This window comes from Punica granatum, chromosome 3 (assembly GCF_007655135.1).
Source record: "Punica granatum isolate Tunisia-2019 chromosome 3, ASM765513v2, whole genome shotgun sequence".
NCBI lineage: Eukaryota > Viridiplantae > Streptophyta > Magnoliopsida > Myrtales > Lythraceae > Punica > Punica granatum.
Genome location: NC_045129.1, coordinates 17,970,449 through 18,042,537, shown reverse-complemented (window position 1 = coordinate 18,042,537; position 72,089 = coordinate 17,970,449). Strand labels below are relative to the sequence as shown.

At 42.7% G+C, this 72,089-nt stretch overlaps 1 protein-coding gene, 1 long non-coding RNA gene, 1 other non-coding gene and 1 pseudogene across 4 annotated transcripts; 1 reads left to right on the top strand and 3 right to left on the bottom strand.

Annotated features, from left to right (window-relative positions):
- Positions 1 to 22,818: 22,818 nt before the first annotated feature.
- On the bottom strand, positions 22,819 to 26,122 carry LOC116200434 (annotated as a pseudogene).
- A 1,363-nt stretch (positions 26,123 to 27,485) lies between these two features.
- Positions 27,486 to 27,592, top strand: LOC116202126. Its single transcript, XR_004156008.1, has one exon. It is a non-coding gene; the product is annotated as a small nucleolar RNA R71 (small nucleolar RNA).
- A 2,611-nt stretch (positions 27,593 to 30,203) lies between these two features.
- On the bottom strand, positions 30,204 to 34,370 carry LOC116201035 (ATP-dependent 6-phosphofructokinase 6-like). Of its 2 annotated transcripts, XM_031532102.1 has the most exons (13): positions 33,916 to 34,363; positions 33,372 to 33,418; positions 33,240 to 33,279; positions 33,056 to 33,118; positions 32,830 to 32,967; positions 32,540 to 32,698; positions 32,284 to 32,337; positions 32,039 to 32,107; positions 31,802 to 31,931; positions 31,394 to 31,659; positions 30,944 to 30,992; positions 30,675 to 30,829; positions 30,204 to 30,570 (listed from the first exon to the last, which is right to left on the bottom strand). In XM_031532102.1, exons 1-13 carry the CDS (start codon positions 34,153 to 34,155, stop codon positions 30,391 to 30,393), a joined length of 1,590 nt encoding a protein of 529 aa, XP_031387962.1. In that variant the 5' UTR covers positions 34,156 to 34,363; the 3' UTR covers positions 30,204 to 30,390. The 2 variants fall into 2 exon arrangements, with proteins under 2 accessions (XP_031387962.1, XP_031387963.1); XM_031532103.1 differs by lacking the exons at positions 30,204 to 30,570; positions 30,675 to 30,829; positions 30,944 to 30,992 and adding an exon at positions 31,008 to 31,159 and having other exon boundaries at positions 33,916 to 34,370.
- Positions 34,371 to 39,691: 5,321 nt separating this feature from the next.
- On the bottom strand, positions 39,692 to 44,447 carry LOC116201037. The gene is made up of 3 exons (XR_004155789.1): positions 44,411 to 44,447; positions 40,041 to 40,320; positions 39,692 to 39,940 (listed from the first exon to the last, which is right to left on the bottom strand). It is a non-coding gene; the product is annotated as an uncharacterized LOC116201037 (long non-coding RNA).
- Between the last annotated feature and the right edge of the window lie 27,642 nt (positions 44,448 to 72,089).

Sequence of the window (72,089 nt, the reverse complement as noted above, 5' to 3'; positions counted from 1 at the left end):
CTATCGTAGATTCGGTGGTGAACATTTTATTTCAGTTACAAAACACGAAAAACCGGATCAATCATACATTTGGCCTAATCAAACACTAGATAATGGATAGGCGGAATGATAGATTCCAATCTAGAGTCAAAACACGAGTTTGGCTAATTCGGTGAAACCACAGTGACACTTAACTGAATAAGAGTCTTAAAACAAACACACGTATGTAATTGGCCTAGAACCCCATTCTGATCCACCATCTATGTTTGTCTAGGCTAGATACATTGTTTGCTAACCAACCCTGGTTGATAACTGATTAAATCACGTACATTCTACCTAATACACAATTTGTCTGTATTCACCGATACTTGTCAGTTGCTTTCTGTATTGTATCAGTTTTATCAGTTTCCTTCTGTTTTATTCTAGCATATGATGATTTATCGCGATTCGGGCCCGAGCCCATAGGTTACGTGTTACACGGGGTCCAACGCCCCAAACCACCGAACACGAGGTCCAACGCCTCCTAATTCACCGAACGCGTGCAACCCGAGTGCGGAATGGGATCTAGCCTCGGTTCACCGTTACACTCCGAACACGGCCTATGTGGAAGGCAATTTGGATTGGGCGTGTGAAACGGATCTAGATATCACCTGGGAACTCGATCGGCCCATCGGATACAGTGAGAACAGACCGGTTCTCCGAGAACCGTTGGATCGATCGGACCCGACCCCCGGCTCTTTGAGCCCGCGTTGCCTTAATTTACTTATCGGTTATTCAAAATACACGGTGAGCCGGAGCGGAATATTGGCCCAATGCGAACCGATCGGGATCCATTTATTTCATTCAGCATATTCTGTAATTATTCGAGTGTACGTTGTGAGGATCTTATTTGCATATTTATTCATAAACTTGTAAGGATCCCGGTCGGTGAGCAAGAGGTCCGAGTGTCGAGTCGATTAAGTCGGTCTATTGTCATCGAGGGATGAGTAAGCTCGAATAATCATGGTTTTGGTTCGCGCAGGGAATCGACCATCGCGGTCCGAAGAACTGTAACGCTAAGATAGCGAACCGATTCCTTGACTCACAAGCCTACTCATTCTTCGGATTCTTAGCCCAACTCAATCGATTCATCGATTTTACGGTGTCAAAACGGGCGAGTCGAGCGCAACTCTAAATCACGCGGTAAATAAACAAAATGGCAAGCCTAGCAAGCTAGAGTACCGAAAGGGCATGCGGGATATAGGCCCGCACGTAATAGAACCCCCGAATTCGGAATTTCCGGTTCCGTACGACTATTGCCTTAGCATTTAGGTGTCCCCCGTACCCCTAAACCCGGGTAACTTGCCGGCCCTCGACCTTCGGGTCGTAAAATGGCAAGTGGCGACTCCTTCTCACGTGCGTCCGTCGCGCATCCCCGGGAAGGTGGACACTCCCAAGCCGCGTTTGCTTAGGCGCGCGCATGCGTGCCCCGACGAGATTAAATTCGGGTGCGCACAGCGTCGAACCTCTCTAACATAGTCAAGAGACCGAATGGTCTCGGCTAATAAAGCTTTGACATAACTATGGCCTTCAACCGCTTGAAGGACGACTTTGGCGAGTACCCCCTCTATGAGATTCAAGGCGTGCAGAAACAAGAGAGTCTCGAAGATCAAGAGGAGGAACCCATGACAGATGTAGCGCTGGTAGGATTCTGCAGTGGGACGCAGTGCCCAAAGGTGTGTCCAATTCAGGAGCCATGTGATTCTAACACCGTGGTCCCATCCTTGGTCAAGCTCGCGCTGAACCTCTTTGGTGGATATGCCTAAAAGGACGGAGAGTTGACTCTGAATTACAGCGAAATGATTGGGCACTAAAATGCCCTGTGTAGGCATGAGTCTCTGAATAAGTGCTGTATACTCTTCAACTGTAGGAGTCAGCTCGGTTCCCTGAAAGTTGAACACTGCGTGTTGGGGGTCCCAGAATTCAACGGTAGTCGTCAAGAAAGTCCAATCAATGGGGGACTCAGCGAGCATTGCTACGTCCCCTACAATCAGGCGGATGAAGACATGGTCAATCGGGCGGAGTGCTCTCCAAATGCGACTGATCTCTCGTCCAGGTGGCATGAGAAACTCAAGCCTAAGACCAGGAGTCGAACGATCCATTCTTACCTAAATGGAGAAGATGTCGGTTCAATGTTTTTACATTGAAAGATAAAACTATAACTGTTTTTACATTTTACATCACTCTCTGTAAAAAAGAAAAAAAAAAGCAAAAGGCCCGCCTAAAAAAATGACTAAGGGTTGACTCAAAGACTCAACTTTGGGTCGGTTGACGGCATGAAAGCAATTTTGATCCAGCATGACGGTCCCTGTTTATGCATGGTTTCGGTGCTACTGGGAAAAACTACTAACTAGGGTTGGGGGCTCCCGACTCAAGGGTGTGAATTCCTTGAAATCGAGCGTGGATCTTTGGGGGCTGGTTCGGTGGCATAGCCTACTCGATCCGTTCCCTTACTCGGAACCTCTAACTAACTTAGCTTCCTATTTTGGCGTCCGTGGGATTTCGAACGAGGTACCTAGAACCCGCTAGAATGATGCGATGCAGGTGCAGAAAAATAAATGTGCATGAAGTAAATGTGCAGAAAGCGATAAATGAAGATGCAAGCAAACAAACGAGATCTAGCCCGAACCCACTAAGTATGTCTCCAGTGGAGTCGCCAAGCTGTGCGGACCCAAATGTGGACTCTCGTCGGGGCCCGCATGCGCGCTTTTGGATCGCTCGGCTTGGGAGTATCCACCTTCCAGAGGATGCGTGACGGACAGACGTGAGAATGAATCACCACTTATCATTTTACGACTCAAAGGTCGATGGTCGATAAGTTACTCGGGTCTAGGGATATGGAACACCTAGTTTTGCTAAGGCATTAGTATGTGCGGAACCGGAAAGTCTGAATTCGGGTGTTCACGTTATGTACGGGCCTATATCTCGCATGCCTTTTCGGTACTCTAGTTTGCTAAGCTTCCATGTTTTAATTATTTACCGCATGAATTAAGCTGGGCTCGGCTTACATGTTTTGACACTGTAAATTCGGTGAACCAAACGATGTCGGGGAGAGAAGTAGACCTGTATGTCGGGGAATCAGTTCACAATCTTGCGTTATAGTTCATCAAACCATGATGGTTGAATTCCTGCGTGAACTGGAACCGCGATATCTTGGGTTTACTCTTGTCTGGGCAAGCACTGGACCGATTCGATTGATTCGACTCTCGGACCATTCGCTCACCGACTGGGATTCTTACAGAATGAATGTACAAAGTATATCCTTACAATGTTCACAAAAAAAATACAAATTACAAATAATCGAATCCCAGACAGTTTGCGATCAGTTATTATTCTACTCCGACTCCCCGTGAGTGCAGGGAAAAACCGAAAACTGAAATTCAATTACGCTCTCAGTGAATAAGGTGTTGGACCCTAAGTGCAATGCGTCCTATGGGTCGGGCTCGACTCGGATGGACAAACAATAGCAGAAAAATAACAATCAACATGTAGATTGCACAAAATGTGTTTGTTATTGCCAAATATACGTGAAGTAACAAGTTATTAACCCATGGGTATTTTGTAAGCAAATGCCATATGCTAAACAAGCTGTGCGCTCCCGAATTTTAATCTCATCGGGGCACGCATGCGCGCGCCTATGCAACGCGGCTTGGGAGTATCCACCTTCCCGTGGGGACGCGCGACGGACGCGCGTGAGGAGTCGCTACTTACTGTTTACGATCCGTAGATCGAGGGCCGTTAAGTCGCCCGGGTCTAGGGGTACGAGGTACACCTAAATGCTAAGGCAATGGTCATACGGAACCAAAAATTTCGAATTTGGGGGTTCTATTACGTGCGGGCCTATATCCCGCACACCCTTTCGGTATTCTAGCTTGCTAGGCTTGCCGTTTTGTTTATTTACCGCGTGATTTAGGGTTGTACTTGACTCGCCCATTTTGATACCGTAAAGTCGGTGAATCAATTGATTCGAATCAGGAATCTGAAAGGAAAGTAAGTTCGCACATCGAAGAAACAACTCGCTATCCTAGCTATGGTTCGTCGAGCCACGGTGGTCGATTCCCCGTGCGAGCCGAAACCACGAAACATTAAATTTACTTGCCTTCCAGATAAACGAATCGATTCGATTAATTCTGTGCTCGGACCTCTCGTTCACCGATTGGGGATCCTTACAAATGAATGTACGAATAAAGTTCCTTACAATGTACTCTCAAAGAAATACAAATTACAATTGAATAAATGAATCCCCAATCAGCTCTCATTGAATCAATATTCTGCTCCGGCTCACTGTGTGTTTTGAATGACCGATAAATAAATTAAGACAACGCGGGCTCAAAGAGCCGGGGGTCGGGTCCGATCTAACCAACGGTCGGCAGGAGAACCGATTGATTCTCACTGTCACCGTTGGATCGATCGTGCTCTCGGGTGATATCTAAACACGTTTCACTCATCCAATCCAAATCGCCTTCCACATAGGCCATACTTGGAGTGTGATGGTGACTCGAGGCTAGATCCCATTCCACACTCGGGTTGCATGCGCTCAGTGAGTTAGGAGGCGTTGGACCTCGTGTTCGGTGATTTAGGGCGTTGGACCCCGTGTATTACGTAACCTATGGGTTCGGACCCGAGCCGTGACAAATCGGCAAAAGCAAATGGAAAATGGAAGAAAACTGATAAAACTAATGAAAAACAGATAAAAACAGACAAACTACAGACGAGTTCTGTATTAGGCCGAATGTACGTGATTTAATCAGTTATTAACCGGGGTTGATTATCAAACAATGTATCTAACTTAGGCAAGCAAAGAGGTGGACTAGGATATGGTTCTAGGCCAATCACATGTGTGAGTTTGTTTTAAGATTTCATTTCGTGAATGTCAATGCGGCTTCACTGAATATGCCAAACTCGTATTTTGACTCTAGTTTTGGAACCTAGTATTCTGCCTAGCCATTATCTAATGTTTGATTGAGTCAAGTGCATGATTAATCCGGCTTTATATGTTTTGTGACAGAAATAGTAATGCTAACTACCGAATCTACGGTAAGAGGATAGAAGCACCGAAAGTGGATGAAATGGGCCATGCAAATGAAGCTCGCACCCGGATGGGTTGCCCCTTTTTTATCCATAGATCGAGATGTTTCGGTCTCCTTAACGCCTAGGATATCGGCAAATCACGAAATGACGGTTATACACTTGGACGATAAAATGTGTGAACTGTATGTGTAAAATTGAGATCACGTGACACGAAGAGGTCTAAAGAGGACTCGCACACTTCGACATGAGCCGCCTCAAATCGGGCCCGAACTCGAGTCATAGTACGCGAGTGCTCCCTAGACACTAATTCCGTTCATGTTATGCGTCTCGATGTTTTGAGATTGTGGATTTTAAAAGGGCATTCCCACCATTTGGTAATCCGTCGATGCGTTTACAAATTGACATTCGATTCATCCAATTATTTAAGCTGAATGATTTAATTAATTAAATGACACCTCCCATTTTTCGTTTGTGGAGTGGTTTAATGATTGAGACCTCGAACCTCAATTGTTATGGATCAATGAAATGATTGTTCGATATTAACATACCTAACATATGAATTAACATGAACCAGTGATTAAATGAAAATTGTTATTACAATCAATTCCAAGAATCGGTTTTGACCATTTCTTGCATGCATAAAACATCAAACACGGTGACAACGTACATTTTTTACATAGCCGGTGCCGCCATGATCTTAGGAACGCAATCAAACATACAAACAAGCATAAACACGATATTTAGAGAAATCGATAAAACTCGGGAAACGACTTGAGTCGGGGAAAGGAGGCCACCCATGGCCCGAGGAAGCCAAGAGGGGCTCTCGGCCACCTCCCTTGGGGTGACGCCGAGAGGCTCCTTTGGCTTGCCCGAGCCAATGAGGTCTCCTCGATTCCGATTCAAGCTATTTCCCGACATGCTAGCACTGTATACGATGAAGACACTCATAATACGATGTAAAAACACGTAAAAACACATAAAAACATAAACTTGCATGCGAATCGGTCATGGACCGCCTTATCGCCCCACAAATGCAAAGAAAACGTAAAAGTCCTAACTTCTCTAAGTCGGGAATGATTATACCTAGCCCCGGGATGCGGGAAAAGTTGAGGAAAGCCAGGAAAAGGGGCTTGGGAAGACGGTTCTGCCCGCTAGAATGAACAGACCCGAATCGGTGCAGTCAGGTCGACTGGCAGACCCTACTAGCAGTCCGGCTTGTCGGGGCTGTATTGGTTGATCGGGGTGGCCTTTTCGTGCGGGGCTGGTTGCGTTAGATTTCCAAGGGACTAAGGATCACGCCTGCGGTGGTTTCGGGAGGAGAGCACATGTAGATTTTCTGGAAATCAAAAACAAAGTCGGGTTAGCTAGCAGAAAACAGAACCGACTGGGCGGAACTGACCCGACTGGGCAGGTCAGAAAGAAATGGTTGTCCCGAAGGCTCCCAGTGGTATTTTGCTGTAAGGTCAGCGGCATTGGACTCCTAACTGACTGAGGATCATGCCTGCAGTGGTTTCGGGAGGAGAGCACATGTAGATTTTTCTGAAAGACGCGAAGAAAACCAGTAAAAAACTGGAAAATCTGTGAAGGGAGAAAAGAGGGAAATGGCGGTGGTGCACGGTTGAACGGCTCTCCGCACATGACCGCCTCGTCACGGGAGAGAGTGAGGGTTGTAAAGAACCCCTAGAAAGTGATGGCCTGACTCGCCATAGTCATGGGGAGGAGGAAACGTTGGATGAACCCGACTAGGTCCCGGGGAGCACCTAGGAGACCGATTCTGTGCTGGAGCAAAACGGGCTGCTGGAGGCTTCAAACTGAAAAACTAAGCTCGGAAATGGACTCGGGGGGGTCAAATACATGTGGGAAATGAAGTTTGGTCAAGTTTGGTTCGGCGGTCGCCGGAAAACGGTTGATTTTTCGGGAAAACCGACCTTGTATCTGAGCTGTTATAGGGCTGAGCGAAATCTGGAAAATGTGGGGAGCTTAGAGAGTGTTATTGAGTGAGAAAGCTAGAGAGAGAGTGCAAAAGGAGTTGTGATTAAGTTAATGACCCAATGGGCTTATAAAGGTGGCTTTAATGGCTCAATTAGTGAAAACAAAGCACAATTAAGGAGAGGGTTAGGGGGATCCGAATTTTTAAGATGGATTAAGGAGGGGAAGGTGTCTTGAAAGGTGATGGGAAGTGATGGATGGAAGAGTGGAGTTGATGGATGGAAGAGTGGAGTTGATGGGTGTAAGAGATATTTTGAAAAATGGGTGGATGAGGCTCATTTGGCTTGTCTTTAGAGGAGAGCCATGGCTCGCAGCTTGGCTTGGCTGGGCTCGGCTTGGCTAGCTCAAGGGTCCCACTTGATTAGGAAGAAGGTCAGAAGAAGCTCGGGGCTCGATTTGATTTTCGTGGTTCGCTTGAACGACGAATTATCGATGTATGCGCGAATACGGTTTTAATGAGCCTAATATTGACATACTTCTTGTAAGCGAATGCTCAGGTGACCCGGGGACTCGAAAGCCGGTTTTGCTCCGTTTGGATGATTGGGGTGAAGTTGCTCGTTTCTGTCGCTTGTTCGCGCCTCTGCGTGATGTACCGCTCGTGTTGGCGTGCTTTGTGCTTTGGGCAGAACGGTTTACTTGTCAGCCCCGGGTGGAGATCGATATCCGGAGGCATCCTACGAATCCGCGAATGGGGCTTTCTCAGTGTTTCCCGAGTGTTCTGATGTGTTCGGAGACTACTGTGATCTCCATTTGTCAAAAATGAGTCCCGAAGGCTTGTCAGGAGGCGTTCGTGACCATTGAAACGTCACTTGGGAGATCGGTATGATTTGCTTGGTCCGAACCGAAATGATTTCCTAGCCCCTGGGGGTTGTTGGGAGTGGGTGGTGCAAAGGTCGGACGTCAACATTTTCCCGAATGAGCTCTGAGCACAAGATTCCCAATGAAATGGGCCCTTTTTTTTACTGGAATGGTACTCGAGAAACCTAAATGGATTATGCAATGCAATCAGGGTTTATTTCCCAAGCCCTTGAGGTCCTTGGGATTGATTGGCGCAGATTTCATGCACTGAGGATTTGTTAAAAGGGTCTCCGGCTATGTCTTTCTGTAGAAAGGGCCCATTTTTCCCAGTCGGGATCCACTCGGGAGACCACGATGAGCACCGAAACGCAGTCTGAATCCTGTTCCTTGGTCCTGGTGGTCCTTGGGTGTGTGCAGGCTTGTTTCTGGGTGCTGTTTACTTGTCCGTGGATCGAGCGTCCCGGGAGCCCTATTATGAAGGCGTCTGCAAATGTTCGGGAGTGCCCCAGCTTAAGCAGGAGGCTTCTGAAATGCGCTCGGAGGTGCCATTGGTCATTTGGTACCAAGAGGGATTTTTAAAGTCCCATATTGGATATCTTCTGACGCTCCGGTGATTTGGCGATGAATAGTGCCACAATGCCGGCTTCTGCTGTTTTTGGTTTCCTTTTTTACCTGCCCTTTTGATTGCCCTTCTGAGCCTTTTGGAGGACCCTGCTTCTCTTATGTAGTCTGTGCTCCCACGTCCGCGCGTTCGCCTCCAATTGTCGGGTCATGAATAGTAATCCGAGCTTCGGTCGGGAGTCCTTTGTTGGAGCCGGTGGACCAAAATGGGGTGCTGACACAAGCAATCATGCAAAACGTTTTGCATTCGGCTTTGCTTTAAGAACTTGACAAATGGAGTCGAATCTCGTGCGTGTGGATTGCTTTTACAGTTGTTCTGTATTGTGACACTGAAATTCAACTGAATTAGCTAAACTCGTGTTTTGACTCTAGATTTGGAACCTAGAGTTCCGCCTAACCATTATCTAGTGTTTAGTTAGGTCGAGTGAAAAGTTAATCGGCGTTTTGCATGTTTTGTGACAGAGATAACCGTTCTAGTTACCCGAGTCTACAATAAGATGATAGAAACTCATCAGTGGATAAGAAAAGGCTTTGCAGATGAACCTGCACCTGAAAAGGTAGCTTATTCTTATCCTGATACTGTAGTGTTTCTTTCAAGCTAACCCTAGGGGTGTCGCTGAATTGTGAAAAGATGATTCTGCCCTTTATTTGAAAATTGTTTCAGAAAAGGGAAAACATCGCAGTGCGGGCCACCTCGGCCTGTAGCCGGTGTCGACCTATCCCTTGGATCGTCCAGGGTTATGCAAGAACCTCGAAAAAGCCAAAGAACCGATCAGTCTGCCCGGAAGTGATCTAGAAAGATCTTCTGTATCCTGACTTGAGTTACTTGAAATCCGATAAAAACTCAAGTTGAGACACACAAGTCCTTTCTAGACGTTCGTGCTACATTAGACTATGCGTTTCAAGTTTTGAAATAGACAAGTTTTGAAAATGGCATTAACGTCATTTAACAACTCATCGACGCAAGTTATCAGTTAATTGCTAATTCATGCAAGATTTGTCAATGTGAAGTGGGTTTAATAATGTGAGTGTCCCTCTACGGACCCGAATGTGGACTCTCGTCGGGGCCCACATGCGCGCGACCTGAAATCGCGCGGCTTGGGAGTGTCCACCTTCCCGTGGGGACGCGTGATAGACACTCGTGAGAAGGAGTCGCCACTTATCATTTTACGACCCGAAAGTCGAGGGCTGATAAGTTACCCGGGGTCTAAGGGTATGGAACACCTAGTTATTGTTAAGGCATTGGTCTGTGCAGAACCGGAAAGTCCGTGTTCGGGGGTTCATGTTACATGCGGGCCTATATCCCGCACGCCCTTTCGGTACTCTGGTTTGCTAGGCTTGCATGTTTTATTATTTATCGCATGAATTAAGTTGCACTCGGCTCGCACGTTTTGACACCGGAGATTCGGTGAACTAAACGATGTCAGTGGAGAAGCCGAGAGAGAAGTAAACCCGTGTGCCGGAGAATTGGTTCACAATCTTGAGTTACAGTTCATCGAACCATGGAAGTTGAATCCCTGTGTGAATCAGAATCACGAGTTCTTGGGTTTACTTTTCTTTGGACAAGTATTAGACCGATTTGATTAATTCGATTATCAGACCGTTCGCTTACCGACTGGAATTCTTACATAATGAATATACATAATAAAATCCTTACAATGCTCTCGAAAATAATAAATACAAATTACAAGTGGCCAAATTCCAGTCGACTCGCGTTCGATTATTATTCCGCTCTAACTCACCGTGAGTTTAGGGAAACACCGAAAAATTGAAATTCAAGCGCTCTCACTGAATAGGGTGTTGGACCCTGTGAGTGTTGATTAGGGCGTTGAACCCTATGATCGATGATGAGGGCATTGAACCCTAATATTATTCGGCCTAGGGATTAGGCTCGACCCGCATGGCAAACAGGTGCGAAAAGATAACAAGCAGCAGGTAAATAACAAACAATGTGTTTGTATTCATCGAATATACGTGGATTAGCAAGTTTATTAATCTAGGGTATTTTGGCATGCAAATCCTACCCTAGACAAACAAACGCGTGCCAATGTTTTAGTATTCGGCTTTGGTTTGAGAACCTGACATGTCGGGGGTCCGTAGTCAAGTTTCGTGTGTGTGGATTGCTTTTACAGTGATTCGGTGTTGTGACACTGAATTACCACTGAATTAACCCAACTCGTGTTTTGACTCTAGATTTGGAACCTAGAGTTCCACCTAACCATTTTCTAGCATTTGATTAGATAGAATGAAATGATTAGTCAGGTAATTGTATTTTTGATACAGAATACCCAACTGACACCTTAAACTGCGTTAGGATGTCGCCAAATCATAAAATAATATTCTTGCCCTTGATTTGAAAATTTATTTTCAGAAAAGGGAAACAACACAATACGGATTTGAAAGTATAAGGGTTTTGAAAAGGGCATTAACACCGTTTTGTAATTCGTCGACGCGAGTTATAAATTAATGTCCAATTCGTATAAAGTTGTTTAAATTGAATGAATTAACCGTGTGAGCGTCCCGATTAACCCGTTCGTGAAATTAATGCTTAAGGGTTGTGCCGAATGCATTAATTATGAAAACGATTCGTGACTCGACGACCAAGACGATTCCATAAGGATCGAAGATAGTTCGGTCCGATGACCGAAATTACCCTCGTAATCGAATGGACCCGAATGAGTCATCGATACCCGTATCCATGCATGTTTTGTTTTAAAAATACATTTTCATGCGATATTGCGACGATGATATAAATTGCAAATTACACGAAAGCCAAGAACGGACTTAAAACGGAAAGAGGAAGTCTCGTGCAACCCGAATAAGCCCATGAAGCTCTCGGCCACTACTCCTTGGAGAGAGAGCCGAGAGGTCCCCTGGCCCGAATAGGGTTCCATGAGTTTTCCCCGTCTCATTTCGAATCATTTCTCGCATTCTCAAGCGACAAACACGATAAATGACACGATTAAACTAAAGTCGGTATTGCCATGATTTGAATAACGCATTTGAACATGCAAACATGCACAAACATATTATTTAAGGAATCGATAAAATAATACCGACTTCATGCACGTAAGAAAACACGAGAAAACTCGGGAATCGAACTTGGATCGGGCTAAGAAGGCCGTTCTTAACCCGAGGAAAGCAAGCCAAGTCTCGGTCACCTCTTCTTGAGGCAAACCCGAGAGCTCTTTTGTTTGTTTCGGGTCGAGATGGTCTTTCGAGAGACGATCCAAACATTTCCCGACATTCTTGCACGATGTATGATGATAAGCATGCATAATATAACATGAAAACGCATAAAAAGTAAATTTTGCATATGAAATATGTCATATATTCCAAATTACTCCATAGCCATGCAAAAATATAAAAGCCCTAACTCCTCTAATTCGGGAATGTTCTACCTAGCCTCGGGATGCGAGGAAAGAGTCGGGAAGAGTTTGAGAGTCGGGTGACTCGGTGTAATCCTCGAAAGGACGTTCGGGTGCATGGGCATGCACGTTTGGATGTGCTAGGCCCACGGCTAAACGGGCGCGGGCAAGCGCGCGAGAGAGGCGCGCGGCTGGCTCGGGCGTGCGCGTGGCTGTGCTCGGGCACTGTTCACCCGAGAGCACGGTCTTTGCCCGAAATGAAGAAATCAACCTGAAATGATGAGCAAATGACTTAAAACCAAAAATCTAAGTTCATAAATGAATTCCTTGGGTCTAAAACATGTGGTCCATGGAATTTGAGAATATTTTAACTTAAGTTGGGATGATGAACATCGGCCTCCGACTTAAGAACTCAAAGCTTTCTTCGGTTTTTCTCTCTTGGTTTTGAAGTGTTGAAGCTTGCTGGTTTTACTTATGGAGTTGAGAGCTTTTCTTGAAGGAGAAAACTTGGAGAGAGTGTGCAAGAAGAGAAGTGATTAACTTAATCACTTTTGGGCAATTTATAGGCAAAGTTAATGACACAATTAGTGAAAGCAAGTGCCTTTAACCTCCATGCTTAGCAACAACTAATGAAGATGAGGATGGATATGAGCCATGCATTCTTCATGTGGAAGAGCCAAGAAGCATTAATGAGCATTGATAAAGCTTGAGTGTTGTCTTGAAAGACTTGGAGATGTTTTCATGCAAGAGTGCAAGAGAAGCTTGGTCTTAGCAACGGAAGAGTTGCCCTTGGGCAATTCATGGGTCCTTCGATCGAAGAGGAGAAACCAGGAGAAAGCTCGGGTCTCGATTGATCGCGCATTCAGAGCTCGTAGTTCAAATTGAACGTCGAATTATCGATATACGTAAGAAAACGGATTTAATGAGTCCAAGATTGGCATTTTCCGTGAAAAATTGCCAAATGTCTGTATGAGGCTCGGAAGCTGGTTTTGCTCATTTTAAGCATTCAAAGTGAGGTTACCCACTTCTGACAGCATATCTTGTATCTGCATCCCACGTTGGTCATTTTGACATAAATTGTCAAATAACGTGGGCACTTGACCCTTAAGCCGGTAATGCAAATATGGAGCCGGAGATGTCCTAGGAGACCGAAACTGGATTTCTTAGATTGCTTTCTGAGTTGCTTGGGCGATCCGGAGATCACTATGATCTCTATTTGTCGAGATTGGGCCTTTAAGGACATGTAAAGTGCATCTGAGACCCTTAAAGTACTGCTCGGGGGGTTTAGATGAGTTGTGTGATTCATTCCGATGATTCCACATTGAGCCTTAAGAAGGCTAGCACTGTGTAAGGTAGGCATCCGGCATCAAGTTTCCCTAAAGAGGACCTCCGGATATGGATTTTAGTGCTCGTTCTGCCACTCGGAAGTCATTTGAAGTGTCTGTGTGGCTTCCAAAAGAAAATTTGAAGCACTGCTCGTGCTCTGTATGCTTGTGGGGCATGGCCGCATCTGACATTTCAAATTAACTTTTCTCTGAGAAACCGGCATTTTTGGACTTCCATTTAAAAGTTATCTGTATACAGAAAATTGTACTGTATAGAGAAGATGATTTGTGAAATGCGTTTGAAGACACTTTTCATCTGTTTGGCATTGATGTGGATTTTTTAAGTCCAATATTGGCTATCTTCCGAAGGACAAGCGAACTATCGAAAAATAGGACTGCCCATGTGATATGTTGAAAATGTTGGTTTTGGATGTTGTTGAGCTCTCTAGTCATTCTGTTCCATTATGGTGACCGCTAGAGTCCTTCTGTCGTATGTATATGTCATCTGCTCAATTTTGCCGACTTGAGGATGAATAGTGATTTCTTGTTCTGTCGAGCCGTTTTCTGTATTCCTGCTCAAGTCATAGTCTGGATCACTGCTGATATGTATTGTTTGACTTGATGAGCCAAAATGGGGTGCTGATAGTCCCGATTAACCCGTTTGTGGGATTACAGCTTAAGATTAAATGCCGAATATAGTAAATGTGCGGATTACAAACAATCAGACAAATCATGAATTGATCCACTGAATGAAATCTGAGTACTTGAAAAGCTTAATTTAATGAAAACAATTCATGACACAGCGACTAGGACGGGTCCAGGAAGGTTGAGGATAATTTGGTCAAAATGACCAAAATACCCTCGGAACCCAAATGGCCCCGAAAGAGTCATCAATACATGAATTCATGCATTTTTGCTTTAAAACAATGTTTTAAAGACATTTTAATGCGGTATTTGTGACAATATTGAAATTGCAATTTGCACAAAATCCGAGAAAATGGATTTCATTGATGTAAAGAGACCGTTCTTGACCTGAATAAGGTCAAAGAACTCTCGGCTTTTTCCTCTTGGGAATAGCTGTGGGTTTCCTTGACTCGTTTCGGTTTTCAAGCGGTCTCTTTAACCCGATTTCGACTATTTCTCGCCTGCTCAAACGTTAAACACTGTAAATGACACGTATTAACAAAAGCCGGTATCGCCATGAGTTTAAAAAACGCATTTAAGCATACAAACATGCACAAACACGTTATTTATGAAATCGATAAAACAATACCAGCTCCATGGATGCGGGAAAATATAAAGATTCAGGAAACAAATCAAATCAGGGCAAGGAAACCGGTCTTGACCTAAAAAGGTCAAGAATACACCTCGGTTACCTCTCCAAGAGGTTAATCTGAGAAGTATCTTGGCTTTTCCGGGTCAATATGGTTTCCTCGTCTTCGATTTAAACATTTTTCGACATGCTAGCACGTTAAACGATAATAAACATGCATGATATAACATTAAAATTGCATAAAAATTAAAACTTGGAAGTAAAACATGCATAAAACCCCTTATAACCCCCATAAACATAACAAAAATGTAAAAGTCCTAACTCCTCTAAGTCGAGAATGGTCATACCTAGTCCGAGATGCGGGATGGGACTGTAAAAAGTTGGGTTGGACCGTTGGTGGGTCGGGTTTGGGCTGTTTTGGTTTGAACAGACCCGAATAGGCGCAGACAGACCCTACTAGCAGTGTCTCGACCCGACTGCGCATCCGGTAAAGAGCAGGCCGGTTCGATTCGATTTGACCGGATTTCTAGAGTGTTCAGGCCAGTTCTAGACACCCAAGGGACCCTCCTTGGTGGTGGTGGTGGTCGTTTGGTCCCAGATTTATCGGGTTGACTCGTATAGCCCTGCAAAGATCACGGAAAACAGAGTACGTCTGGAAAACAGACCTGATTGGGCAGTTTTCGGGTCGGACGTCACCACGATGTCTCCCGATGGAATTTTGAGGCAAGGTCAACGGTTCCCGACTCCTAATTGACCCCCGAAAGTGGCTGCAATGGTCGTTTTGCCAAAAGAGTCTCGGATCGACCCGATCTATAAGAAAACTGCAAGAACAGTCAGAAAATTCAACCCGACTGGGCAGTCGGGCTATTTCTTCGTGCTGGGCTATAACCAACAGGTTTTTCTTGGATTTCTCGACTCCTTGACACCCTAGGGTTTTGTGGGGAAGTGTTTGATGGGTTTTGACAACTCAAACCAACTCGGAAGGCCTTGAAACCCGGGTTGGAAGTTTTGACCCAAGAAGGGTAGTTTTTTTGTTCGGTTCTATACTAAGCTGTTCCGATGGGTTGGAGGCTTTAAAATCTAAGCTCAGAAATGGATAGAGCGGGTCAAAAACATGTGAGATATGAAGTTTGGTGAAGTTTGGATTTAAGCCGGGATGGTAAATACCATGATTCCTACTTAAGTCTTTGGTGTTTTGCTTGGTTTCTGCTTGCTGAAGAGATGCGGTTTGCTTGAGGAGTTTGAGAGGATTTGAAGAGTGAGAAATGCAAGAGAGATGGCATCTGGTGAGTTGTGATTAGCTTAATGACAATAATGCAATATATAGGCAAAGATTAATGACAATTAAGTGAAACAAAGCTTGATTGATTGCATGCTTAAGCTTGGGCGGTTAGCTTAGGGGAAAATGAAGATCAATCTTGATCCATTGCATTAATGGAGAAGAGATGGACGCATTAATGAGGATGGAGTGTTGTCTTCAAATTGTAGGTTTGATATTTTCATGGAAGAGAAGACAATTTGCATGGAGAAGAAGCCAAAGGAGATGGGCGGCATTGGAGGGAAGTCACGGCTGGTCATGGGCAGCCCGTGGGTCCCACGAGCCTCAAGGAAAATTTGGGACGAATTTCGGGTCTCGATTGATTGCATGTTCGAGGTTTGTGGCTCAAACGAACGTCAAATTGTCATTGTGCGTGCGAAAATGGTTCCAATGAGCTCGAAATCACCCATTTTTCCCGAAAGAATGTTCGTGTAGTTTTTGGGCTCGGAAGCCGATTTTGTTCGTTTCAGGTGATCAGAGTAAAGTTAGCCATTTTTTAATGCGCATCTTGTGTCTGCATTCTGAATGGGTCATTTTGACGTGCATTGTCAATGAGACTGAATAATTGACCCTTAAGTCGGTATTGCCAATGTGAAGCCGGAGATGTACTAGGAGTCCGAAGTCGGATTTCTCAGAATATTTTCTAAGTTGCTTGGATGATTCGGAGATCGCTGCGATCTCTGTTTGTTGAGAACGAACTCCAAAGGATTGAAAAAGTGCCTCTGAGACCCTAAAAGCATTGTTTTGAGGGCCTAGACGGGTTGTGAGATTCTGTCTGAGGATTTCACATCGAGCCTTGGGATAAGTAGCACTGAATTGGCCATCCATCCGGCGTCAAATTTCCATAAAACGGACCTTCGGTTATGAATTTCCGTTGAAAACAGTCTTTTCTGCCATTCGGAGGTCACTCGGGAAACTAAAAGGGATATTGCAGTCTGATTTGCCCAATTGGGTCTGTCCGCTGTAGTTTTTGGGGCAATGCATGGCTAACTTAGTTTGCCGATGTTCTGTCAGAGCAATCTCCGGATATGCTTTTCCGTTGAGGGGTATGCTTGTTATGCCGCTCGAGAGTCATTCGAGGTGTCTACGTGACTTCCGAGAAGCAATCTGAAGCAATGCTCATGCTCTGTATAATTGTTGGATGTGACTGCATCTGACATCTGGCGTTAACTTTTCTCTGGTGAAACGGTGTTTTTGGACTCCCACTGAAAAGTTGTATGTATACAGAAAATTGCTCTGTATAGAGCAGATGATCTGTGAAATGTGTTTGAAGACACTTTTCATCTGTTTGGCACCGCAAAGGATTTTTGGGGTCCAATATTGACTATCTTTTAATGGTCGAGAGCCAGTAGAAAATAGCACAGTCAGTGTTGTATTTTGAAAACACCAGTTTAGATGCTGTCTGTGCTCCATGTTTGCTCTGCATGTTGCTGGATGATTTTGTATGTTCTTCTGTCATGTGCTTGAATTATCTGCCTATCTCTGCTAACTTAAGAATGAATAGCAATTTGATACTCTGTAGAGTCTTCTTCCATATCAATGCTCAAATCATAGTCTGGATTGCTATTGATAGGCATGTCCTAAACTGGTGAGCTAAAATGTGATACTGACAAGCTATTTAAGATTTTTTATTTTATTATAGTAATCGCGTAAGCCTCATTTGTTATTAAAAAAAAAGAGAGCAAAGACTATCACATCAGAAACTTAAATAAAGGACTTAGAGTACAACTGGCCAGCGATCCCTTCGGAGGAAAATCAAGGTAATAAATAGGAAGATTGCTATTAATTACTGCTGCTTGTTAATCTTTACAGCTGCCATATTCAATTCTGATGGTGCAGCCAAAAGAAGCACCCGTTGGACAGTAATGTGTACTTCAATTAATTCTTGACGAGATTGATAAATGCATTGTCAAATGTGAAGAACATTGGCTTTTGCATCGTACATTGTCAAAAAGAACTTCATATGCTTACACATTAAATTAAAACACAAAATGGAACAACTGAATTAGTAACGTACGAGCATGAATGGATCTGTCTGAGTATACATATGAATGGATCGGCATCTTTGAGATAGTTAAATCGGTTGGAAAGTCATTTTGGTAGGGCCTCTGTTGATAATGATATTCTTGTTTTTACTCTCTATATACCCTTAACGTCGAACATTGCTTAGGCTATATGCCAATTAACTACTTTGGTTTAGTATGATTTTCTAAAGAAAGGACATGATTGCTAACGGGATGTGACTATTCAAAGAGTTACATTTCTTGGTGCTATATATACCTTTCAATTTTCAAATATACATGAAAATTCATTTGAACTTCATTCTCCCTCTAAAACTTTTCTCTTATATTAGTCCATTAAGAAGTCTCAAAATAGATTTGACGTTGTTGCTTTGAAAATCTCAATAGTTATGTTCTTATATTTCAAAAAGGTATGTCATCCTTATATGATGTCTATTCCCTTATATTTATACATACTTAATAGATAATATTTATATATAGTTCTCAAGTAATCCTTTACATTTTATTCTTCATAAATTTTACTCTTTTTTTTAGGATATCATAAATTTTCCTCTATATTCAAGATATTATTTGGTTGTCTCTTGTCATTTTCTCTCTAATTTTTTCTCCAAATTTTTGGTAATATTTTCATAGGAAGTAGGAAATTGAGCGATGGAGGCCGTTGGCTGGCAACCGCCATTGCCCACGAGCTCGTCAGGAGCAGTGGTTACCTTGACAAACCACCATCGGCCGATTTGCTTTCTCTTTTGTTCTTCGATCCTGTAAGTTTGCTCTTTATATCTGTATAAATAATTGTTCTAATTTTTTAGAATTTCCAATTTTAGGTCTAACTTTTGAAACATAAAAATATTCAAATTATTGGAAAGGCCTTATATAAATATTAACAAATGTTATATCCCTTTTATACAAAAATAAACATTTTGCTCTGAAAGAGAAAAAAAAAAGATAGGTTTCAAATGTTTTTATTTCTTTGGTACTTATCCCAAATGAATTGAGAAGAAATTGAAATTACATGTGATTTACACACCAAAGAAGATTAGCAATAATTATTCATTACTTTCGAGGTAATTTTTTATTATAAAGAATTAGAATTATAAGCAACAAGATTTGTGCTCGCACTATCAAGACTCGTACTTGTGCAATATAACATAATTTTTCCCATTGCTATTTTAATATTTTTTTCAAAAAATATAATTTTATTCAATACCTTTATAATGTATATATAAAATAATATAGATTATCAAATGTTTTTATGATTTTAATATTAAATCATTAAATTAACTAAAGAAAGGCATGCTGAAGGAAAAGGTAGAGATGGGAGAGAGGAGAGAGAAAGAGAAAGGGAGAGAGAGAAAATAGGGAAAGTGAAATAGTTGTTAGTTAATGAATATAAGAATTGACTTAATGGCCCTTTTAATTAACTTTCAATAGTATAGGGGTTTTATTTAGTCATACTATATAATTAAGGGTATTTTTGGGAGAAGCAAAGCCACACCAACTCTTTTCGTTCACCCATTATAATAGTATAGATTAGACGATATTTTTTATTATTTTATTTTTTTCTCATTTTTCATTAATAATGTTCACTCATTTTGCTTTTTATTATCATGATTTTAATCTTGCTTTCTGCTGAGGCTTTTTTTGTATTATTTTAACATTTATTATATTGTAATACAATAACAATATTAAATTACTAATATATTTAAAATAAATGTTTATACAGTTTATTTTCAGTTAAACATCAAAATTGGAATTTTTTTTCCTTCTTTTGTTTCGATTAACTATTTCAAAAGTCTAACCAATATACAATAATCTGGTAATATGCAATATTAAAGAATTATACCTTCACTTCTTATATTAATGGTAATTTTTAAGGTAAATCGACTTAATGTTGACAAAAAATTGAATTAATTACTTATAATTTTTATATTATCAATTATGTTTTATTAAAATAAAAATTATAAATATACATCAATGATATTAAGTAATTCATATTTGTCGATTTGTTATCTTTACACCAACCAATAAGATTATTAATAATGTTATATAATTAATTATATATCTTTCGAATGAAATTTAATTTTTTATATATTTTTTGTAGCATTTTATAAGTATAATATCGAGCCTGCCACTTAATCTAGAAATCTTTCACATTGATCCTCTGTGAATATATATATAGATAAGTGCGAATTTTACCAACAAGTGCACTAGGTCTGATCAAGTAATATAGTGATGAATAGAGTGTCGATCCCACGAGAATTAATGAAGTACTAAACCTATATTAGATTCTATTATTATCTAGGCAATCAAATTGAGAGAATTAACTAATTAACTACTAATCAACCTAAATTGTCACAAAGAGCGGAAAGAGAATTGTATGAAAATATATCAATTGAAAGTGGGAAAAACAGAATCCACCCTAGTTTCACTAATCAGATTGCCATCATGTTATATAGATTAATAGCTATATGGTTATTCAAGTGAGTTTATCAAGCCTTTAAAATTAAAGTCTTAAACCCCTAATTAATCAATCAGCTCCCGCATCTCAAATTAATAGTGGACTCTAAATTACAATCATACACCTTCCAGTGCTATGATTGTCTAATGCCCTAAATTAATTATCCCTAATGTCTTAGCGAATAACTAACTAGAAACATTGCATTAATCCCTGGATAATTTCTAATTAAACTAATTAACGCAGCTTCTGCATTTAACTAGTTAGTCTAATCAAGAATTCCTAACAATCCCTATATCAACTCCCGTATCAATAGTGTTTCTAACAATTATAACCAATTAAGAATAAAATAGAAATTATAGGAATTGCAATTATGAATCATCCACACATCTATTAATCTTAAAACATGGCGACAATCATCATATTAGCTACCTAGGGTTTCATCATATTCCCACAAGAGAAGCTTAGAACATCATGGAATTGAAAACACAATTATAATTCAAAGGAGTCATCGCAATAAAATTCATATTCAGCAGTAAACTCAAGATATTGAATCCTAAAACAAAAACCCAATAATTCCTTCAAGGAATAGTCGCTTCCACAATTCTTCGCTTCAAATCAATTGATCTCGGTGACGGCTCCAAACAAAACTCTTTTCAAAAACTCTCTAGGTTAAAAGAATGGTGAAAGATGGCTCCTCCCCCTAGGGTTTCCTAATCTTGTTATAAGGAGTATTTATATCTAAAACAAAAAAAGATTTCCGAAAAATATAGGATGGCTCCAAATTGTGCAAAACTCCTCAATATTGCTTGTAATTCCATCTAAGTCCTCAAAGACCTACAATATCAAATTACACATAATTAAGCATCAACTTGTTATAATTTCTATAAAATTAATAATAATTTAACATGAATTGCACAATAAAATATGAGTATAATGTGCCCTTATCAACTTCCCCACACTTGAACTTTTGCTCGTCCTCAAGCAAAATAAATAAGACCAAGGAAAGAAATCTATCATAGAGAGTACAAATTTTCATATTCACTGATTCAAGCATCTGATATCTCACAATTTATGACTCGCTATTTTGTGGTGCCCACTGTTCAAACCAAACTGGAAACATGTGATCAGAGTACTTTAGTTGAAATTAACCAGCTAATCTAGAGAAAGAAAATTTTAATCCAAGCATTTAGCCTAAGATTTCTATTTCAAAAGTAAATACTCATAAGAAAAAATACACATTTAAACTTCATAGCTGTTAGCAGGCATATGACCCCTCTAATTATCTCTCTAAGCAAGTCAATAAGGTAGTGAAAGCATATGGTATCTGCTTCGTCCCTAGGTTTTCTTCCTTTTTATTACAAGTCTTAATTCATTTTTTTTTGTTTTTGCATTCAATTTTTCCATTCTGTTTCTTAAGCAATTTTTTTTTTCAAGTCCAATTTTTGTTTGAACTTGTGCCTTTCCGCCCTTCTCGTTATAGTGAGTTCATTGAGTCGGCACATCTCGAGCTCATCACCTAAGTGACTGGGTTTTAAAGGGACCCCTACGAACTCTTCGTCACTCTAACATTCAAGTTAGGATACTCATAACTCAATTCTTGAGTCATTGGAGTAAAGGCTATGCTTGCTTTTTTTCTTTTTTTTTTTGAATGCTCACTAACACTTTTCAGACTTCTTTTATAGGAATCACTAAGTACAAAGCTTCTTCTACCTCTTTCACTAAATGTTAAAGTGCTATTAGAACCATTAAAAAGAGGATATACTAACTAACTTTGCTTAGAAGTAGACCTGTTTATTTTTCACATAAGGACTTGACCGACTCTTAAACTTCAAACTCTAGGGCTAAAAACTAGGTAAATTTGATTTCTAAAGATTTGACTAATTAATTTTAACTAAGTACAAAAATCACAACAGTGGTGAGTAGGGCGCCTAAGTGAGTCAATTTTTTCAACCAATTCCTGAACAAATGCTATCAACAGTATTCTTCGTACAATCTCTAGATTTCAATAATAATAAAAAATTGGCCTAACAATTGCCAAATAACTTAAGGACAATTATAGTTCAAGGTGACAGGGAGGTATAACCATTTATCAACAACGACAGGCATCAGATGTCATGAGTAACAAATTAAATCACAGAATTTAGACATCAACACTATACTCAATTTTATACTCCATCTGTTTAGTATCTCCCTTCCCCACACTTAGATTAAACAGTGTCCTCACTGTTCCTAATGTAGCTCTAGTAAAACGAAAATAAAAATAAAGAACATAAGAGAAAAAGAGATACTAGTACTTCCCCGGTTCGAAAAATTAAGCTGAAGCAATTGGAGTTCCAACCGGTATAGCAATAGAGAGAGTCAGCAGTTGTTATCCACCCTGGCTTCAAAAACAAAAAGAACAAAAATTGCAGATAATTGATCTTAACTAAAACAGTCAAATAGCAAATATCCCAAGTCTACCCAATGAGTGGGTGCTTGATAAAGTACAAACCAGCAACAAATCAAAATAAAACAAATGAAGCAAAAGAATTGAGAGCCAACAGGGACTTTAGCTCTCAGACATGGGCTGCCTCCCATGAAGCACTTAGTTTATAGTCGTTAGTTCGACTTTTCCAATTCTTCAACCGAATTTGCTAGATCCACCGTAGTGGCAACACCATCAATGTTTTCCCCTTCAAAGTAATGCTTGAGAAGATGACCGTTTACTTTAAAAGTGCGGTCGTCTTTTGACTTTAGCTCAACTGCACCATAGGGAAAAATATTAGAAATAAAAAAATGGTCCACCATCGAGATTTTAACTTACTTGGGAACAACTTCATGCGAGAGTTGTATAATAGGACTTTCTGACTAGGCAAAAACTCTCGCTTTAGGATGTTCCTATCATGCCATCGCTTGGCTCGCTCCTTGTATATCCTAGCATTTTCATATGCTTCCTCTCTCATCTCAGCCATCTGATTCAACTGGAGCAATCTCTTTTCACTTGCAGCTTGTAAATCGAAGTTAAGGTATTTTATGACCCAATATACTTTGTGCTCAAGCTCTATTGGTAGGTGACATGATTTACCATAGACAATCTTGTATGGGGACATTCCTATGGGGGTTTTGAAAGCTGTCCTGTAAGCCCACAATGCATCATCTAGTTTTAAAGACCAATTTTTCCTAGATGCATTGACTGTTTTCTCTAAGATACGCTTGATTTCCCTATTGGACACCTTAACCTGTCCACAAGTCTGTGGATGATAAGGGGTGGCAATTTTATGAGTAACTCCATATTTTGATAATAATTTTTCAAACTACCGATTGCAAAAATGTGATCCCCCATCACTTATAATGGCTCTAGGTACCCCAAATCTTGAAAAGATGTTCCTTTTCAAAAATCTGATTACAACTCTGGCATCATTACTTTGTAGAGCAATTGCTTCTACCCATTTTGAAATATAATCAACAGCTACAAGAATATATTTATTTGAAAAAGAAGAGGGAAAAGGACCCATAAAATCTATTCCCCACACATCAAAAAGCTCAATTACAAGAATGTTGTTTTGTGGTAATTCATGTCTCTTAGAAATATTGCCAGTTCTTTGGCATTGAGCACATGACATAATGTAATTCCTGCAATCATGAAATACTCTAGGCCAATAAAATCCACAAGATAAGATCTTAGCTGTAGTTTTTTTCACACCAAAGTGGCCTCCTGCTTCCTTGGAATGACAGTGTTGTAATATGCTAAGTTGTTCAGTTTCAGGCATGCAGCGTCTAATTACTTGGTCAGCACAACATTTAAACAGATATGGTTCGTCCCAAAAATAGTATTTCACATCATGCAAAAATTTCTTTTTCTATTGAGATGACAAACCATATGGTGTGATTTTGCTGGCCATGTAATTGACTATATCAGCATACCAGGGTAATCCTTGGATTTCTACTGCATGCAATTGTTCATCAGGGAACTTTTCATTAATGGGAGGATCTAAACAATCAGATTCCAAACGGGATAAATGATCAGCTACTACATTTTCAGTTCCCTTTGTATCTCTAATTTCCAGGTCAAATTCTTGTAGCAGTAGAATCCAACGAATTAGCCTAGGTTTGGCATCAGCTTTAGCAAACAAATATTTCAGGGCAGCATAGTCTGTGGATACTATGATCTTAGAACCTATCAGATAAGGCCGGAACTTGTCACATGCAAATATGACTGCTAAAAGCTCTTTTTCAGTTGTGGCATAGTTCTTCTGGGCCTCATTTAAAGTTCTACTAGCATAGTATATTGCATGAAATACCTTACCTCTCCTTTGCCCTATTGCTCCTACAGCATAGTCACTGGCATCACACATCAGCTCAAACAGAAGCTCCCAATTAGGTGCAACGATCACTGGTGCAGAAGTGAGTTTCTCCTTCAATAAATTGAATGTCTGCAAACAACTGTCATTAAAAAAAAAAAAGCAGAATCTTTTTCAAGTAAATTACAAAGAGGTCTACAGATTTTAGAAAAGTCCTTGATAAATCTCTTGTAGAAGCCAGCATGTCCTAAGAAGCTCCTTACTCCTTTTGCTGAAGTGGGTGGTGGCAACTTCTCTATTATCTCCACTTTTGCTCGATCAACTTTAATCCCTTTCTTTGACATCTTGTGACCTAAGACTATTCCCTCTCTTACCATAAAATGACATTTCTCCCAGTTCAGAAGCAGATTAGTCTCCTTACATCTTTTAAGCACACAGTCTAAATTTGTCAAACAAGATTCAAATGACTTCCCAAAAACAGAGAAATCATCCATAAATATTACAATAAAATTATCTAACATGTCAGAAAATATAGACATCATGCACCTCTGGAAAGTGGCAGGTGTATTACAGAGACCGAAGGGCATTCTCTTAAAGGCAAAAGTGCCATAGGGACAAGTGAATGTGGTTTTCTCTTGGTCCTCGGGTGCTATATGAATTTGATTGTAACCAGAATAACCATCTAGAAAACAATAATAATCATGCCCTGTAAGTTTTTCTAGCATCTGGTCAATGAAGGGGAGGGGGAAATGGCCTTTACTGGTAGCATCATTTAGTTTCCTGTAATCTATACAAACTCTCCACCCAGTCACAGTACGAGTCGGGATTAATTCATTGACCTCATTTTTAACCACAGTCATACCACCCTTTTTAGGCACTACTTGAACAGGACTAACCCATTTACTATCTGAGATAGGATAGATAATACATGTATCCAACAATTTAAGCACTTCTTTCTTCACTACATCTTTGAGAGTTGGGTTAAGTCGTCTCTGTGGTTGCACTGTGGGTTTGCACTCAGCTTTCAACATTATCCTGTGAGTGCAAATCAGAGGGTTGATCCCTTTGATATCTGCAATAGTCCATCCTATTGCCTCCTTGTGCTCTCTTAGCACGCTTAGGAGCTGCTGCTCCTGATCACCTGTCAAAGAAGAAGAGATAATTATTGGCAAAGTATCATCTATTCCAAGATAGGCATATTTTAAATTGTTAGGCAAGGGTTTAAGTTCTAGCGCCGAGAACTGTGTCAAAGATGGCACTGGTTTTGTCGCACTAGTGCCCAACTCCTCATAGTAGCAAGCCTTGATTTCTGACACCTTCTCCACATATTCTTCCTCAGGCTCATCATCATCACTCCAATCATCCAAATCCCTAAGGACTGATTCCATTGTATCCACACTTGCTTTCTCCTCCACAAACTCAGAAATAAGCTCATCAATAATATCAATGGTGTAACAGGATTTTCCATCGTCAAATTTTTTTATGGCATCATAAACATTAAAAGTTATTTGTTCATCCATAACTCTTAAAGTGAGCTTACCTTGTTCCACATCTATTAATACTTTACCCGTCGCAAGGAACGGTCTGCCAAGGATCATGGGCACCTCTCTGTCCTCCTCCATCTCCAGGAAATATGAATTTGTCTACCTTCACCAGGACATTTTCGACAATGCCCTTTGGATATTTGATACTCCCGTCAGCAAGTTGCAAGGTAATATGAGTTTCCTTGCATTCTCCAAGTCCAAGTTTCCTGAAAATAGACAGAGGCATTAAATTTATACTTGCACATGAATCAATAAGAACTTTCTCAAAATGAAAACTCCTATAGGGCAAGGAACAGTGAAACTCCCCTGATCTCTTTGTTTGCGTGGTAAGTTAGGCAAGTCCTTTTGGAGAATCATAGAACACTCCCCTGTAAGCATCACAGGCTCACTCTCATCAAACTTCCTCTTTTTAGTGAGTAAATCCTTCATGAATCTAGCATATGAAGGCATATGCTGGAGTGCTTCTGCAAATGGAATGTTGATTTGCAACTTTTTAAAGACATCCAGGAATTTAGCAAATTGGGCGTCCAGCTGCTGTTGCTTCAATCTTCCTGGAAAAGGGACAAGAGGAACATACGGTTTCACCCCTAGTGACTTCTGCCTTAGTTCCTCCACCTTTTGCTTACCTTTGTCTTTCTCTGGACTCTCCTCCTCAATTTGAGCTTTTCTATTGACTGTGTCCAATTCCTTACCACTCCTCAGCATTATAGCATTGACACCCTTGGGGTTTTCTTCAGTGTTGCTGGGTAAAGATCCTGATGGCCTATTACTCAATTGTTGAGAAATCTGACTAATCTGACCCTCTAGGTTTCATATAGTGGCTTGTTGATTCTGTAGCATGGTGTTAGTCTTTTGCATATAACTCAACATGAGTTCTTCCATTCTCGACTGACTTTGCTGAGGTGGAGCATTCCGAGCAGGGCCCTGCTTCTGGAATCCAGGTGGCGGTTTAAGTGCATTATTCTCATTCCTCCATGAGAAATTAGGATGATTACGCCACCCTGGATTGTAAGTGTTCGAATAAGGTCCTTGATTATCCCATTGGAAGTTGTTGACAAAGTTCACTTGCTCTCCATTGGGTGAAGCTGAGGGATTTCCAGACATGCATTCAAGAGTCGAATGTGGTCCTGGATACAACTCACAAAAAGCAACCTGATTAGTATTAAAAGAATAGGTTGAGGTGAGTTTACTTACCTGGGTAGTGAGAGCTGAAATCTGGGTTGTCAAATTAGCAATAGTGTCCATGTCATTGACTGATGCCACTCTTGATTTGCTTCTCTCATTCTACCAATTATGTGCACTGGAGGCCATCTCTTCTATCAAAGCACTTGCTTCATCATAATTCTTACCCATCAGTGCACCTCCTGCTGCAGCATCTACTAGTGACCTCAATGTATCATCCAGGCTAAGATAAAAGACCTCAATTAGGAGATTATCTGTTAATCCGTGATGTTGGCACTTTCGGATTGCCTCCTTGAATCTCTCACACGCCTCATAAAGTGATTCACCACTGAACTTGGTGAAGTTAGTGATTTCGTTCCTCAATCTTGCAGTCCTAGCTGGTGGGAAAAATCTCCTGAGAAACTTAGATGAGAGGTCAGCCCAGGTGGTGATGGACTCTTGTGGCAGTGAATTGAACCAGGCTCTCGCTTTATCCCTAAGTGAGAAATGTAATCTAATAACATCATCAGTGACATTATTCATCTTTACTGTGTTACAGCATTGGAGGAATCCTGTAATATGCTCATCAGGACTCTCGTTGGGATATCCTCCAAACCAATTTGATTGAACCATCTGGATGAGTGCCGGCTTCAGTTCAAAGTTATTAGCTAGAATAGTAGGCCTTCTGATCGCAGAACCCATAATAGTAGGTACTGCATAGTCTCGAAGTGCTCTGGTAGCACCCTGTATCTGGCGGTTGATGTCATCGTCTGCCATCTCAACTGCTTGCAATTCTTTCCTTCTTTTGTTCTCTCTTCTCAACCAATGCAAGGTGCGCTCTATCTCAGGATCTAATGGTAGAAGTTCAGCACTTCTACTCCTGCGCATAGAATACCTGCAAAGAGAACAAGAAACAAACACACAGTAAAGTGCGCCTAAATTAACAATAGAACTAAAGGTGGTCTAATATTAAGTTATTCCCCGGCAACGGCGCTAAAAACTTGATCCGCTGTGAATATATATATATATAGATAAGCACGAATTCTACCAACAAGTGCACTAGGTCTGATCAAGTAATATAGTAATGAATAGAGTGTCGATCCCACGAGAATTAATTAAGTATTAAACCTATATTAGATTCTATTATTATCTAGGCAATCAAATTGAGAAAATTAACTAATTAACTACTAATCAACCTAAATTGTCACAAAGAGCGGAAAGAGAATTGTATGAAAATATATCAATTGAAAGTGGGAAAAACATAATCCACCATAGTTTCACTAATCAGATTGCCATCATGTTATATAGATTAATAGCTACGTGGTTATTCAAGTGAGTTTATCAAGCTTTTAAAATTAAAGTCTTAAACCCCTAATTAATCAATCAGCTTCCGCATCTCTAATTAATAGTGGATTCTAAATTACAATCATACACCTTCCAGTGCTATGATTGTCTAATGCCCTAAATTAATTATCCCTAATGTCTTAGCGAATAACTAACTAGAAACATTGCATTAATCCCTGGATAATCTCTAATTAAACTAATTAACGCAGCTTCCGCATTTAACTAATTAGTCTAATCAAGAATTCCTAACAAACCCTATATCAACTCCTGTATCAATAGTGTTTCTAACAATTATAACCAATTAAGAATAAAATAGAAATTATAGGAATTGCAATCATGAATCATCCACACATCTATTAATCTTAAAACATGGCGACAATCATCATATTAGCTACCTAGGGTTTCATCATATTCTCACAAGAGAAGCTTAGAACATCATGGAATTGAAAACACAATTATAATTCAAAGGAGTCATCGCAATAAAATTCATATTCAGCAGTAAACTCAAGATATTGAATCCTAAAACAAAAACCCAATAATTCCTTTAAGGATAGTCGCTTCCACAATTCTTCGCTTCAAATCAATTGATCCCGGTGACAACTCCAAACAAGACTCTCTTCAAAAACTCTCTAGGTTAAAAGAATGGTGAAAGATGGCTCCTCCCCCTAGGGTTTCCTAATCTTATTATAAGGAGTATTTATATCCAAAACAAAAAAAGATTTCCGAAAGATATAGGCTGGCTCCAAATTGCGCAAAACTCCTCAATATTGCTCGTAATTCCATCTAAATCCTCAAAGACCTACAATATCAAATTACACATAATTAAGCATCAACTTCTTATAATTTCTATAAAATTAATAATAATTTAACATGAATTGCACAATAAAATATGAGTATAATGTGCCTTTATCATGCAACGCAAGTGTAGATTCATTAGTGTGTGTGTGTATATATATATATATATATATATCAATTTATACATCATATATGTTAATTATTGATAAAAATTTATTGCGCAATGCGCGGGGCCCAACTAGTAACGTATAAAAGTTGAGAAGCACTTATAAGACTTCTTTTTAAAATCCTCACCTCTTGATTAATCGTCTTTGGATTACTTGAAGATTTTAATTCTCAATTGGAAGATTCGTGCATTTGACTTTTTAATTTCGATTAGATGAATTTTTTATATTTTTTGTTATGCTCAATGAATTTTGAATATATATTCATATTACTTGTACGCATTGATATATTAATATGAGCCTTCTTGATAATCATGGATATCTTATAGAGATACGAGATATTTTTTTAAATTCAAAGTATAAAATATCCTATAAATAGTCAACGTAAAAATTCATTTTACAAGTATCTTTTGTGTACTTTTGTTTTTTTCCTATAGTAAAAATTCATTTTACACATATCTCAGAGTCCGAAGGGTATGACTGCCCAATACACTAAACCCCCCATTTTTTTTGTCTCAAATATTAAAAAAAGGAGGGGAGATTTTGCATGACTCAACCATTTTGTATAATGTGATTCTTTTTCGTTCATGCCTCTACTGAACATGAACTTACTTTTTCGAGAATGTTTCGATTTCAAGACATGGCAGGATATATCTACTTCATACGGCCTTGTTTTGTATTTTAGTCCACTCGGGTTTAAGGCAAACTAAGATGTTAAATGGTATTTAATAACATAGAGCACATAAGTAGTTTAACAAGAGTGGCAAATCACTTGCGGACGCATACAGATATACATGAATATGTAAATGACCGTGCCGGTCGGACTAAAATACACCGCACAGATATTTCAGCCAAAACAATAGCCTTCCCTTTCATGGGCAGCTATTTGGTCTGCGTCATGGTAACTTGGTTATTTTCGTTTGCTCCATTGGATTGTAATTCTCTCTCTTTCTCCGCTACAACCAGTTTTGGGTCCACGAAGCTCGGCTGATTTGTTGAGGAGAGAAGCCTCGCCCACATTCTGTCGGTTATTACGACCTTGTTTTGCCTCTCAGTAATCCGCTGTGACCCGATATCACAATAGATGTTACTTCACCAAAAAAAAAAAAAGTTGAACATAAATTGACTAAAAATGTGTGCTTTTTGTGTAGAAGATCCAAACTTACGTAGAATGGAATATAAGCATGTCTCCCGTTAACTGGCCCCACTGTGAAACCTGTGTAACCCGCCATTGCACCGTGAATGGCACTATGAGCAAGGAGAGTGCAGTAAACATTATCAGATGCATTGCTGGGAATAGCACGAATCATATAAGTCGGATCTGCAAAACAAGCATTACTTATCATTCTACTGGTTCAATCTTTGAAGTTGAAAGAATTATTCAGCAGAAAACAATATTATGAATTCCAGAAGGGCAATGTTTCAGAGGACTAACCAATGTACTTGAGATTTATAGACATCTTTTGTCGCTTTGCAAAGTGGTCCTGTAACATTATTGTAGTTTAACGTGTCAGTAATATATAATATACTTGCACGAATAAGAGAAATGGAGTCGTGTAATTTATCAAACACCTCCCTAACGATACGGGCTCTGTTTAATTTATAAGAGCTGGAGGAGCAGCATTTCCACTTTAAGAATTTTTCTGAGTCTCTAAAGAAAATTACCAAGGAAGAGGAACTTGTTAGATTGATTGCACTTTAGTACAGATTTCCCATTCGAACAATATTTTCCTGGTTTAAATTATATCCCGAATACGAAGAAAGAAAATCTGAAATCACTTCCCCCATAAAAGAAACTAAAGGGAGCTAATTACTTACTTATTGAGTTTCCAAACTTTTGAAGTTTAATGAAAACAGATCACCTACACACCAAATAGATACCTACCTTAATTCTATGAGATATCCAGAGGCCAACATCCTGGAGTAACTTGTTCCCTGAAGCATCTGCTTCATCCATTTTACGCATGATTTTGGACAAGAGTTCCTGTCCGGCACCTTCTGCTATCACAATGACCATGTGCCCGTTTTCTTTAAGCCTTTTCTCGATGTACTCAAAAAGTCCGCCCGGGCCTTCAAGGTAAAATGGTGACTCCGGAATCAAGCAACAATCCACATCTCGACTCGCAAGGGTAGCATACATTGCTATGAAACCTGCAGGACAACTACTTTGGTGAAATTGTCAGCAAGATTATGGAGAAGACAGTGCTCACAGTGCAGGCTAGTATATTCAATCTTTTATCACAGAATACAACAATAACATTTTGAATCAGTGCTGTTGACAAGTGAAACTTACCGCTGTGCCGACCCATCAACTTCACAACACCAATGCCATTCTCAATACTCTCTGACTCCACATGAGCTGCATTTATAGCTCGTTGAGCCTCCTCAACAGCCGTATCAAACCCAAAAGACTTGTCTATCACCTAAATGAAATAGAGGATCAGCAAAAAGAACTATTTGCTTCGAGTCTTATGATCTCGAGTGGCAACAAAATTACCAGGATATCACTTATCCGGGGGGAAAAAAATACCGGAATATCATTATCGATGGTCTTGGGAATGCCAACTACTGCAACTTTGAGACCACGTTTTCTGATTTCCTACATGAAGAGATATTTGATGTCACGATAACATAAACATATGTGTTAGACTTAGAAAATGAAAAGCTTTTGCCCAGATGTACCAGTTTGATCGTGCTAAAAGGTCAGAATTCTGAGCTGAACTCTAATGGGGCCTTATAGCAACTTAAGCCCATGTCTACTTAAATTTGTATTACCTCAAAAATCACTGCAGCACCTTTCTGAGTTCCATCTCCTCCAATTATGTAAACCTGATACATTCACAAATATAAATGTTAGACCGCATATTCTCTTTTCATCTTAGAGAAGGTTGTGAAATGGCATTGGGCTTCAATTATGTAAACCTGATACATTCACAAATATAAATGTTACCGCATATTCTCTTTTCATCTTAGAGAAGGTTGTGAAATGGCATTGGGCTTCAATGCCGGTAACAGAGCACAAGCAGTATACCTGATTGATTCCTCGGTCTTCTATGCTGTCAACAATTTTCGAGGTAATGTGGCCCCCTCTTGAGGTCCCAAGGATTGTTCCACCACGTTTATGAATATCATTGACAACCTTAGGCGTCAAAGGGATCGTATTTCGAGCATAGAAACCTCTGTAACCTCCCTTGAGAAATAAAACAACTTGATGAGGAATGATTGCTGGGTCATTCTAGCAATTCTTAAAACATAGGAATGTTTAAGGGAATAGAGAACAAGGAAAAAGCAGGCCGATGCAAAGGTAAGAATATTAATTACCTCTATTCCGAGAACACTACTGACACCGTACATGTGGTGCAGGCCACAAACTATTTCCCGGATAACTGTATTAAGACCAGGACAAAGACCACCGCATGTCACAATGCATGGATGAACCTCGTCCGACTCAAAATAAACCTGAAAATTATGTTGAGTGTCATTATATTTGAAATGCAAAAAAAAAAAAGTGATGGCAAAGGGAACCGAAGCTGGAAAATTACAATACCCTCTGCCGAGGACCAGCTCGTCGAAAATGGGTGCCCCTCGAACTATCTTTTTGAACCACGATCTGTATAATGCAGCAGAATGAATGTCAAGACACATCTGATATCATACTAAATCCCACAGGTACTGATCTCGCAGACAGAGCGTAGAACAATAAAGGGTCAAAAGGATAGATAGTGATTTGCCTTCTGAGCTACCGTATCATCCACATTGACAAAATACTGCCTGCCCAGATAATAATCAAGTTTGTCAAGAATTACTACAATGAAATGTGCAATCTACCGACCTCCACCCGAAAATCAAACTCTGGAACTTACCTGACCACTGAATAAGAGGGATTATCTTGCAAAGGGTTAGGATACGTCTGCATCGAAAGCCAAGTATCAATGATCAGTACAACTGCGTCTCGGCCCTAATACTGACAAACTAGCTAGTACGAGAAAGACGGAGACCAGCTAGTACAAAACTTTGACTTCAATGTGGCCCTTTCCTACCTTTTTGTACGAGGAACTGATTAAAAAAAAACGAAAGTTCTGGTTTTTTCGATGAGGACTAATCTCGTTCAGGCATCGCGTCGACTACGAGGTGTTTCTAATAATATGAAAGAGAGAAAATTACTAGTAGGAGAATTCAACAGTTGAGAAAACCAAATTCCATATGATGATCAGCATGTATCAAGGCAATACAGAACGAACATGGTGAACAATCGATATCTCTCTACCACCATCAGTACTCTTCCACCGTCCAAACTGAGCGGCGCCATACCAATAAATTATAGAGCTCAAGGAATCGGTTTCTACAGAGAGAGACGGAGAGAGAGAGAGAGAGAGAGAGAGAGAGGGAGGGAGAGAGGGGAGCCACCGGGAGATCAGGGATATAATCGGACAGGTGAGGGACATCTTCGAGAACATAGCCGGCTTCACCGGGGACGACCTTGCGGTCGGGGACGGGGTTGGAGGAGTCCGGGGCCGGGGCACCATTGGACATGGGGGGGTAGCGGCGGTGATTGGCGGGAGCAGGCTTGGAGATGGTGGGGTCGAAGCACCGGAACTTGGGAGCGGAGACTGAAGCAAAACGGGAAATGGAGGAGGAGGTGTCCATTGCTGATTGCTATGTTTACTGTCGTTGAAAGAACAGCAAAGCAGAGAAGGCCATCACAGAGCCATGGAGGTGGGGCGTATTTGTAGCCGTCGATGGTGGAATAATCCAACGGATGCTGATGCTCTATCTGACTACTATTGAAAAGAATATTTTGAAGTTTCGGGAAGGTACCACCTCACCCATCCTCTCTCCTTTTCTCTCTCTCCTGCGCGGTGTTCGAACCGGACCGAATAGTGCATCGAAAGGAGTATGAGTTCATATATTTATAGATTCAATCGGGAAGTCGATAGGTCGGATCGCATATTTAATTAAAATAAAAATAAATATTCATATTATTAAAAAAATTATGATAATTAAGATAGAAGTATAATGATTTTAAGGAAATATAAGGATAGTGTAAAAAAAAAATTGATATTTCTTACTTCAAAATAAATATTAAATTTTAATAATTACTTAAAAGTAGAGCTAAAAGGATAAGAAAATAAAGGTAGTTTGGTTGGACGCATATTAGTATGGGAAATAAAGGGTCATAGGTTCAAATCTTTTCACAAAACTAAATAGAAAATCCATAAAACCTATAGAATTGGCCAGTTCAATGAAATTTTACTAAACAATCAATCGGTTCAATGGGTCTGACAGTTCAACTCTGCAACTTGGGTCTTTAGGCAGATTGAACCAGACTAATAATAATGCTCCTGCGAACAGAACCTCCAAACCCTAACCTAGCATCCAGCACCCTCTTAATCATCCTATAGCAGGCGCGTCTGGCTTCGGCTGAGCGTGTCCGACGGTGATCCACTTTCCTCTCCTCTAACTGATCATTTTCTCTCATCCTTTTGTCCTTTTTGTTCTTCGTCTCCTCTGTCTCCTCTGTTTCTTTTTCTTTTTCTTGCTCACACAGTTACTACCCCACCGCCATGCTCTGCTCATTCCCCCCCGTCCGACCTCTCCTTGTACCGATCGGTCTCTCCCTATCCTTCCTTTATGTCGCCACCCTCTCCTCCACCTTCATAGCCCAAGCAAAGCAGCTGTAGTTGCTCGACCCCCCACCACCACCTCCTCTGCCACACTTGGAATGCCCTCCTCCTATCGATTCTCGAAACGCGGAGTAGAGGTGCTAGATTTCAATGAGACTCTCCGCTAATCGGCATCGAACTGGAATCCACTATGTATTTACTTATGTTTGTTGTTTTGTTTGTGTTGGTGCCTTTTTGGTTGGTATGTTTTCTTGTTTATCTAAGCTTGATCCTACAATCAAGCGGCTCTTCAATACGGTTTGACAATTACCTGTGCTGGACGTTGGTACGGTCACCTTCTCACATTTCCCATTAGTAAAATCATTGGTTGTTTGGCGTTTTTCGTCGATGCCTAATCGACGTAGTCCGACGCCGTTCTGAGTTCGTGCTATGGATCCCTTTGGGGTTATAAGGATTCGTAATCAGGGTCACTCGATCCTATTAATCCATAATTGAGTCACTCTGGTTCATATCCTGTCGAATCAGCAAGACTCGTATGATGTCTATTCCGCATCCCAGTGTACTTTATGTTTGCTTTTAATAAAGTGTAATTACTATTGACCAAAAAACAAAGTTTCGGAAAGGTGGCAGAGAGTCTAGAGGGTGCTTGATTTCGGTCAATCTAGGAAATTCGGACTCCTTTAAGGGGTAATATCGTCCTTTAATATTTAATTTACTCACCCCAGCATCATGTTATGTTTGTCAAAGTTTGAGGATCGTCTAAATCGCTGGTTATGGAGGGGTTCTAGAATGATTGATTGGGAAGGGCTATTATTATACTTTGTATAATGAAATGATTCTTCCATATTTCTCCTTGGCCGTGGTCCAAGCAAAGCTTTAAGGAGAAAACACTTTTTTTTTTGGCTTTATACCATTGGTATTTAGGATTTCAATAAATTCTGACTAATTTAATTCAAATCCAATCAATTCACGAAGGTATTAATACTCGTTGAGCCGTGCATTTTCTCCATTTATAAAACTTAAATCCTAAATAAGAAGAACCACTCTAGAATGCATAAGATCTCTCGGTTTTTTTTTCTTTGGTGAGACCATAAATTCTCAACCTACAGACAAATTCTAATTTTTCGATCGGTCATTAGCTTGCCTGAGACATGATGCCATCATTGAAAAACATCAAGGAATTTTCGTTTTTCACACGGCGCACAAAGTCCAGTTTTCTTACCCATGGAAAATTTTTTACTTCTTTTCTTATGTCAACTTATACATATATATATTTATAGATATGTATATATGATATTATATGTTGAGGCGATAATGCACTATATATGGAGGTCAGTACTTATTTTATTGCTGAGTTTCAAGAGATCTTCAACTTCGATGGCGTAGGGCAACTGAGAGAAAGGATATGCTAAGAATATTCGGCTATGGTAATAACCGATTTCATTGAGAGCACAATCCCATGCATGTATTGCCGCCGCCGCCTGGTCAAGTTCATCCATCATCAGATTCTAGATGGCATGTAAACTTCTAGCTGTTTGGATTCGACTTTTTAACATTTCGAGGCACCGACCGACGAATGAAAATTTTGCACAAACCGAGGACATATTCCTGTCAGCTATAGATAGGAGTAAATTACATTAGGGGTTTCCTGAGGTTGGATACTTTCTTAATTTCATTTTATTTTTCAGAATTTTTTTGAGGTATTTTAACTTTTTGTCTTTATTTGAAATATATTATGCTATTGATTGTCTGTCTAAAATTGACGAAAAATCTAATGTGACATGTTTTTTGATATAGTGATATGAGCATAGAAAACATGTAACATCAGATTTTCCGTTAATTTTAGACGGAAAATAGAACACCCATGCTGGGAAATCTAAAATAGGGTAAAAATCAATTTTTATCACATACACATAAAAATCGAATCTCGATATCACATCTTGGATCATGGCATTACCATTTTCACTTACCCTTGTGAAAATCCATTTGCTCGATTGATCAATGGAACCATCCAAGTGTCCAATCTCTAGTTCGTCGACACGAACGTGTTTTTCGCCAAGGATTGCCTCCTCTCGAGCCGTCTACTTCATTCTAGGTTACCCTCGTTCAAATAGAATGACCAAGAAAAGAAAGAACGCGTTAAGGTGGTCATGGACAACTCCAAGCGGCCAAGGGAAGCTGATCTTGGGCTCCGATCAGTGGCCAAAGATGGTGATTGTGGCTATGATGCTCGACCGTGTACTTCCTCCTCCTCCTCTCTCTCTCTCTCTCTCTCTCTCACACTTTTCGGGTCTCGAGATAATGAATGCTCTTAGGGTTAATTAAAAGACGAGCTACCTTTGTATAGTTTTTTTAGTTTACTCTAGAACCTAATCGCAATAAGTAATTAATCCATATCAATTAATTAATTCCCATTTAGTCCACACACTTTAAGTCATCTTATGACCAACCCTCCAATAAAGAAAGACTATTTGTCCACATATAGACATTCTATTTATAAAAAATTTTCAAATAAGGAAACTCTCGTACTTCCGTATGATGAGTCACCTTGATGGTGGATTCAACTTCGGGATGTTCTAGCACCTTTACAACTATATTGCAAGTCTTATCCGAGAATAATTCCTAATTCATTGACTTCATTAGAATCAATTTATTCTCGGCTCAAACACGTCCTATTGTCGCTTCTCCCAAATTCTTCATGGAGAAGGTCATGGATAACTAGACCTTTACAGAAGTAACCATACCGACATCATTACCCATCAATAGAATGTCATCCATATATAATACAAGAAAGGTGATCATGCACCTAGTAACATTCTTACATACACATGACTCATCTTCGTTCTTGATGAAACCGAAGGACCTTGCGACTTCATCAAAAAGTCGATTTTAGCTCATTGAAGCTTGATTAAGATCATAAATGGATCTCTTAGGCTTGCACACCTTAGGCTTATCCTTAGATTCAAAACCCTTGAATTGGTCCGTGAATATATCTTCCTGAATGTATCCATTAAGGAAGGCGGTCATGATATCAATCTGTCAAATCTCATAATTATAGTGCGCAGCAATTGCTAGCAGTATTCTAGTAGAGTTCAGCTTGGTTACAGGTAAGAAAGTCTCCTCAGAGAACTCCTTGCCTCTAACGATATCCCTTCACCACTAGCCTAGTCTTATCGGTCTCAACCTTTCCGCCAACACCAATCTTTCTCTTGAAAACCCATTTATATCCTATAGGTACTCTACATTTAGGAGGGTCGACAAGATCGCAGACGTGGTTCTTGCTCATGGTGTCCACATCGGACTTCATAGCCTCTAGCCATTTAGAAAAGTCTATATCTGATATAGCTTCCTCATAAGTGATAGGATTATCTCTATGAATGAACAACTCTTGCACATTCTCATAAAGATTAATGTATATCGTGGGAGGACGAATTACCTTACTAGAACTTCGAGGTTCTGTGATATTCTCATTCTAAATAGGCTTCTCAATTGATTGATCAGTGTCCATCGGTATGAGCGAATGACCGGTTTGTGGAATAAACTTCATGGAGCAATCCTTTGCTCAATAAACCTTTCCTCGCCACCTTCTTGAATAAACTCTTTCTCCAGAAAGATTGTATCTCTACCGGTAGCAATCCTTTGCTCAGTAGGGAGGTAAAAATAGTATCCAAGGCTGTCACTTAGATATCCAACAAACCTGCTTTTTTCGGATTGGGCTTCCAACTTATCAATCTTCTGCTTCTTAATGAATGCAGGACAACCCCATATTTTAACGTGTTTAAGACTAGGCGTCCTACTAGTACATATCTCATATGGAGTGGTAAAGATCGATTTTGATGGAATCCTGTTAAGCAAGTAGCATGCAGTCTATAATGCATATCCCTACAACGAAATGGGTAGATTTTTACAGCTCATCATGGATTGAACCATGTCCAACAATGTTCGATTTCTCCTCTCAAAAACACCATTCAACTGTGGTGTCCTTAGTGGAGTTGATTGGGAGACAATGCCCATGCTTCTTTAGGAAATCACCAAAATCTGTACTCAAGTACTCTCCTTCTCGATCCGATCAAAGAGTCTTGATGCTCTTCCTAGTTTGTTTCTCTACCTCAAATTTCAATTCCTTGAACTTTTAAAGGTTTTATGTTTATACTTAAAAGATAAGCATACCCCAACCGTGAGAAATCATCGGTAAAGGTTATGAAATAGGAATATTCACCCCTAATCATTTCACTAATTGGGCTACATACATCACTATGTATAAGCTCTAAAACTTTCTTGGCCCTCTCCATTTGTCCCACAAACAGAGTCCTAGTCATCTTGTATTGAAAACAAGATTTGCATGTTAGAGTAGGTTCAGAACCTAGTGGAACTATAAATCCCATCTTCTCCGACTTGCTAGTCTTATCTTTTACAATATGTCCTAGTCTAAGGTGCCAAAGTCGTTTTAGACCTAGAGTAGAATTGGATGCGACATTAATCTTAATCATTGTCATAAAGTGTTTCATTTCTAGCTCTAAGGTTATAGAGATCATCGTGTAAATAACCAACACCAACAATTTTATTATCATAATAAAATACTGCAAACATTATCCTTAAAATCAAACAAATAACCACTCCTAGTCAAAATGGAAATAGAAATAATGTTTCAATAGATGTTTAGTAACACTAAAACACAATCTAGAAATAAAATATGTCCATCTAGATGCAATAAAGTCGATCCTCCAGCCTTGGCCGCAACACTTGCTCTATTGTCGATTCTCAAGTTGACTTCATTCCTTTCGATGACCCCTACTGCTTGCTAGTTCCTGCATAAAGGTGCAAATGTGAGAGCAACAGTATCAAGAACCTAAACTATAGATGAACTATATAAACCATTGGAATCAACACAAGAAGAGATAGATATACCTTCTGAAGGTTTCTTTCTCTTGATCGCCTTCAGCGACTCAAGGCAGTGAGGGTAGCTCCTCTTCCAATGTCCATCCTTGCCACAGTAGAAACAAGTTCCCTTCTCCACCGCACCCTTTTTCTTCTTGCCCATTTGTTTGGAGACTCTTGCTAATGACGAAGGGGTAAAGCCCTTCTAGTTTTTCATCATCTTCATCCTAATCTTACTAGTAGATGCTTCAGTCACAAGAATGACATCCTGATCCTTCCTCTTGTTAGCCATAGTGCTCAGACTAGTGACCTGTTCAGTAAGTCAAGCAAGGTACAAGTAAGGTTGTTCATGTGAAAATTCACAATAAACGAAGAGAAAGAATCTGGGAGAGACTAAAAGACTAAATCAACGTGAAGTCCATTATCCATTTGGAACTTGAGTTTCTCACGCTATTCAATCAGCTTGATCATCATCTACATGTGAGCTCTAACATCAGCTCTTTCTAGCATTCTCGCACGGAATAATTCTTTCGATATCTCATATCGAGATGTGATGCTATTCTCACCATACAACTCCTTGAGTTGTTTTAAGACTTCTCTGGCAGACTTCATGTTCTCATGCTGCCTCTGCAACTTATCACTCATAGAGGCCAGCATGTAACATCGCACTTTGAGGTCATTAGCATGCCACAATTCATAATTGGAGAGCTCCTCGTCCGTAACCTCCACTCCAAGGGCAAGGACAGGCTTAGTCTCAAGGATGTATGTAATACTCTCGATGTTCATGACATTGTTCAGGTTGTGGAGCCAGTCTGACAAGTTAGGCCTAGTGAGTCTCTTATCATTCAGTATGCTAGAGAGATGATTCATAGGTTTCACATGCACTATGACTGCATAAAGTAACAAGATTAAATTAGTGATCTTATATATGTACCAACCATAATGATCATGGACTTTCGATCAAAATGGTCTCCCACTATCTTTTAGAATCCTACACTTCCAAAATAGGAAACATAAATCTATATCGGGTTAGATTTCTAACGGGTGATTGAATTCTTATGAAGCATTAATTTCCTTAGGTTTTTGGCATTCTTGGAAACTAACACTTTACAAGTCAACAACCCTTGTTCAGTACATTTCATGTACAACTCAATCAGATTCAACTCCTATTACTCTAGACCTCAAGTTCATGCCATTCTTGGTCCTTTGTACATAGTTAAGTCCAACTCTCCAAACCTTAGATGTCAACAACCTCAAGTTCCTGTCATTCTTGGTAGCTAACAATCTAAAACATCACATGCTTTGATACTCACGCAAAGAGATCACTTAATCTAACTCGTGCCCTCGTGTTCCCACGACCGACAACGAGATAGACCAAAACTTCATAGGGAATTCTTTGGTGGAGAACCATGACAAAGGTTTCTAACCTCTTGCCATTCCCGACCTAATATTTTAATTTGGAAGATTTTCTCAGCGCGACCTAATTACTATAAAGTTTCATTTTTCACATTATCCGTATTAACACATCACATGCATAAATATAAAATTGGAATCAGTAAAAGCATGATCATGGACTTGACTACGAGCCTAATCCTAGAGCCACAAGAATTAGACAATAATTCCTAGAGCCCACATGATGCGGACCTCATGACGGATTGTGAAACCCGACGACCAACTTGAATCGATTCCCAGATCGCCAAGCACAGATTTAGATAAAGAGGATTATTGACCCGTTGTTTATAGAGAAACAAGAACCAACAATATCAAGACACGGATTATTGACCCGTTGTTTATGAAGAAACAAGAACCAATGTGCGCACCCGAATTTCATCTCGTCGGGGCACGCATGCGCGCGCCTAAGCAAACGCGGCTTGGGAGTATCCACCTTCCCGTGGGGATGCGCGACGGACGCGCGTGAGAAGGAGTCGCCACTTACTGTTTACGACCCGTAGGTCGAGGGCCGTTGAGTCGCCCGAGTCTAGGGGTACGGGGTACACCTAAATGCTAAGGCAATGGTCGTACGGAACCGGAAATTCCGAATTCGGGGGTTCTATTACGTGCTGGCCTATATCCCGCACGCCCTTTCGGTACTCTAGCTTGCTAGGCTTGCCATTTTGTTTATTTACCGCGTGATTTAGAGTTGCGCTCGACTCGCCCGCTTTGACACTGTAAATTCGATGAATTGATCAAGTTAGGCCAAGAATCCGAAAGATGAGTAGGCTTATGCATCGAGGAGTCGGTTCACTATCTTAGTGTTACAATTCATCGAACCGTGATGGTCGATTCCCTGCGTGAACCGAAACCACGAGTATCCAAGCTTACTCACCCTTTGGTGGCGATAGACCAACTTAACCGATCCAGCACTCGGACCTCTCGCTCACCGATCGGGGATCCTTACAAGGAGATGAATGAACATACAAATAGAATCCTCACAATGTTCTCTCGAACAATTACAAAGTATAACCAAATAAGTAAATGGATCCCAATCGGTTTACATTGGGCCACTATTCCGCTCCGGCTCACCGTGTATTTTGAATAACCGATAAATGAATTAAGGCAACGCGGGCTCAAGGAGCCGGGGGTCGGGTCCGATCGATCCAAGGTTTGCAGGAGAATCGGTTGATTCCCACTGTAACCGTTGGGCTGATCGAGCTCCCGGGTGATATCTAGATCCGTTTCACACGCCCAATCCAAATTGCCTTCCACATAGGCCGTGTTCGGAGTGTAACGGTGAATCGAGGCTAGATCCCATTCCGCACTCGGGTTGCACGCGCTCGGTGAATTAGGAGGCGTTGGACCTCGTGTTCGGTGGTTTGGAGCATTGGACCTGGTGTAACACGTAACCTATGGGCTCGGGCCCGAATCGCGACAAATCAGCAAAAAGCAAGAATAAAACAGAAGAAAACTGATAAAATTGATGAAATACAGACAACAACTGATAAGTATCGGTGAATACAGACAAGTTGTGTATTAGGCCGAATGTACGTGATTTAATCAAATATTAACCGGGGTTGGTTAGCAAACAATGTATCTAACCTAGGCAAACATAGATGGTGGATTAGGATAGGGTTCTAGGCCAATTACATGTGTGTGTTTGTTTTAAGACTCTTATTCAGTGAGGTGACACTGCGGCTTCATCGAATTAGCCAAAACTCGTATTTTGACTCTAGATTGGAATCTAATATTCCGCCTACCCATTATCTAATGTTCGTTTAAGTCGAGTGCATGATTAATCCGGTTCTTCGTATTTTGTAACTGAAATAAAATGTTCACCACCGAATCTACGATAGGAAGATAGAAACACCGAAAGTGAACGGAATGGGCCGTGCGAATGAAACTCGCACCCGAACGGGTTGCCCTTTCTCGCCCATAGATCGAGGTGTTTCCAACTCCCTAACGCCTAGGATATCGGTGAATCTCGGAATGACGATTATGCCCTTGGATAATAAAACGTGTGATGTTCGTGTACAAACTGAAGATCGTGTGACATGAAGAAGTCTAGGGAGGATTCGCGCGTCTCGACTCCAGCCGCCTCAAATCGGGCCCGGACTCGAGTCGTAGCACGCGAGTACTCGCTAGACGTCGATTCTATTCATGTTACACGTCTTGGTGTTTTGAAATTGTGGGCTTTTTAAGGAAAAAGGGCATTCTCGCCGTTTCGTGAGCCATCGACGCGCTTACGAATTAATAATCAATTTATCCAATTATTTAATCCAAGATGATTTAATTAACCGAATGATACGTCCCATTTGACCCGTTTGTGGGATTGGTTTAATGATTGAGACCTCAAACCTCAATTGTTATGGATCAATGAAATGATTGTTCGATATTAACGTATCTAGCATATGAATTAACATAAAACGAACGATTAAATGAAAATTGTGATTACAATCCATTCCAAGAATCGGTTTTGACCGTTTCTTGCATGCATAAAACATCAAACACGATGATAACGTACATTTTTTACATAGCCGGTGCCGCCATGATCTTAGGAACGCAATTAAGCATACAAACAAGCACAAACACGATATTTAGAGGAATCGATAAAACGGCACCGACTCATGGAAAGCAAAAAATGTAAAAACTCGGGAAACGACTTGAGTCGGGGAAAGGAGGCCATCCATGGCCCGAGGAAGCCAAGAGGGGCTCTCGGCCACCTCCCTTGGGGTGAGGCCGAGAGGTTCCTTTGACTTGCTCGAGCCAACGAGGTCTCCTCGACTCCGATTCAAACTATTTCCCGACATGCTAGCACTACATACGATGAATACATGCATAATACGATGTAAAAGACACATAAAAACATGAACTTGCATGCGAATCGGTCATGGACCTTCTTATCTCCCCACAAGCGCAAAGAAAATGTAAAAGTCCTAACTTCTCTGAGTCGGGAATGATTATACCTAGCCCCGGGATGCGGGAAAGAGTCGGAGAAGTGGCAAAGGGAGTCGGGAGACTCGGCTGGAACGAACAGACCCGAACTGGTGCAGTCGGGTCGACTGGCAGACCCGACTGGCAGTCTGGCTTGTCGGGGCTGTACCGATTGATCGGGATAGAATTTTCGCGCGGGGCCAGTTACGTTGGATTCCCAAGAGACTAAGGATCGCGTCTGCGGTGGTTTCAGGAGGAGAGCACGCGTAGATTTTCTGGAAGTCAAAAACAAAGTCGGGTCAGTAAAAAAAAGACAGACCCAGCCGGGTCAAAACAGATCCGACTGGCGCCCGATGAAGAAACGGCTCCACAGGAGGCTCCCGATGGTCTTTTGACGCAAGGTCGGTGGCATTGAATTCCTAACTGACTGAGGATCATGGTGATAGATGGCTCGTAGCAAGATTCAACCCGAGCTGACCTGTACGTTCCTGCAAAGTTTGGGTCAGAAAAGACGACCAGAGGAACAAACCCGACTGACACCTCGATGAAGAAACGACTCTACGGGAGGCTTCCGGTGGTCTTTTGATGCAAGATCGGTGGCATTGGACTCCTAACTGAGTGAGGATCATGCCTGCAGTGGTTTTGTGAAGATTAGACATGTCGATTTTCCTGAGAGATGCAAAGAAAACCGGTAAAAACTGGAAAAAATCTGTGAAGGGAGAAAAGAGAGAAATGGCGGTGGTGCGCGGTTGAGCGGCTCTCGGCACGTGACCACCTCGTCACGGGGGAGAGTGAGGGTCATGAGGAACCCTTAGAAAATGATGGCACGACTCGCCATAGTCGTGGGGTGGTGGAAATGTCGAGGAAGCCCGGGAAACCGTGAAGATGCCTATGGAACTCGGTTCTGGACAGAGCTGGTTTGGCAAGCGGGAAGCTTCAAATCGCAAAACTAACACCGGAAATGGACTCGGGAGGTCGAATACATGTGGGATATGAAGTTTGGTTAAGCTTGCTTAAGTCGAGAAGGAAGAACTCGCTTAGAAACCGGGAAAACGCCCTAGGGATCCGAATCTGGACAGAGCTGGAATGATGTGCTGGGAGTTTCAAATGAAAAATCTAAGGTCGGAAATGGACTTAGGAGGTCGAAAACATGTGGGATATGAAGTTTGGTTGAAGTTGGCTAAGGTTGGGTGGCGGTCGCCGGAAAACGGGATTGGTTTGGCCTTGTTTTGCCCGGTTTCTGGGCTGAGGAGGGGCTGCACGAAATCTGGAATTTGCTGAACTTTGAGAGGGCTTGGAGAGGGTTTCCTAGAGTGAGAAGGCTAGAGAGATGATGGGAGTTGAGTTGTGATTAAGTTAATGATGCAATGGGCTTATAAAGGAAGACTTAATGACAAGATTAAGTGGAGTTAAGTGCAATTAAGTGGTGCTTAGGGGATCCGAATTTTTGGAGATGGATTAGGGTGGGGAAATTGTCATGTTGAGTGTAGGGGAAGTTAGGGAAAAGTGGATGGGAGGTGATGGGAAGTGATGGATGGGAGATAGGTGTAAGAAGGTGTAAGAGATATTTGAATTTGTGTGGTGGAGGGAGCTTCTTGAGTTTGAGCCACCGAATTTTGGGATTGAGCCGTGGCTTAGGGATTGAGCCGTGGCTTGGGGTTGAGCCGCGGCTTGGTGGCTTGGCTTGGCTGAACTGTGGGTCCCATTCGATTAAGAGAAAAGCCGAAAAAGCTTGAGACTTGATTGAACGCGCGTCCGATCTCCGATGTCCGATTAATTTATAGATTTGGAATGCTTGAACGAAAAGGATTTGAATGAGCCTAATATAGTCATACGTCGCGTGAACGGATGTTCGGGTCACTCGGTGCCCCGAGAGTCGGTTTTGCCCTGTTCGGACATTCGGAGTGGAGTTGAGCGTCCCCGGTCTCCGATTGCCCTTTGTGCATCTTAATGTTTGCTTCGGTGACCCTTTTGCCTCGTGTGGGATCGTTCGCTCGTCGTCTCCGACCGAAGACCGTTGGCCCGGGAAGACCTGGGGACTTGTGACTGGGATTTTCAATGTTCCCTGAATGTCTTGAGGCGCTCGGGGATCGTCGTGGGGTGCTCGAAGATCGTTGTGGTCTCTGTTTTCCGTGGAAACGCCCCGAAGGCTCGCCGGGAGACGTTCGTGACCATTGAAACGTACTTCGGGAAACCGAGTCGAGTTCCGAAAGGTTGTCTGAAGCTTGTTCCCCGACCCTGGTGGTCCCTGAGTGCCTGTAGACCCGTTTTGAGGGGCCGTTTGCTTGTCAGTGGAGCAAGCCCCGGGAGTTCTGTCAGAAAAAGGCGTCCGTGGGGGGGGGGGGGGTGGGATCGGGGTGTCCCGGCTTAAGCAGGATGCCCCGGAAATGCGCCCGGACGTGTCGTTGGTCACTTTGGCACTGAGAGGGATTTTTGGAGCCCCATATTGGGCACCTTTCGGTGCTTCGGTGACCCAGTGATGAATAGTGCCACAGTGTCAGCTCCATCGTTTCGGGGATTCCTTGTTCGTTCGTTCTTCCGGTGGCCTTCCTCTGCTTTTCTCAGTGGATCGTGCTCTTCTCCCGTTGCTCATGATCCCGTGTCCGCCTATTTGCCTCTGATCGCCGGGTGACGAATAGTGTCCTGAGCTTCGGTTGGGGATTCTTGTGTGGGAAGCCGGTGGGCCAAAATGGGGTGCTGACAACCAATAATATCAAAGTGTATCGAACAATCACAAGCTGTCACACTTGTTCGTTCGAAGGAGTTCAATGAAGAACAAAGGAGAAAATCTCACCGAAATAACAGAATAGTCTGCCTATGATCAGCTACTTAGCCTCCTTTATATAAGTTTAGGAGAAACTGGAAATTAATAAACTAGGCAATTGGAATAACCTTAGTTTCCTAAAGTTAGAAATAACAAAGGAAACTAAATAAATGCTATCTAAAATAGTTGGCAGTCTTTTATTCCGTTTTCGGCATCTCATGGCAAGTCAGTTGAATAAAGGCCTTTGGAGACCCAATTGAATTAGACTCCTCTTGGCCCAAAAAGCCCATCAGCAAGCTCTCCAGCTCGTTGGATTTGTTTGGCCTTCGCTCGTGTGATTGGCTCACTAGGAACATGCAAGCCTCCAAGATCTTGTGCTTCAGCTCCCTCTTCATGAGTCTGACTTCCAAGCTCGTGTGCATCAGCCTCATTGTCATGCCCACGATCCTCATCACCACAATCCCACACCATGCTCGAAATTTATAAAAGAAAACTAATAGCGTGAAATGAAAATAAATTTCTTGCTAATTTTGTAACTCCTTACAAAATTTCAAATATCACATATTTTTTAAGATATCTAATATCTAGCATATCTTCCAAAATTACCTATCTTTACCGGATATCAAATATCCCTCTTCCATAAAATCAAATTTCATGGAATCGATTTTGGGAAGTTATTATTCCGAAAATCTGATTTTCGATAATACCAAAATTGCCCGTAGTTAACAAGCTGCTAGTAGCATGCAAGCACTCGTGTTCAACAGTTCGCTAGCAAGTTGCCAACAAGTTGCCAGTAGCTTGTAGGCACCCGTGGTTAACGTTGCTAGCAAGCTAACAACAGCCTGCTAGTAGCATGCACCCGCCTTGTAGCCATCTCTGTTTCCTTAGCCGACTTGTGACCTAGAGCAGCAACCTCGGGCAGTCCCGAAGGACCACAAACAACCACGATAGTGTTGCACAGTCCGGAGCTTCCGCGCACGTCCACAAAGAGCTGTGTGCAGCCACGAGGCCAAAAAGTCTCCTCTCGGCTCGTGGATCTCTATCCACAATCACGGGTTGTCATTGACTTGGTGTTTAGGGCTTGTCACGAGAATCATTCTCATATCCATTTTGATATAGAATTCATAATGCTCACCAAAACTTAGGCACATAAACTCGTATCTATTCAAATAGAGGGGTGCCTATGATACCACGATAAGAAAATAGAGCACATGCACAATGGAACCAAAATTAGGGTAAAAATCAAATATTTATCACATGCTCGTTAAAACCGAATCCCAAAATCACATCTCAAGTCATGGCATCAACCTTTAATGAAATAGATAACAACGCCTAATAACTCTACAAGAAAGTTTTTACGTTTTTCATTTACCCTTGTAGAAATCGATTTGCTTGATCGAGCAATGAAACCATCCAAGTGTCCAGTCTCAAGTGCGTCCACACGAATGTGTTCTTCACCGAAAATTGCCTCCTCTCGAGCCATCTACCCATTCTAGGTCACCTGGATTCAAATAGAATCACCACAGAAAGAAAGGATGCGTCGAGGTGGTCTTGGACAACTACTAGCGGCCAAGGGAAACAGGGCTTGGACTTCGATCGACAGCCAAAGGTGGCAGCTGTTGCTATGATGCTTGGCCACCTGCCTTCTCTCTCTTTCTCTCTCTCTCACACACACACACACTTTTCGAGTCTTGAGATAATGAACACTCTTAGGGTAACTCTCTTTATATAGTTTCTTGAATTTACCCTAGGGACCTCATTGCAATAACTGATTAATCCATATCAATTAATTAATTGCAAATTAGTCCACATTTTTAGTCATCTTATGACCAATGCTCCAAGAAAGAAAGATTATTTTGCCCTCGACTTAACTTTCTACATATAGCATTCTATTTATAGAAATTTTCCAAGTAAGAAAACTTTCGTATTTTCTTATGGGGGTTCACCTTGATGTTGGATTCAACTTTGGGATGTGCTAACAGTCCTGCAACAATATTGCAGGTCTTAACCAAGAATTAATTCCTAATTAACTACTTTAATTTTGTGTGACTTATTACGTTCATCACTAAATGACAAAGTGATTATGATATCAACTTCCTTGATATTATCGAAAACTTCTTTCGCAACCAAAAGTCATAATTTTCAAAATGCCCTTGACACTTAAAGTTCATGAGTGACGCCTGGTAGCATATCATAACAATTCAAATAGTGACGAATGTACAATTGAGACATTCTGATGAACCTATGACCATATATACCATGCCCTTGAGTCAATTCACTACAAGATCCTGATCTAGCCAGGGTAATGGTAAATGTCAAACCTATAGCCGACCATATAAAGTCTATGGTTTCTATTCTTGGATCGATATGACTTAAACAAAAACTCTTTCATATTTAAGCCCAATTGCCTTGGCCAAGGATTACTTGATCCCCTTTTTCCCTATTTACTTAGGTTAGTGAATCTCGTCTTGATCGGTCACCTATTTCCATAGATAACTAACTAGGACCACAATTTGCCAAATATCCATGCTAAGTACAAGTATATAAACAGTTGCAAATCCCAATTACTTATGTATGAGATAACCGTGTCATCTCAAGTCTACAGACTATATGAACTATTCATTGACATTAGTAAAGTTATCATGTGAATATTATCTATGCTTCACGTTTGACCTACTTATCTCATAAGTGTCCACTTGTTTGTCCTAGCAACTATTGTCAGATAACATGAGACTCACTACTTCATCTTTATTAGCATTTCATACTAATCATGGATACAAATATAGGTGACGATCTTTTCGAAGAGATAATTCTTAGTTAAATCTCATACAATTACGAACATTTTTAAGATAATTGTACCGAATTACTCTGTCACTTATATTCTTAACTCTTAAGAATCAAACATTCATCAAATATTTCCTGAACTTATTCTAATAAACAAAGATAACATATAAATAATATAATAATATTATTGCCATAAATAGGAATTATCCAAGATATATATATATATATATATATCGCCTTTAGGGCATATCACTAATAATAAGATGCCTCAAAAAATTAGTAAAAAATAAGATAAAATCAAGAAAACTATCAAAAGATGCGATGTGCGGTATTATTTTGTATAGTTATAAAATACATTGTAAATATAGTGTAAGTTCTACTGATTGCTTTTACTTAAAAGTTACCAATACTCCTACTCTCAGAAAAAGACACCCATCACCCCTCTTTGTGCCAATGTGACATTTTTTCTGATTTATTTTAGGGTTGATAACGAGTCAATCCAAAGCCTAATATTTCGAGTTATTTTTTAGCATATTTGGTACAATTATGCTGGCGTAACGCCATCCTATTAAAATTTTTTAAAATGGATAATTTATAATTTCAAGAAATCTAGAAAAATTTTGAAATTTTGAAACACCAGATGGGAAAAAAATAAAAACATAGTGTTTCACTCGCGATCCACTTTCCGGCTGCCACGGGACGATTATACGATCAAGCGTGCTAGGGCGCAGTCCCAAGATGTGAGTGAGGACGGGACTACTAGCCGTCCTCACCGGGCTAAAGGTTATACCTCGGTCCCTAGGGTCCATAGGATTAGCCAGCGACTGAGTTTTCGTTGTTGATGTCAGTCAGGAGGTTATAGAGTTGTGCAGACGATGTCACGATTTCAAGGGTTAAGTTGTTTAAGTTCTCCCAAACGTGCGCGCGATGTTTAGCCTAATATTTGTATGAAGACTGCTTAAAAGCTGGTCTTGTGATGTCGAGACAGCTCGAAAGCCGATCTAGATGATGATGTTCACAACCTAGGGAAGGCTCGTGAAGATGTGTCTCAGCTAATTGTAGCCGAAATGGATGAGCTTCAGCTAAGAAGTCTCGACTTGGCTGATGCCTCCTTGTAGGTAGGTCTCGGCTAGAGGTAGCCAAAAGATATAGTCACAACCCTAAAGCCGATCGTGGAAGGATAAGACCACGGTTCCTAGAAGCTCTATGTTTGGTAGGTCTCAACTACAAGGTAGTCGAAAAAGCAAGAGTCTTAGGCTAAATTCTTTGACTCGGTGGAGACCATTATTAGCTCGGAAGCCTCGAAGTGGGTAGAAAAGATGAAGGCGATGGGATCAGCGGGGTGTTCCTAAAAGCTATTGCATTTTGTAGTGAAAGGTGTGTGGAAGACAAGATATGTAAGGTGCATGAGCAGAGTTAAAGTGTGGGAAGGATAGATATGTAATGTGCGGTTGCAAGGAATGGAAAGATATTGAAGTGAGATGTGTGTATTGAAAGTGATGAAAAGGTAAGTGTACGGACCCGAAGGTAAGTGTACGGACCCAAAGGTTGAAGGCGGATAAGTTACCTGGGTCTAGGGGTATGGAACACCTAGTTTTGCTAAGGCATTGGTCATGAGAAATCGAAAAGTCCGAGTTCGGGGGTTCACGTTACGTGCGGGCCTATATCCCGCACGCCCTTTCGGTACTCTGGTTTGCTAAGCTTGCATGTTTTAATTATTTACCTCATGAATTAAGCTACACTCGACTCGCACATTTTGACATCGAAAATTCGATGAATTAAACGATGTCGGTTCAGTAGCCGAGAGAGAAGTAAGCCCTTATGTCGGGGAATTGGTTCACAATCTTGCGTTACAATTCATCAAACCCTGATGGTTGAGTCCCTGCGCGAACCAAAACCACGAGATCTCGGGTTTACTTTCCTTTGGGCAAGCATGAAACCGATTCGAATTATTTGACTCTCGGATCGTTTGCTTACCGACTGAGATTCTTACAAATTGAATGTACAAGATAATATCCTTACAATGCGCTCTTAAAAATAATACAACAAAACATAATTATAAATGATTGAATCTCAGTTAGTTCGCATTAGGTTATTATTCCACTCTAACTCACCGTGAGTTTATGGAGAAACCGAAAAACTGAAATTCAATATGCGCTCTCACTGAATAGGGCATTTGACCCTGTGAGTGTTAATTAGGGCGTTGGACCCTATGATCGATGAATAGGGTGTTGGACCCTGTGATGTTCGTCCTAGGGATAAGGCTTGTACGGATGCGAATGTGGACTCTCGTCGGGGCCCGCATGTGCGTGACCTGAAATCGCGCGGCTTAGGAGTGTCCACTTTCCCGTGGGGACGCGTGACGGACACGTGTGAGAAGGAGTCGCGACTTATCATTTTACGACTTGAAGGTCGAGGGCGGATAAGTTACCCTGAGTTTAGGGGTATGGAACACCTAGTTGTTTTTAAGGCATTGGTCTGTGCGGAACCGGAAAGTCCGTGTTCGGGGGTTTATGTTACGTGCGGGCCTATATCCCGCACGCCTTTTCGGTACTCTGATTTGCTAGGCTTGCATGTTTTATTATTTACTGCATGGATTAAGTTGCACTCGGCTCGCACGTTTTGACACCGTAAGTTCGATGAATCAAACAATATCGGTTGAGAAGTCGAGAGAGAAGTAAATCTGTGTGTCAGGGAATTGGTTCACAATCTCGCGTTACAGTTCATCAAACCATAGAGGTTGAATCCCTGCGTGAACTAGAATTGTGAGATCTTGGATTTACCTATATCTAGGAAAGCATTAGACCGATTCGATTAATTTGACTCTTAGACCGTTCGCTTATCGACTGGAATTCTTACAGAATGAATGTACAAAATAAAATCCTTACAATACTCTCAGAAATACAATAAAATATAAATTACAAATGATCGAATTCCAATCGATTCGCGTTCGGTTATTATTCCGCTCTAACTCACTGTGAGTTTAGGGAAAAACCGAAGAAATGGAACTCGATGCACACTCTCACTGAATAGGGCGTTGGACCCTGTGAGTGATGATTAGGGTATTGAACCCTGTGATTGATGATTAGGGTGTTGAACCCTAATATTATTCGGCCTAGGGATCAGGCTCGACCCGCATGGCAAACAGGTGCAAAAAGGTAACACACAACATGTTAATAACATATAAAGTGTTTGTTACTGTCAAATGTACGTGTTTTAGCAAATTGTTAATCCGGGGTATTTTGGCATGCAAATCCTACCCTAGACAAACAAATGCGTGCTAATGTTTTAGCATTCGGCTTTGGTTTGAGAACCTGACATATCGAATGTCCGTAGTTGAGTTTCCTGTGTGTGTATTGCTTTTACAGTTGTTCTATATTGTGACACTGAATTTCTACTGAATTAGCCAAACTCGTGTTTTGACTCGAGATTTGGAATCTAGAATTCCTCCTAACCCTTATCTAGTGTTTGGTTAGGTCGAGTGAAAGGTTAATCAGCATTTTGCATGTTTTCTAACATAGATAACCGTTCTAGTTACCCGAGTCTATGTTAGGATGACAGAAACTCATCAGTTAGATAAGAAAAGGCTATGCAGATGAACCTGCACCTGAACAGGTAGCCCGTTCTTATCCCGTACTGTAGTGTTTCTGTCATACTAACCCTAGGGGTGTCGCTGAATTGTGAAAAGATGATTTTGCCCTTTATTTGAAAATTGTTTTCAGAAAAGGGGAAACATCGTAGTGCAGGCCACCTCGGCCTGTAACCGGTGTCGACCAATTCCCTGGATCGTCCAGGGTTGTGCAAGAACCCTGAAAAAGCCAAAGAACCGGTCGATTTGCCCGGAAGTGATCTAGAAAGATCTTCTGTAACCTGACCTGAGTTACTTGGAATCGGGTAAAAACTCAAGTTGAGACACAGAAGCCCTTTTCAGACGTCCATGCTACATCGGACTGCGCGTTTCGGGTTTTGAAATTGATAAGTTTGAAAAGGGCACCAACATCATTTGACATCTCATCGACGCGAGTTATCAATTAATGGCCAATTCGTGTAAACTTTATCAGTGTGAAGTGGGTTTAATCATGTGAGCGTCCTGATTAACCCGTTCGTGAAATTAATGCTTAAGGGTTGTGTCGAATGCATTAATTACGAAAACGATTCGTGACTCGGTGACCAAGACGGGTCAAGAAAGATCGACGATGATTCAGTCAAGATAGATCGAAACACCCTTTGGTCCTAATAGACCCGAAAGGGTCTCTGAATTGTGAATGCATGCATATTTTGGTTTGGAAAGACATTTCATGTGAGATTCTCGATGTAATTGAACTTGCAAATTACACGAAATCCGAGAACAGATTTAAAACGGGAAGAGGAAGTCTCATGGAACCTGAATAACTCCATGAGACTCTCGGCCTATTCTCCTTGGAGAAAGCCGAGAGGTCTCATGGCTTGTATTTGGTTTCATGAGTTTTCCCCATCTTGTTTTGAATCGTTTCTCGCATGCTTCAAATATCAAACATGTTAAATAACACGATTAAACGAAAGTCAGTATTATCATGATTTAAATAACACATTCAAACATGCAAACATGCACAAACATATTATTTAAGGAATCGATAAAATAATACCGACTTCATGGATGTGAGAAAAACAATAAAACTTGGGAAACAATTTAAATCGGGGCAAAAGAATCCGGTCTTGACCCAAAAAGGTCAAGAATGCTCTTGGTTACCTCATGGAGAGGTTAACTCGAACGATCTTGGCTTTTCCGGGTCGGGATGGTTTCCTCGACTTCGATTTAAATATTTCCCGACATACTAGCACGTTAAACGATGATAAACATGCATGGTGTAATAAGGAAATTGCATAAAATTAAAGTTCGGAATTAAAATCATGCTTAAAACCCCTTAAAACTCCATAAACACAACAATAATATAAAAGTCCTAGCTCCTCTAAGTCGGGAATGGTCATACCTAGTCCCGAGAGGCGGGATGGGACCTTCAAGAGTCAGGTTGGACCGTTGGTGGGTCGGGTTTCGGCTGTTTTGGCTTGAACAGACCTGAATGGTAGCAACAGACCCGACTGGAAGGGTGGACAGACCCGACTGGCACAAGTCGGGTCGGACGTCGCCACGGAGGCTCCCGATGGACTTTTGAGGCAAGGTCGGCGGCCTTGGGTAGCCAAGGGATCCCTCTAGGTGACCGTGGTGGTCGTTTGTTCCCAGAGTTGTCGGGTCGACCTGTACAGTCCTTCAAAAATCACCGAAAACCGAGCACGTCTGGAAACTGGCCCGACTGGGCAGTTTTCGGGTCGGAATTCATAACGGTGGATTCCTATGGAATGTTTGAGCAAGGCCAACGGCTCCTGACTCCAAACTGACCCCTGGAGGTGATAGAAGTGGTCGTTCATCAAAAAGGGTCACAGATCGACCCGATCTACAAGAAAACCGAACAGACAGTTAGAAACGCCGGCCCGACTGAGCAGTTTTCGGGTCGAAATTCATAACGGTGGATTTCGATGGAATGTTTGAGCAAGGTTGGTGGCTCCCGACTCCCAACGAACCCCTGGAGGTGTTTGATGGGGTTTGAAAGTTCAGAGCAACTCGAAAAGGTGAGAAAACAGGATTGGAAGTTTTGACCCGGCTGGGCCAAAACTGTGCTCGATTCTGTATTGAGCTGATTCTCTAACTTAGAGGTTTCAAACTTGAAATCTAAGCTCGGAAATGGATAGAGGGGGTCGAAAACATGTAGGATATAAAGTTTGGAGAAGTTTGGATTTAAGTCGGGATGGATTCCAACTTAAGTCTTGAGTGTTTTGCTTGGTTTTTGGGTGGTTCTTGCTTGCTGCGATTTTGCTGAAGTTCTTGGGAGGTTGAGAGCATTTGTTTGAGTGAGAAATGCTAGAGAGAGAGTGCTTGAAGGTGAATGATTAAGTTATTGACATTTGGACAATATATATGAAAGCTTAAGTGCAAGATTAGTGAAGAAAAGTGCAATTAGGGCCATGGATTAGTCGAATCCGAATTTTTTAATCAAGATAGGGATGAAGACTTCTTCAAAATGCATTGATGAGGAAGAGCCAAATGCATTGATGAAGGTGGAGTGTTGAAGTGAAATGGTAGGCTTGATATTTTGAAGAAGGATAAGGCAAGTTGCATGGAGAATATGCCAAGGAAATGGGCGGCAATGGCAAGGGATAGGGCTGGTCATGGCTGACCCGTGGGCCCCACGGGTTTGAGAGGAAGTTTGGAACAAAGTTCAGATCTCGATTGATCGCGTGTTTGAGGTTCGTGGCTCAAACGAACGTCAAATTGTCATTGCGCGTGTGAAAACGATTCAAACGAGCCCGAAATCATCCGTTTTGCTCAAAAGGAAGATTCGTGTGATTTTTGGCTCGGAAGCCAGTTTTGCTTATATCAGGCGATTGGAGCAAAGTTAGCCGTTTCTGAATGCGCATCTCGTGTCTGCATTCCGAATCGGTCGTTTTGACGTGCATTGTCGATCAGATTGAATTATTGACCCTTAAGCCGGTATTGTCAATGTGAAGCCGGAGACGTCCTAAGAGTTGGAAGCTGGATTTCTCAGAATGCTTCCTGAGTTGCTTGGGCGAGTCGGAGATCGCTGTAACCTCTATTCGTTGAGAACAGGGCTTGGAGGATTGAAAAACTGCATTTGAAACCTTGGAATGATATTCTGAGGGTTTAGATGGATTGTGCGATTGTGTCTGAGGATTTCACATTGAGCGTTGAGATAAGTGACACTGGAATTGCCAACCCTCCGGCGTCAAGTTTTCGTAAAAAGGACCTCCGGTTATGAATTTCGGTTAAAAACGGTCTTTTCTGCTCTTCGGAGGTCATTCGGGAAACCAAATGGGATTCTGCAGTCTGATTTGCCCAATTGCGTATGTCCGCTGTAGTTTTGGGGCAATCCATGGCTAACTTCGTTTGCCAATGTTCCGTCAAATCAGTCTTCGGATATGGTTTTCCGTTGAAAGGTATGCTTGATATATCGTTCGGAAGTCATTTGAGGAGTCTGTGTGACTTTCGGAAGACAATCTGAAGTAATGCTTATGCTCTGTATAATTGTTGGATGTGATTGTATCTGACATCGGGCATTAACTTTTCTCAGGTGAACCGGCATTTTTGGACTCCTACTGAAAAGTTGTCTGTATTCTGAAAGTTGCTTTGTTTAGAGCAGATGAACTCTGAAATGCGTTTGAAGACACTTTTCATCTGTTTGGGATCATGAGGGATTTTTGGAGTCCAATATTGACTATTTTCTGATGGTCGAGCGAACTAGTAGAAAATTGCACTGTATGTGTTGTATTCTGAAAATGCCGGTTTGGATGCTGTTAAGGCTCTCCGTTTTCTCTGTTGGTGTGCGCACCCGAATTTTAATCTCGTTGAGGCACGCATGCGCGAAGCCTATGCAACGCGGCTTAGAAGTGTCCACCTTTCCGGGGACGCGCGACGGACGCACGTGAGAAGGAGTCGCCACTTACTGTTTACGACCCGTAGGTCGAGGGCCGTTGAGTTGCCCGGGTCTAGGGGTACGGGGTACACCTAAATGCTAAGGCAATGATCATACGGAAACGGAAATTCCGAATTCGGGGGTTCTATTACGTGCGGGCCTATATCCCGCACGCCCTTTCAGTACTGTAGTTTGCTAGGCTTGCTGTTTTGTTTATTTACCACATGATTTAGGGTTGCACTTGACTCGCCCGTTTTGACACCGTAAAGTCGATGAATTGATCAAGTTGGGCCAAGAACCCGAAAAATGAGTAAGCTTGTGCGTCGAGGAATCGGTTCACTATCCTAATGTTTACAGTTCGTCAAACCACGACTGTTGACTCCCTGCGTGAACCTAACCCGCGAGTATTCGGGCTTACTCCTTAATAGACCAACTTGACCGGTTCGACACTTAGACCTCTCGCTTGCCGATTGGGGATCCTTACAAATGAATGAATGGATGTACAAATAAGATCCTCGCAATGTACACTCGAATAATTACAAAGTACAACTGAATAAAGTAAATGGATCCCGATCGATTTGCATTGGGCCAATATTCCGCTCCGACTCACTGTGTGTTTTGAATGACCGATAAATAAATTAAGGCAACGCGAGCTTAAAGAGCCGAGGGTGGGGTCCGATCGAACCAACGGTCTGCAGGAGAACCGATTGATTCCCATTATCACCGTTGGACCGATCGAGCTCCCGGGTGATATCTAAACATGTTTCACACATCCAATCCAAATCGCCTTCCACATAGGCCATACTTGGAGTGTGATGGTGACTCGAGGCTAGATCCCATTCCGCACTCGGGTTGCATGCGCTCAGTGAGTTAGAAGGCGTTGAACATCGTGTTTGGTGATTTGGGGCGTTGGACCCCGTGTATTACGTAACCTATGGGTTCGGACTCGGGCTGTGACAAATCAGCAAAAGCAAATGGAAAATAGAAGAAAACTGATAAAACTGATGAAAAACAGACAAAAACAGACAAATACAGACAACTACAGACGAGTTCTGTATTAGGCCGAATGTACGTGATTTAATCAGTTATTAACCACGGTTGATTATCAAACAATGTATCTAACTTAGGCAAGCAAAGAGGTGGGCTAGGATATGGTTCTAGGCCAATTACATGTGTGAGTTTGTTTTAAGATTTCATTTTGTGAATGTCACTGCGGGTTCACTGAATATGTCAAACTCGTATTTTGACTCTAGATTTGGAAACTAGTATTCCGCCTAGCCATTATCTAATGTTTGATTGAGTCAAGTGCATGATTAATCCGATTTTATATGTTTTGTGACAGAAATAATAATGCTAACTACCGAATCTACGGTAAGAGGATAGAAACACTGAAAGTGGATGAAATGGGCCATGCGAATGAAACTTGCACCCGAACGGGCTGCCCCTTTCTATCCATAGATCATGGTGTTTCGGTCTCCTTAACGTCTAGGATATCGGTGGATCACGAAATGACGGTTATGCCCTTGGGCGGTAAAATGTGTGAAGTGCGCGTGTAAAATGGAGATCGCGTGACACGAAGAGATCCAAAGAGAACTCACGTATTTTGACTTGAGCCACCTCAAATTGGGCCCGGACTCGAGTCGTAGTACGCGAGTGCTTCCTAGACACTGATTCTATTCGTGTTATGCGTCTCGATGTTATGAAATTGTGGATTTTGAAAAGGGCATTTCCACCGTTTCGTAATCCGTCGATGCGTTTACAAATTGATATTCGGTTTGTCCAATTATTTAGGCCGAATGGTTTAATTAGTCAAATGACACGTCCCATTTCTCTGTTTGAGGGATTATTTAGTGATTATGTCTCCGAGTCACGAATCTTATGGGTTCGATGGGCGATCGTCCAAAACTAACGCGCCTAACATGGGAGCTAACGCGTAATCAACGATTAAACGAAAAAAGAAATTACACCCAATTCCAAGAGCCGATTTCGAAGCGACAAAAGAGGCCAACTTAAACTCAAAGAGGGTCACGGGGAATTCGGTCATTCCATAATGGAGATGACCGAATATTTCCTTGACTAAATTTGAATTCCGGATGGTCTCTCGTATCGGTTCTAATCGTTTCTTGCATGCATAAAACGTCAAACATGATAACAACACACATTCTATAAAGCCGATGCCGTCATGATCTTGGGTGCGCAAACAAGCACGTGATGCAAATGCAAATATCATATTTAAAAGGAATCGATAAAGGTACACCGACTCATGTGATAATAATAAGCTAAAATAAAACGTGGAATCCATCCCAAATCGAGACAAAGAGACCACGGGTGGCCCGAAAGAATCATGAGGACCTCTCGGTTCATCCCCGTAGGGTATGATCGAAGGGTACCCTTGGTTCTCCCGAGCCGTCATGGTCTCTTCGACCTAGATTCGAGTCCGTTTCCACCATGTTATCATATCATGACAGCAAACATTATAAGGATACGGGAAGTGAATGTAATCGGGGAAGAAGAGACCACTTAGGTCACGGGTAAGCCACGAAACCTCACGGTCCCTTCCCGTAGGACCTAACCGTGAGACTTTGTGGCATGATCGGACCATGATGGCCTCTTCCTACGCGACTCTAAACATTTCCCGTCATGATGGACATAATATAATGATGTATGAATGTAACGAACGATGTGAACATGCATAAAAACGAATAAAAATCCAAGCTTGCATGCAATACGGTTATTAATCACCTTATCACCCCACAACAACCAAGGATCGAAGACCTAACCCCTCCAAGTCGTAGGGAGGTTATACCTAGCCTCGGAACACGAGGAAAGAGTCGGAGAAGTGGCAAAGGGAGTCAGGAGACTCGGCTGGAACGAACAGACCCGAATCGGTACAGTCAGGTCGACTGGCAGACTCGACTGGCAGTTCTGCTTGTCGGGGCTGTACCGGTCGATCGGGATGGAATTTTCACTCGGGGCCAGTTGCGTTGGATTCCCAGGAGACTAAGGATCGCGCCTGCGGTGATTTTAGGAGGAGAGCACGTGTAGATTTTCCGGAAATCAAAAACAAATTCGGGTCAGTAAAAAAAAGACAGACCAGTCGGGTCAAAACAGACCCGACTGGCACCCGATGAAGAAACGGCTCCACAGGAGGCTCCCGGTGGTCTTTTGATGCAAGGTCGGTGGCATTGGACTCCTAACTGATTGAGGATCACAGTGATAGGTGGTTCGTAATGAGTTTCAACCTGAGTTGACCTGTATGTTCCTGAAAAGTTCGGGTCAGAAAAGAAAACCAAAGGAACAAACCCGACTGGGCTGTTTGGGTTGAAACGGCTGCAAAGGGGGCTCCAGGTGTTGTACCAAGCTGGCTCGAGTTCCTCCGACTCCTAAGGGACTGATCTTGGTGTTCGTGACCAGCTTGTGGTGTGCGCACGACTGATTTCAACCGGAAATGCAAAGAGAAACCGATAAAAAAACTGTGAAAACCCGGTAAAGGAAAATATTGGAAAAGGGCGGTCTTGCGCGGTTGGGTGGCTCTCAGCACGCGACCACCTCGTCACGAGGGAGAGTGAGGGTCATGAGGAACCCCCTTAGAAAGTGATGGCACGACTCGCCATGGTTGTGGGAAGGAATGGCATCGAAGAAGCCCGGAAAGCCATGAAACCGTCTAGGGAGACCGATTCTGGACAGGGGCAAAATAGACTGCTGGAAGCTTCCAAATGAAAATCTAAGGCTGGAAATGGACTCGGGAGGTCGAATACATGTGGGGTATGAAGTTTGTTTGAGGCTCGGATAAGTCGAGAAGGAAGAACTCGCCCAGAAACCGGGAAACTCCCTAGGGACCCGATTCTGAACTGGGTTGGAACTGCATGCTGGAAGCTTTAAATGCCGAAACTAACACCGAAAATGGACTCGGGAGGTCAAGTACGTGTGAGATATGAAGTTTGGTCAAGTTTGGTTCGGGTTGAGTGGCAGTCGCCGGAAAACGATTGAGTTTTCCGGCAATTTTGGCCTTGAGCCGGGCTGTGCTTGGGCTGAACGAAATGTTGGAGTTTGAGAGGAATTTGAGAGAGTTTTTGAGTGAGAAAGCTAGAGATAGAGTGCAAGAGGAGTTGCGATTAAGTTAATGACCCAATGGGCTTATAAAGGTGGCTTTAATGGCTCAATTAGTGAAAATAAAGCTCAATTAATGAGAGGTTTAGGGGGATCCGAATTTTTAAGATGGATTAACGAGGGGAAGTTGTCTTGAAAGGTGATGGGAAGTGATGGATGGAAGAGTGGAGTTGATGGATGGAAGAGTGGAGTTGATGGGTGTAAGAGATATTTTGAAAAAATGGGTTGATGAGGCTCATTTGGCTTGTCTTTAGAGGAGAGCCAAGGCTCGCGGCTTGGCTCGGCTTGGCTAGCTCAAGGGTCTCACGTGATTATGAAAAAAGCCGGAAGAAGCTCGGGGCTCGATTGATAGCGCATTCGATTTTCGTGGTTTGCTTGAACAACGAATTATCAATGTGCGCGCGAATACGGTTTTAAGGAGCCTAATATTGACATGCTTCTTGAAAGCGAATGCTCGGATGACTTGGGGACTCGAAAGCCGGTTTTGCTCCGTTTGGATGATCGGAGCGAAGTTGTCCCCTTCTGACGCCTATTTGCACTTTTGTGTATTGTAAGGCTCGCATCGGTGTATTTTTCGCATTAAGCGAAACGGTTTACTCGCCGACCCCGGCTGGATATCAATAACCGAAGATGACCTAGGAATCCGCGAACGGGGCTTTCTCAGTGTTTCTCGAGTGTTCTGATGTGTTCGGAGACCACTGTGATATCCGTTTGTCAAAAATGAGTCCTGAAGGCTTGTCGGGAGGCGTTCGTGACCATTGAAACGTCACTCGGGAGATCGGTATGACTTGCTTGGTCCGAACCGAAATGATTTCCTAGCCCCTGGGGGTTGTTGGGAGTGGGTGATGCAAAGCTCGGATGTCAACATTTTCCCGAATGAGCTCTAAGCACAAGATTCCCCGTGAAAGGGGCCCTTTTGTTACTGGAATGGTACTCGGGAAACTTAAATGGATTATGCAATGCGATCAGGGTTTATCTCCCAAGCCCTTGAGGTCCCTGGGATTGATTGGCGCAAATTTCGTGCACTGATGATTTGTTAAAAGGGTCTCCGGCTATGTCTTTCTGTAGAAAAAGACCCCCTTTTCCCGGGTCGGGATCCACTTAGGAGACCAAGATGAACCCCGAAACGCAGTCTGAATCTTGTTCCATGGTCCTGGTGGTCCTTGGGTGTGTGCAGGCATGTTTTTGGGTGCCGTTTACCTGTCCGCGGATCGGGCGTCCCGGGAGCCCTTTTAGGAAGGCATCTCCAAATGTTCAGGAGTGCCTCGGCTTAAGCAGGAGGCTTCTGAAATGCGCTTGGAGGTGCCATTGGTCATTTTGGTACCCAGAGGGATTTTTAGAGTCCCATTTGGATATCTTCTGACGCTCTGGCGATCTGTTGATGAATAGTGCTACAGTGCCGACTTTTGCTGTTTTCGGGGTTCCTTGTTCGTCCATTCTTCTGATTGCCCTTCTGTGCTTTTCTAGCGATTTCTGCTTCTCTTTCGTAGTCCGTGCCCTCATGTCCGAACGTTCGCTCCTGGTTGCCAAGTCATGAGTAGTAGCCTGAGCCTCGGCCCGACATTCTTGTCTTTGGAGCCGGTGGACCAAAATGGGGTGCTAACAGTTGGCTTCCAATGACCAAGGCCATTCTTCCGTCATGTGTATATATCCTCTGCTCAAATTTGATGACTTGAGGTAAATAGTGATTTTCTAGCTTTGTTGAGCCCTTCAACTGTATCTACACTCGAGTCATAGCGTTGTATGTTGTCAATGAGACTTGTTTGCTTGATGGACCAAAATGGGGTGTTGATAGCTTGCCTCTCTTTGACTGGATGCTCGGATAGAGGATTCGGCCGAAGACATAAAGAAGAACCCCGTTTTGGTCAGAGCGTTCGATTTGATATCTCCCTTGATAGTCCTTTCCTCCCTCTTTGGATGTGTGGGGATATTGTACCTAATGCAAAGAAAGAAGAAATAAAATAAGGCTTGGACAAGCTTTGCAGAAAGTAAAGAAAAGATGTATGAAGACAACATATGCGGGAATATGAAATGGTATAAGAGAATATGCGAAAAGAGCGCGGTTTGAAGTAAATGGTGCAAAGGTTAACGGAAACTGCAACCTTAATGGAAATTGCAAAGTGAAAAATAATATATAGGGTGCTTGCCCGCGGTTTTGCAAGATGCGCGGGTAAGCAGACCCAGCAAACTCGCGAAGCACTAAAGAAAGCTCGCACGGGTGAGCATACCCGGCAAGGTTGCAAGAGGCGCGAGCGAGCAGGCTCGGCAAACTTGCGAAGCAGAAAAGTAAGCTCGCACGGGGGAGCAGACCCGACAAGGTTGCAAGAGGCGCGAGCGAGCAGGCTCGGCGAACTTGCGAAGCAGAAAAGTAAGCTCGCACTGGTGAGCAGACTCGACATGGTTGCAAGAGGCGCGAGCGAGCAAGCTCGGCGAACTTGCGAAGCAGAAAAGTAAACTCGCAGGGGTGAGCAGACCCAACAAGGTTGCAAGAGGCGCGAGCGAGCAGGCTCGGCAAACTTGCGAAGTAGAAAAGTAAACTTGCACGAGTGAGCAGACCAGGCAAGGTTGCAAGAGGCGCGAGCGAGTAGGCTCGGCGAACTTGCGAAGCAGAAAAGTAAACTCGCACGGGTGAGCAGACCCGGCAAGGTTGGAAGAGGCGCGAGCGAGCAGGCTCTGCGAACTTGCGAAGCAGAAAAGTAAACTCGCACGGGTGAGAAGACCTGGCAAGGTTGCAAGAGGCGCGAGCGAGCAGGCTCGGCAAACTTGCGAAGCAGAAAAGTAAACTCGCACGGGTGAGTAGACCAAGCAAGGTTGCAAGAGGCGCGAGCGAGCAGGCTCGATGAACTTGCGAAGTAGAAAAGTAAACTCGCACTGGTGAGCAGACCCGGCGAGGTTGCAAGAGGCACGAGCTAGCAGGCTCGGCGAACTTGCGAAGCAGAAAAGTAAACTCTCACGGGTGAGCAGACCCGGCAAGATTGCGAGAGGCGCGAGGGAGTAGGCTCGGCGAACTTGCGAAGCAGAAAAGTAAACTCGCACGGGTGAGCAGACCCGGCAAGGTTGCAAGAGGCACGAGCGAGCAGGCTCGGCGAACTTGCGAAGCAGAAAAGTAAACTCGCACGGGTGAGCAGACCCGGCAAGGTTGCAAGAGGCACGAGCGAGTAGGTTCGGCGAACTTGCGAAGCAGAAAAGTAAACTCGCACGGGTGAGCAGACTTGGCAAGGTTGTAAGAGGCACGAGCGAGCAGGCTCGAGGAACTTGCGGAGCTTAGAAGAGGGAGAGCACGGGCGAGCAGGCCCGACAGATTTACAAGAAGCACGAGTGAGCGGACTCGGCGAACTTGCGGAGCTTAGAAGAGGGAGTGCATGAGCGAGCAAGCCTGGCAGATTTGCAAGAAGCGGGAGTGAGCAGGCTCGAGGAACTTGCAGAGCTTAGAAGAGGGAGAGCACGGGCGAGTAGGCTCGGTAGATTTGCAAGAAGCACGAGGGAGCAGGCTCGAGGAACCTACGGAGCTTAGAAGAGGGAGTGCACGGGCGAGCAGGTCTGGCAGATTTGCAAGAAGCACGAGCGAGCAGGCTCGAGGAACTTGCGGAGCTTAGAAGAGGGAGAGCACTGGCGAGCAGGCCTGGCAGATTTGCAAGAAGCACGAGTGAGCAAACTCGGCGAACTTGCGGAGCTTAGAAGAGAGTGTGCGGAGCTCAATTGAAATGTGTAGAGCTTGAATGAAAAGTGCTTTGCTGGAGCCCTACTTTGCTGCATGGGCGAATGTGCTTTCGCTGGTGATGCCCAGGCTGTGCGATGAGAGATTTTGCTTTGCGGGATGTTGTGTGCTGAAGGACTCGAGCTCTGGGGTGGAGCGCCTACGTATCTCGAGTGGTCGGGAATCAGAGTCTGCCGTAGTTCTTTCTTGCTTGTGATACCTGTGATCTTGGCATTACTAGTAGATCATGTGAAAAATACGAACAAGTGATAGGTACAGGTGAGCTCCAAAAAGAGCGTCGTTGTGACGCACAGATCTTCAGTTTTGGGTTGCTTGAGCAACCCGTGAAGAATTTTGCTTTAACAATGCAGATGGATCCCGTTCTCGGAGGCCTAGATGCAAGGCCTCCGCGGGGTTCCCGTTAGCTATGTATGGGCATATCGAGACATCCCCGACGATGCCCTAGCAGTTCTATCGGTTGTTCGACGCGCCCATCGACTTTGAACCCTTTCAATAGGGTACCGTAGGGCTGCTGCATTTGCAACCCGCTTGGGGATTTCTGTTCATATTTGGTCAGACTCGGTCTGACCATTTCCAAAGCGTTATGACTAGACCCCGGAGAGGAATGTCTGGGATTTTGGCTCTGTGGTAGCCTGTTAAAGGGTGACTATGACCCATTTGGAGTTATGCAAAGACAAAGAGAAAAGAGAAAGCTTGGGAAGCACGTCGCCCCATGCTAAAAGGATACACGGGTTCACGCTTGCAGTGATATGTACCCCTATTTTCCTTCGTCTTTCTGTTGTGTAGGTTGTACCGAACTGCTTGGACGGCATATTCAGTTGCCCACTGTGTTTGAGGAAGGTTCCCTCTTGGATGGTTTAATGGTATTGGAGAGCCGATCGGGGATCGTGTTGGAATTGATAAACTGGCAACTTCCCTTGAGGATCCCTTGTCCGCACGATGTGTGAGAGACTAGGGGCAATTTTATCTATCTCTCGTTTTGCTCTCCTTTTGCTACGGTTACCCACCTCGAGGCCGCACCTCTCAACCTAAAGGGGAAGAGCTCTCCTTTTGCCACGACCGCCCCAAAGGGTTTCCGGTCGTGCCTCTCTTTTACCCTAGCTTTTGGCTAGGCCGCCCCAAAAGGGGTTTTCGATCTAGCGGGCTCGATTCTTTTATCTCTCGAGTTTGCAAGGGCGAAGGGTTTGAAGGATTCAACCTCCAAATGCATTGTTTTCTGTCTCCGTCGAGGAGTTGTGTCTGCTGCTCCCCTTTTGTCGGGGTTTGTTGATTTCTCAGGATTGGCGGTGCTGGAGTTTTAAATCTCAGCGGTACCTTGTTTTGTTCATTGGCGGGTTTTTCCCGCGTCTTTTCTCTCTCTCTTCATTCGCGGGTTTTTCCCGCTTCTTTTCACTCTGTTTTTTTTTCTTGCAACTGGGGTTTGTTTTGTGCCCCATGTCTTTGTTTGAAACTCCTCGACTTTGCATCGCCGAGGCCGCTTTGGTATGCTTCGCCTCGTGGAGACTCGTTGCATGTTGCTAGCCCTATTTTATGAGGATTGGCTTTCTTGGAAGTTTGACTCTCGTGCACTTGAAAGCTGAACTTCGTGTCATTTGCCCTTGTAAGCGTTACATGTGAATTTCCCCTGTTGTCTAAGAAAAGAAAATGTCAAATTGCTCCGTGAATAGGGAACCAAGGTTGCCCCGGTGTGAATGTTGATCAGGGATGCCCCGGTCTTCATTTTGTGGAAGTGGCCTGTGGCAGGCGCCTTGTACGATGTCTCCGATCATCTCTTGCTGTTCTTTACAGTGAGTACCTCTTGGAGGGTGTACGCTATTGAAGCCAATGGATGTTCGAGGAAGACTGTTGCATCGATGCTGAGTGATTCACTCAATTGTCCTTGCCTTTGGCTTCATAGGGGGTACCTCATCGTCGAACACCTCCCTTGTCAAAGTATAAGGAAAGGGTCCGAGACAAGTTCTCGAGGAAGCGTGAACTCGCGCATCGCTCTTCGCCTGTGGTCAATGTGCCCTTGTGAAGGATGACAAAGAAGACAATGCATTAGGCGATTATGCAGGGGGATATGTGGTAAGAAATATGAGGTAGTCTCATGGGAAAATCCCTTTTTGTCCTGCCCGCGACCCATGGGGTGCCGCGTGCAGACGACATTTGTTTCCGAGAATCTGGTCATCACCACTCTGGAGTGGTTAGACAGCGACTGAGGTCACATAAGCATATTTTTCCTAATTGCGAGTAGGCTTACGTAGCCGTCCTAGGGAAGGCTCGAGGAGTCGGGTCCCATGAGGACAGGCGAGTTGAACAGGTCCAACAGAACTAATAGGGCGTCGCAAAGACTGTCCTAATGTCCTGTTTGAAGGATTTGTTCATGTTGGGAACCCACTTGTAGGAATGGATTTAAATTAAAGCAAAAGAGAGTTTAAAGAAGACTGCGCATGTTGTTCCAGTGCTTAGTCGGCGGCGACGGTAGAGGACGGGTGAGATCCATTCTTTGATCAGAGGCATGACCATGCTGGTATCTCCTGCGATCGAGAGTTGGGTCATGCTCTGTTTATGGAGCTGTCACTTCCGGTCTTTGCAGTTGAAGGATTAGACTTGCTCCTCAGAGTATCGCTTGGATGAATTTGAATCCAAGTCGATTTTGGATTTCAGATGAGCCTGAAAGCAGTAAATGCGAGGTGTCAAAACTTGAAAGCAATAAATGCGGGGCCGGAGCCCAAAAGCAGTAAATGCTGGGCTAGGGCCCGAAAGCAGTAAATGCAGGACCGAGGCTAGATGCGGGGACGAAGCCCAAAAGTGGGGCTGAAGCCCGATGAGGGGTCGAAGCTCAAAAGTGGGGCCAAAATCCGATGTGGGGCCACAACCCAAAAGCGGGCCCGAAGCCCGATGCAGTAAATGCAGGGCCGAAGCCCGATGAAAGGCCGAAGCCCAATAAGGGGCCAAAGCCCAAAAGTGGAGCGGAAGCCCGATGTGGGGCCGAAGCCCAAAAGTGGGGCCGAAGCCCAAAAGTGGGCCCGAAGCCCGATGCCGTAAATGCAGGTTCGGAGCCCGATGCAAGGTCAAAGCCCGATGCAAGGCCGAAGCCCAATAAGGGGCCGAAGCCCAAAAGTGGAGCCAAAGCTCGATGCGGGGCCGAAGCCCAAAAGTGGGGCCGAAGCCCGATGAGGGGCCGAAGCCCAATGCAGTAAATGCGAGCTTGATAAGAAAGTGCAAGAGATGCAAAAGCAAAGGTCAATGCTGAGGAACAGCGCAGGGCGCTGCAAAGCGGTGACTCTGATTTTCTCATATTCTTTGTGGAGGGAGAGCGGGAACTCAGTATTGAAATTCCAAGGAGCTGGATGAGAGACGTTTGTTGCCTCAATTATGGTGGTTCAGTATTCAAGCTGTCTTCTTATTGTGGATTTCCTGCGATGGGAAAAGGAAACAATGAAGGAGCACGAACTGTTCAAGATTTCAATGCAAGAGTGTAGGGAAGCGTACTGGCCTGGTAGGCATCGTGCGAGCACACCGAGAGACATGCATTGATACGTTGAGCATGCATGTATGAGTTGGTGTGAACATGCTTGGACATGTGTGAGGCACGCTTGATCATTGGTAAATGCGTGGGGTCACGTGGAGAGATGTGCTTCCGATCATGCAGTGACGCTCTCTGTTAGAAAGAAATTATTGTTGGTTAGTTTCGCCTTGGAAGGTTGGTTGGCCCTCGGTCCACAGCTCGCCTTGCCATGGAGCAAGGGTGAAGGCCGCAGGTGGTCTACCCGCGAAAATTGGCACAACTCGCCGATCATGCGAGGTGGGTGACTGGGATGGACGGCCTTTGGTCATAGCACGTCTTGCCATGGAGAGGTGAAGACCGCGGGTGGTCTACCCGCGAAGGTTGGCACAACTCGCCTGTCGTGCGGGGTGGGTGGTCGGGATGGACGGCCTCTGGTCACAGCACGTCTCGCCGTGGAGAGGTGAAGACCGCGGGTGGTCTACCCGCGAAGGTTGGCACAATTCGCCTGTCGTGCGGGACATGGTAGTTGCTCTGCAAACATCGAATGCAGGCAATGTATGAGTTTTCAAAAGCTAATGCCGTTGCATTGATTTGATTCAAGTTCCCAGATTTAGAAGATGGTTCATTTGAAAAAGGGAACCTAAGCAATAAACCAATGCAATGTCCTAGTTTGTTTGAAAACATGCATGCAGTGCAGAAAAGTAAAATATAACTGTATCTGTTACAATATACATCGCTCATTATAGAAAAACAACAAAAGGCCCACCTAAAAGAAAACTACGGGCCGACTCAAAGACTCGACTTTGGGTCGGTTGACGGCATGAAGGTTTATTTTGGTCCAGCATGACGGTCCCCGTTTATGCATGGTTTCAGTGTTCTACTGGGAAAACCACTAACTAGGGATGGGGGGCTCCCGATTCAAGAGTATCAATTCCTTGAAATCGAGCGAGGATCTTTGGGGGCCGGTTCGGTGGCAGATCCTACTCAATCCGTTTCCTTACTCGGAACCTCTGACTAACCTAGCTTCCTAGATCGGTGCCCGTGGGATTTCAGGCATTTGGTACCTAAATCCACTAGAATGATGCAATACGAGTGTAGAAAAGTAAATGTGCGCAAAATAAATGTACGGAAAGCGATAAATAAACATGCAAGAAAGCAAACGGATTGAGCCTGAACCCACTAAGTATGTCCCCAGCGGAGTCGCCCAACTGTACGGACTGAATGTGGACTCTCGTCGGGGCCCGCATGCGCGCGACCTGAAATCGCGCAGCTTAGGAGTGTCCACTTTCCCGTGGGGACGCATGACGGACACGCGTGAGAAGGATAAGTTAACCTGGGTCTAGGGGTATAGAACACCTAGTTGTTGTTAAGGCATTGGTCTGTGCGGAACCGGAAAGTCCGTGTTCGGGGGTTCATGTTACGTGCGGGCCTATATCCCGCACTCCCTTTCGGTACTCTGGTTTGCTAGGCTTGCATGTTTTATTATTTACCACATGGATTAAGTTGGGCTCGGCTCGTACGTTTTGACACCGTAAGTTCGACGAATCAAACAATATCGGTTGAGAAGCCGAGAGAGAAGTAAATATGTGTGTTAGGGAATTGGTTCACAATCTCGCGTTACAGTTCATCAAACCATAGAGGTTGAATCCTTGCGTGAACCAGAACCGTGAGATCTTGGATTTACCTGTGTCTAGGCAAGCACTAGACCGATTCGATTAATTCGACTCTCGGACCGTTCGCTCACCAATTGGAATTCTTACAGAATGAATGTACAAAATAAAATCCTTACAATGCTCTCAGAAATACAATAAAATATAATTTACAAATGATCGAATTCCAATCGATTCGCGTTCGGTTATTATTCCGCTCTAACTCATCGTGAGTTTAGGGAAAAACCGAAGAAATGGAACTCGATGCACGCTCTCACTGAATAGGGCGTTGGACCCTGTGAGTGATGATTAGGTCATTGGACCCTTTGATTGATGATTAGGGTGTTGAACCTTAATATTATTCGGCCTAGGGATCAGGCTCCACCCGCATGGCAAACAGGTGCAAAAAGGTAACACACAACATGTTAATAACAGACAAAGTGTTTGTTACTGTCAAATGTACGTGTTTTAGCAAATTGTTAATCCGGGGTACTTTGGCATGCAAATCCTACCCTAGACAAACAAACGCGTGCTAATGTTTTAGCATTATCTTTGGTTTGAGAACCTGACATATCGGATGTCCGTAGTCAAGTTTCCTGTGTGTGGATTGCTTTTACAGTTGTTCTGTATTGTGACACTGAATTTCCACTGAATTAGCCAAACTCGTGTTTTGACTCTAGATTTGGAATCTAGAATTCCTCCTAACCCTTATCTAGTGTTTGGTTAGGTCGAGTGAAAGATTAATCAGCATTTTGCATGTTTTCTAACATAGATAACCGTTCTAGTTACCCGAGTCTATGTTAGGATGATAGAAACTCATTAGTTAGATAAGAAAAGGCTATGTAGATGAACCTGCACCTGAATAGGTAGCCCGTTCTTATCTCGTACTGTAGTATTTCTGTCATGCTAACCCTAGGGGTGTCACTGAATTGTGAAAAGACGATTTTGCCCTTTATTTGAAAATTGTTTTCAGAAAAGGGGAAACATCGTAGTGCGGGCCACCTCGGCCTGTAGCCGGTGTCGACCAATTCCCTGGATCGTCCAGGGTTGTGCAAGAACCCCGAAAAAGCCAAAGAACCGGTCGATCTGCCTGGAAGTGATCTAGAAAGATGTTTTGTATCCTGACCCAAGTTACTTGGAATCGGGTAAAAACTCAAGTTGAGACATAGAAGCCCTTTTCAGACGTCCATGCTACATCAGACCGCGCGTTTTGGGTTTTGAAATTGATAAGTTTGAAAAGGGCACCAACATCATTTGATAACTCATCGACGCGAGTTATCAGTTAATGGCCAATTCGTGTAAACTTTATCAGTGTGAAGTGGGTTTAATCATGTGAGCGTCCCAATTAACTCGTTCGTGAAATTAATGCTTAAGGGTTGTGCCGAATGCATTAATTACGAAAACGATTCGTGACTCGGTGACCAAGACGGGTCAAAGTTCGGATCTCGATTGATCGCGTGTTCGAGGTTCGTGGCTCAAACGAATGTCGAATTGTCATTGCGCGTGTGAAAACGATTCAAATGAGCCCAAAATCATCCGTTTTGCTCAAAAGGAAGATTCGTGTGATTTTTGGCTCGGAAGCTGGTTTTGCTTATTTCAGGCGATTGGAGCAAAGTTAGCCGTTTCTGAATACGCATCTTGTGTCTGCATTCCGAATCGGTCGCTTTGATGTGCATTGTCGATCAGACTGAATTATTGACCCTTAAGCCGGTATTGTCAATGTGAAG

Excerpts from the sequence above, each read along its gene's own strand:
- LOC116201035 (XM_031532102.1), bottom strand. The coding sequence starts at position 34,155 with ATGGACACCTCCTCCTCCATTTCCCGTTTTGCTTCAGTCTCCGCTCCC. Across the intron at positions 33,419-33,915 it reads ATTATATCCCTGATCTCCCG|ACGTATCCTAACCCTTTGCA; the intron begins GTGGCTCCCCTC and ends CTTTCGATGCAG. Across the intron at positions 32,699-32,829 it reads GTAGTGTTCTCGGAATAGAG|GGAGGTTACAGAGGTTTCTA; the intron begins GTAATTAATATT and ends TTATTTCTCAAG.